The 72089-nt window shown below is 35.5% G+C and overlaps 9 non-coding genes across 9 annotated transcripts; all 9 read left to right on the top strand.

Moving 5' to 3' along the window:
• The first annotated feature begins 13609 nt into the window (after positions 1-13609).
• On the top strand, positions 13610-13681 carry Trnaa-ugc (transfer RNA alanine (anticodon UGC)). The gene has a single exon. It is a non-coding gene; the product is annotated as a tRNA-Ala (tRNA).
• Positions 13682-13963: 282 nt separating this feature from the next.
• On the top strand, positions 13964-14035 carry Trnaa-ugc (transfer RNA alanine (anticodon UGC)). Its single transcript has one exon. It is a non-coding gene; the product is annotated as a tRNA-Ala (tRNA).
• A 26745-nt stretch (positions 14036-40780) lies between these two features.
• Positions 40781-40852, top strand: Trnaa-ugc (transfer RNA alanine (anticodon UGC)). The gene has a single exon. It is a non-coding gene; the product is annotated as a tRNA-Ala (tRNA).
• Positions 40853-41132: 280 nt separating this feature from the next.
• Positions 41133-41205, top strand: Trnaa-ugc (transfer RNA alanine (anticodon UGC)). Its single transcript has one exon. It is a non-coding gene; the product is annotated as a tRNA-Ala (tRNA).
• A 15410-nt stretch (positions 41206-56615) lies between these two features.
• Trnaa-ugc (transfer RNA alanine (anticodon UGC)) lies at positions 56616-56687 on the top strand. The gene has a single exon. It is a non-coding gene; the product is annotated as a tRNA-Ala (tRNA).
• Positions 56688-58095: 1408 nt separating this feature from the next.
• On the top strand, positions 58096-58167 carry Trnaa-ugc (transfer RNA alanine (anticodon UGC)). Its single transcript has one exon. It is a non-coding gene; the product is annotated as a tRNA-Ala (tRNA).
• Positions 58168-58874: 707 nt separating this feature from the next.
• Positions 58875-58946, top strand: Trnaa-ugc (transfer RNA alanine (anticodon UGC)). Its single transcript has one exon. It is a non-coding gene; the product is annotated as a tRNA-Ala (tRNA).
• Positions 58947-67336: 8390 nt separating this feature from the next.
• On the top strand, positions 67337-67408 carry Trnaa-ugc (transfer RNA alanine (anticodon UGC)). The gene has a single exon. It is a non-coding gene; the product is annotated as a tRNA-Ala (tRNA).
• Positions 67409-68944: 1536 nt separating this feature from the next.
• Trnaa-ugc (transfer RNA alanine (anticodon UGC)) lies at positions 68945-69016 on the top strand. Its single transcript has one exon. It is a non-coding gene; the product is annotated as a tRNA-Ala (tRNA).
• The last annotated feature ends 3073 nt before the right edge of the window (positions 69017-72089 follow it).

Here is a 72089-nt window from a genome sequence, read left to right as displayed (position 1 = left end):
CGCCCCTATGGATGGCGGAAACCTTCCAAATACGCCTAAGAATACGCCTAAGAATACGCCTAACCTTAGACGTCTAAGATAAGATGCATTCTTAGGCGTCTAAGATGCAATCTTAGGCGTCTAAGAAATTCGCGGTAGACTTAAATCAACGAATCACAGGACCAGAAATCTCAAACAACCAATCATCTTAGGCGTATTCAATTATTGACCAATGAAATCTTAGACGCCTAAGATTTTACACGCCTAAGAATTCTTACACGTCTAAGATTGATATTTTAGTGATGGACGGTATCACCAATGTGATTTTCTCTGAGGACTTGCAGCAAAATTGATTAATTGGTTTGATTTTATTTTCGTTGGTTTGGTGTGCTGTTTTGGTGTGGCTAGAAGTAGTCAGGTATTAATGTTGATGAGCATGATGACGGCGACGACGACGACGACGATGATGATATGATGATGATGATGATGATGATGATGATGATGATGATGATGATGATGATGATGATGATGATGATGAGGATGATGATGATGATGATGATGAAAATTAATACACAAACAACAAAGAGGAACAAACATGCCTAGCATATATTTATATACCTCCATGATTCTATTTTTAACATAGAAAATTTGACTTCTTGTCTTCATGCACTTTGCAGACTGAAATTATGCATATCTGATCTCTTCAATTATAAAAGACCTTGGCCCGGGGGCCTTGGCGAAAATATGTCACACGCTGTTCGAATTATAAAGACATAGTTGGTTGACCTTATAATGTGTGTGCAGTAATTACTTGACCTCTGAACGTATTGGATATAAACGCATCATACCCTACACCGTCAGGTTAACTTTCTTGTTGAATGGAGGTATCGAGGTCTATAATCTGTGTATTTTGGCTCAGTCATAGCATACGTGTTAATAAAAAACATACATGAAAAGTGAGCAGGGTGACACCATAGACACGTGCTCTTTGTTTAAACATTACAAGTAACATGAGTGGCAAACATTAATGTTTCATATTGCTTGCAACCCCCTCCCCCCAATCAATGTTGGAGCCAATACTAGTCCGTTCCTATCTCAGTATCAAAACAACATTGGGTGGGTGCGGGGGGGGGGTGAAAATTTCATACTAAATTTAATCCCTCATCACTGCCATCATCATCACCACCATGACTCTAATAATCATCTGACATCATTTGTATTATCCATCATCATCATAATCATCATCATCATCATCATCATCATCATCATCATCATCATCATCATCATCAACAACAACAACAACAACACCATCATCATCATCATCATCATCATTATCATCATCATTTACACTATAGCCCCACCTGAATTGTCAAAAATTGGCTGAAAAGAACAAAACAATGGGCCATTGTACCGAAAGGTGGGAGAACATGTACCCTATCCCTCTCCCACCCCATCACCCCTTTCTCTTTGGGATTGACGCGGGTGGCTATGGAGAGAAAAGGAGTTTATTAAAAACACACCACCCAGCCATTGTTCGAAATATTCTCTAACGCACAGCGTCCGTTGTACGTTTTGATCGAATTTGCGATACCGTCCATCACTAGTCACGGTCAAATGGTCAATCTAAGACGTGTAAGAATTCTTAGGCGTGTAAAATCTTAGGCGTCTAAGATTTCATTGGTCAATAATTGAATATGCCTAAGATGATTGGTTGTTTGGGATTTCTAGTCCTGTGATTCGTTGATTTAAGTCTACCGCGAATTTCTTAGACGCCTAAGATTGCATCTTAGACGCCTAAGAATGCATCTTAGACTAGGGTTGGGCGAATCTTGACATTTTTCTGAAAAGTGATATAAAACAAGTGGTTTTATGGCCAAATCTGCTAAAATGTCTGACGTCACTAAACTTCAAAAATTCAAAATGACCGCCAAAATGACGTGTTTTGCCTACTCGTCACGCACTTTTTAGGTAAATACCACTTTCAATATGTCTATATATGGGTTTTGCGGGTCAAGAAACCCAAATCTGACCCTTTTAACATGATTAACCCTACCTAGGATGAGTTAGGTGTGTATTTTGGTAATTTTCTTGTTTTTTCAAAGTAATTTTTACTTTATTTTGCTCAAATTTGGCTAATTACCTTAGTTTTAAACCATTATCAAACACCTACAATATAAATAATCATACTATGTAGGCGAGCACAGTGGCTGAGCGGAACGGGCTCCAACTCATAATCGGAAGGTCGCGGGTTTGAGCCCCGTCGACGCCATCGTAACCTTGAGTAAAGCACTTTATCTCGATTACTCCTCTCCACCCAGGTGTATTTAAGGGTGCTGGCATTCGTAAATGCTGGGAAGGTAACAGACTCGCTGTGGAAGAGGTGTAGCGATCCCCCTATTATTTGGAGCAACATTACACGGAGGAGTCTGGCCAAATCGCCAATGAAAGAGAGATGGGCACTCCGATCACTGTTTATACAGGATCGTCTCGTTTCCCTTACCCTTTATGGAGGCCTACCTTTAACATGGAAAGCTAAGTGGACATCTACCCTTGTTTACTTGTTTGTCTATGCATAGATTGCTTTAAACAAGGATAATGTCAGTCATGCAGGAGCAGATGGTGCGGCAGCTTACGAGTTGATTGCGATGTAGAGGACATTAAAAGTTCTATCACCTTCTGGATGACTGACCATGCTGGCGATTGTTTCACTCCTAGAGAATCTAGGTGTCATTGAAGATATAGTTTTAAAGTCTCATGTCATCCTGCTCATGTCATCACAGGAGCTGACCATGCAGCGGACAAGGTGTTTAAAAATGAAATGATTGCTGAATGTAACTGCTGCAGAGAAAGTATTTACCTCACAAGGATCAAGCATCCGTACATCAAAAGCTACTTTCTCCCAGTCATGCTGCCCGCTCTGCATCACTCTATACACCATGGATGGAATCTCAATGCATTAAAGGCTTCTCGACCAACAGATTGTGCAGGATTGCTTAGATTGTCAAAGAATTCTTGTAAAGTCAGCAGTCTATAATAGATTTCTTTAATTCTGTGGTTAACATCAATTCAAACAAGCTGGTTCTAGCGGTTTCTACATACATTCAAAATGATTGGTTTTTGTGCTGTGCCAGGATTTATTCTCATCTCGGTGACTTTTTAATTTTCCCATTGATGGCAGAAGCAGTGAAACAGAAAAAAATAATCAGAACTGAGCAGGGATGCGTTCTTTTTTTAGCAGAAGCTGCCTGAACTCAAGCAAGCAAGAGATGCTGCATTTAGTGTTGATGATTGTCAGAAAAAGCTCTTCGCAGCTGTAGGCCTACTTGATGAAGTGATAGACACACTTGAGAGGCAGCTTTCTGAAATGTGCTTCTTTCAAATTGGCCGTGCACTATCGATAAATTGAAATTGAAATATGCTCCTCTGATCAATTTCGGTTGTGAATCAGAATTTGCTATAAAGTTGGACCTTCGTATTACAGCTACATGTAGTGGTGGATCAACGTTAGTGCAAACTCACTCACGCAAAAACATCTCAACAAATCGCCTGCTTGAAGATCCTTCATTTACAAAGGTTAGTAACATGGAGAAGAACAAACAGTGGAAATAGGCACGGCCATCTGAGATGGCTGTGAAAACAATAGAAGCCAACTACATACACACAGATAAGATGTCCAAAAGACTAACTCTTATCAAGAAGGAAGGATTGGAAAAAGAAGAAATCAATCAGAACGATGAAACTTTTAGACCTATACAAGAATCGCCAGGGAACCATGACAGCTGACTCGGTCAATCTGTTAGAAAATCTGACAGAGAAGGAACTAATAAATGAAATATGTTTCCTCAGAGCTACAGTGGCTCCTGATATCAGACAAATGCGTGGAGAAAATCAGAAAAGGTTGATGGCAAGTTTAAAATGATTATATTTCCTAGTAATGAACTAGCTCAAACAGTCAATACGAAATGCCTTTAAGCCGAAGTCAAACTTGAAAAACGACATAGACTCTTTGTTGAAAGCAATCTGTGCATAGACAAACAAGTAAACAAGGGTAGCTGTGTCCTCTTAGCTTTCCATGTTAAAGGTAGGCCCACATAGTATGATTATTTATATTGTAGGTGTCTGATTTATGGTTTTTAAAATTAAGGAAATGAACAAAATTTGAGGAAAATAAGGTAAAAATTACTTGAAAAAAGAAGAAAATTACCAAAATACACACCTAACTCATTCTAGGTATGCTTAATCGTGTTGAAAAGGTCGGATTTGGGTTTCTTGACCCCCAAAAACCATATATAGACATATTGAAAGTGGTATCTACCTAAAAAGTGTGTGTTGAGTAGGCAAAATGTGCCATTTTGGCGGCCATTTTGAATTTTTGTAATTTAACGACGTCAGACATCGTTGAATGTAAAAATAATTGTCATTTTTGGATTCTACATCAAATTTGGCCATAGAAACAACCCGTTTGAAAAATATTATGGTGATTTGCCCAACCCTACTTAGACGTCTAAGATTGCATCTTAGACGTCTAAGGTTAGGCGTATTCTTAGGCGTATTCTTAGGCGTATTTTGAAGGTTTCCGCCATCCATACTATAACCGTAAAAGTCATTTGTGGAGTAAATCTGTTTTGCCCATAAAATGCACATTTAATAAAATATTTCAAGCACTCTGCAATGTTTCTCTACAAACATAAAGTCAATTACATGAATTTACATGGACCTAGATTGACAGCATTGATTTTCATCAGATTAATATCATCGCCATTCTGGCCGATTTGACGATGAGCGTGACTATTTACAGATGTTGTCCAAGACCTTATCTCCCATCAGAGTCAATCCCACGTCAAATGGCGGACTCTTATCAGGCGACATGAATCAGATAAGTCAGGGGTCTTCACTATTTATTCATTGATTGAGTTCAATAGACTTTATCCTGAAGAAGGGTTTCATGTCAACAATGAGAAGATGGTTTAAAGGAGGGTAATTTTATATATCTATATTTACAGAAGATGTTTCTTTCACATTTCCTGACAACATAAATGTATTATATGAACTACATGCCCGGTCTACATGAGAAAATAGTAGTCATGTTAGTGTGGATACAACAGACGGATACGTATATTATGTTACTCCTAGATAGTTTAATTGAGTTTAAATTTTAAATATGAGACCTCCTATTAAGTTGCTTGTATCTTAAATGTCATATCTGTCTCATCGCTTTTGCCAAATGACTTGCATTTTGAGAGTCTTGTTAAACGTCTAATAGTTGGTATTAATTAAATAGATATGAATAAACAGATTTCTTTAGGGCTGTAAATCACCAACATCAGTACATAAAAGGAAGTCCTGACAATATAGTAAAATTGATGAATTTTACTTGGACATTGTAGAAAACGGAAATTTCATATGTGTTCGAAGGGAATAAAACGTTTTGATAACATTACAAAACTTTTTGGAAACTTGCTGAAAAACGTTCAATATATATAAGTGTTAAATATGTTGCAAATATTTTTGCCACAAATATTTTAAAATAACATTTAGATTACACTTCTAAAATCTTGTTGCAATGTTTTTTCACAAAAACGTTTTAATAACCTTTATATGGATCTATGATTAGTTTAAGTCGTTTCGGCGTAAAGTTGAGTTGACACAGAGTGTATGATCTTTAGATGGTGGAACTTGTGGATGACTGAAAAAAATCCCTTAGTTTTTTAAGGGAATAATAAGTCTTTATACCTTCATAATGTCAATTTAGGAATCTGTTTATCTTTTTAGATACTCAATTCGCATAAAAAGCATGATAGTCACAATATAGTATCTTGAAGATGACATCTTTAACTACTTGTTAACTGTCCGTGAGTACGTTGTTTCGCCTGTTTGCTCACTTCTTTTTGAACCAAGTGGGTTGTGTAAAAGTTATGCATTTTAGACTCATTCCCGCATATTTTATAGCATTAAAATTGTAACTTAATCCTTCGCGCGTATTTGTCCCAGTAAAGTTATTCTTAGATTACTTTACAATTGTCTTCGCTTGCCCATTTGCCCCGTACGCCACTGGTGCGCGCATTTCTGGAGATATTTGACGAATCTGTGTGTCCCTAAAACCTGCAATATCGCTTTGTTAATTTGAAAATTAAAGACTACTATGATTATGTAATTCAGGATTTTTAATATAAATCTGTTGATCAGAGTTTTTCCATTAGTTAAGTGCTTTCAAAAGTTGTAATTAAAAGGAATGCATGTAGAAAACTACTCCAAGCAAAAAGTCAACATTGCAAATGATGCATCACATCTGTCTGTCATTTGTGGGTATATTAAGCATTTTTGTCATGTTATGATATGAGCGTGTACATTGCACAAATCAAAATTCAAAACGATAATTAATAAAACCAAAATCAAGTCAGTTATATTTTAATGTGGAGACATGAGACAAGCTATTATGTAATTATATTATAAAAGAAATGTAGTCACGGGTATGCACTGCCGAAATTTACGGACTCTTTTGAACCAGCTCCTTCAAATATGTTTTTCTGATATATCTGAAGAAATAGACGAGTAATTCAGGAATAAAATAAATATACATGAGATTATTCTGAGATGTTTTATTCTGTCCTCAAGCATTTTTCACCAATCCAGTATAAATAGTTATGTCTAGGCTGTTTGTTATACCTCGATATCATGTTTGTAATTTTGATAAATATTTAGAGCAGGTAATTTATTGAATTCCCTTTCGTGTGATGCCAAGAGGATGGAAAGATGATACTTCTGGCACTTAATTGTCATGTAGCAATATTAATAGTATGATTTATGATACCATTTGAAGGACATTGCAAACATAATACTTCATGGAAGTGTGTTTCATGTAGCATTCCCTCATTTCAAATCTTTAGTTTTGGTTTCTCTTTTGTTCAGAAACCAAAAATCAAGGGATTAAAAAGTAGAGCAGATCTGGTCTGCAATCATAACACTATTATGCTGGGAGGACACAGTAAAGGGTATATAACCAGAAGTATACAATAGCCTATTGTGTTAACATAATTATTATCATGATTGATATCGGAAATCTATCCCGCGGACGACAGTTGATGCTCTCTGTCGAAGGTGGCATATTACACCTGACTAGCAGCCTTTAGTTGGGTAGCCGTCGGCTACAATGCACCCAAAATGTGAAATGATTCGACCTTGGCGGAAATTTTTTAAACTGCATTCCACCACCCGTTTTACACCTTCCGCGAAAACACAGGTAGACAAAAGAATGATTAAAGTTTACAACACAATAGGCCCTCCCTTCGGCAAAACACACATCTTCTACATGGTCTATTCGCTGTTGAAGTGACATAATAATCGGATTAACTACACGCGGTATCTATGCATTGAACCATATCATTCTGATACGATAAGTATCTTTGAAAGAAGCGGTATTGTATTCAATCTATATATGATTGCAGACATACAGGTGCTTGTACCAGAATGTCTTGGTTATCAGGCTTCAGGAAACCACCGAAAATACAGAAAAAAACAAAATAAAAATGATCAATAATCATCTCTTCTCTGAAAAAATGCAACCAATCATAAACAATCATATTTACATTGGGGGGGGTCTTTAATACTTTCCAACAAATTTTCTATAGAAACATTGGAAATTGATCAACCATGGCGGTCTCATACACCATATCAAACGCTACAAATGGATGTACTTTAAGTTGCGAACAAAAGGACTATGTTTGAATAGATGCGACGGGATTACCTGCGGAATTATCTCTATTGTATATATTATTCTATTAACCCTCCTCGTCCTTGCATCTTCTCTAGGTGTTAGGCGGCTTTTATTTGCACAATGGGGCGCTCAAAACACCAGGTTGGTGCTAGCGGCTACCCAAAAATGGCCGACTAAATCCTGACCATGACTTGGCTCGTTGGATTCGTCTATAGAGGAATCCAAATCCCCGCATTCCTACATCTGACTAGCAGCCTTTAGTTGGGTAGCCGTCGGCTACAATGTACCCAAAATGTGAAATGATTCGGCCTTGGCGGAAATTTTAAACTGCATTCCATCAACCGTTTTACACCTTCCGCGAAAACACAGGTGGGCAAAAGAATGATTACCGAGTTTACAACACAATACAGTTCCCTTTGTCAAAACACACATATTATCTGTTGAAGTGATATAATAATCGGATTAACTACACGCGGTATCTATGCATTGATGTACTTGCAAACAAAAGGACTATGTATGAATAGTGCGACGGGATTAACTGCGGAATTATCTATATTGTATATATTATTCTATTAACCCTCCGCGTCTTTGCATCTTCTGTAGGTGTTAGGCGGCTTTTATTTGCACAATTGAATGCTCAAAACACCAGGTTGGTGCTAGCGGCTACCCAAAGATGGCCGACCAAATCCTGACCATGACTTGGCTCGTTGGATTCGTCTATACATGCGCGTATATTGAAGGATGGGGTGGGTGGGGGCTTTGTTTGTTTGTATGAAACATAAACGATGCATGGAGATGATTTGATTATGAATTAGTTTATTATCCCCGGAAGCACAACCCATACCTCTTTAAGAGGGGCTCCCCCCTATATAACCACTTCTTCCCTAAGTGACTCCTTCTCCCCCTTCCTCCTCCCCTGCATTCGATATCTTCATCGCAAGCTCTCCTCCCCCTTCTCTTTCACTTCCAATGCTCTCTCCCATATGTTTCTCTTTCTCCCGGCCTATACCCCCCTAGGCTTGCCCTCCCCCCCCACACACACACACACACAATCTCTTCTCCCTCTATCTTCTACTTTTGCAGTAAATATTGCTTCAGTAAAAGTCATTAGGTTATATTAGAGGTCATATAATGGCCTTCCATCGATTCTGGTACATGGGATCATGGAAGAAAGAGATAAGAAGGAACCACAACGAACGCATTCACTTTGTCCACTCCCTTTACCGACATTTAATTGACATTCCCTCATTTCAAATATATAGTTTTGGTTTCTCTTTTGTTCAGAAACCAAAAATCAAGGGATTAAAAAGTAGAGCTGATCTGATCTGCAATCATAACACTATTATGCTGGGAGGACACAGTATAGGGTATATAACCAGAAGTATACAATAGCCTATTGTGCTAACATAATTATTATCATGATTGATATCGGAAATCTATCCCGCGGACGACAGTTGATGCTCTCTGTCGAAGGCAGGTGGCATATTACACTCACGAGTTCTAGGCCTAGAAATCATATACATGCGAGTATACTGAAGGATGGGGTGGGGTGAGGGAATTTGTTTGTTTGTATGAAACATAAACGATGCATGGAGATGATTTGATTATGAATTAGTTTATTATCCCCGGGAAGCACAACCCATACCTCTTTAAGAGGGGGCTCCCCTCCCTATATAACCACCTCTTTCCTAAATTACCCCTTTCCCCCTTCTCCTCCCCTACATTCGATATCTTCATCGCGAGCTCTACTCCCACTTCTCTTTCACTTCCAATGCTCTCTCTCATATGTTTCTCTCTCTACCGGCCCATATCCCCTTGCCCTCCACCCCACCCCCCACACACACACACCCCAATCTCTTCTCCCCTCTATCTTCTACTTTTTGCAGTAAAAATTGCTTCAGTAAAAGTCATCAGGTTATTAGAGGTCATATAATGGCCTTCCATCGATTCTGGTACATGGGATTAAGGACATGAATCGATTTTGTTTATAGCACCTATACAATTACAGTAGTGGCCCCTTTTGTAATGTCGAATGCAAATATTTCGATGGTCTATATATTTTCACAGTGAAATCAGCTTAGGCTATTTCGTAGTCTCAAGCCAATGCTTTCAAACTAAATCAATGCTTTCAAATGTAGACGGTTTTGTTCGACTTCTCTGCTCGTGAATATTGCACTGCGAAATTTAAACATTTCTTTTGTATACTTAGATCAGGTAACTCGAAAATCCTGTAATTTTATTCGTCACACCACTTATAAGAAACTGAAACCAAAACCGAAACTACCTGTCACAAATGTTTAGTTTTAAACAAAAGGTAGAAACAAAGAGTTCGATATCTTGTGATTCAAGTGGTTAGGCAGGACAATAGGAAACCACGTGACCAAAACCAAAACCAAAACTAAAACTATATATTTGAAATGAGGCATTGTTATTCATGAGGATTTACTTTGATCAATACCCCGCGTTAAATAGGTGATTGGTATTGTACTCCATGTATTTGCATGTCTTCTGGAGCGTGTCTGAAGGATGATTTGAACTAATGACCTTCCGTGCAAGCACTCTATAGGATTTTCTCTGGTGACGTGATCATCGGTCATTGATGGCCTACATCTTTTTCTTTTTTTTCGCCCAATTTTCCCGAACTTTGATGACTTTTTTCTCAGAGTTGGCAGTCTTTGGCACTGAAACGAGTTAGCTAGTTACGATTATACACATATAAACTATTAAATTAAACAGGTTTCATGTACCGGACTCAACCGGAACATTGTGCATTATTTAAGAACATTTTGCATCAATTTTTCATCGAAAAAGTCACCAAAATCTTACCTTATTTGCTAAAGATGAAAAAAACGGCCGATTTTGATGACCTTTTCGATGTGTTAAAGGACATTTTCTACACAACACGATCAAGAAAACAGTTTGAATGTAGATCCCAAAACAAAGCTACTATACATGTTCAGAGCATTAGTGAAATTCCATAATCTTACTTCTGGGTAGCGTTTGTTTGTTCTTGGATGGGTTTGTTATAGTTTTTTTCCAGTAATGATTTCGCCAAGCATCGATCGCGGTAAATGGATCATACATGAAAGTAAGTACCATTGGTAGCTTTTCTTTTCATGCGTCAATAGATAAGCGGATTAAAACTTGGTCGATCGAAGTCGTTGTGGTTCCTTCTCATCTCTTTCTTCCATGATGGGATTAAGGACATGAATCGATTTTGTTTATAGCACCTATACAATTACAATTAGTGGCCCCTTTTGTAATGTCGAATGCAAATATTTCGATGGTCTGTATTTTTTCACAGGTGAAATAGCCTAGACTTATTCGATTTTGTAAACCACGTCTTTCAATGTAGAGTACCATGCTCGATTTCTCTCCTCGTGAATATTGCACTGCGAAATTTAAACATTTCTTTTGTATACTTCGAGTAGGTAACTTCAAACCAAACAATTTTCTTCTTCACACAAAAACTGACTGACACAAATGTTTAATTTTTAACAAAGGGTAGAAACAATGAGTTCGATATCTTATGATTCAAGTGGTTAGGCAGGACAATAGGAAACCACGTGACCAAAACCAAAACCAAAACTAAAACTAAACATTTGAAATAAGGCAGTGTTAATAATGTGTAGTATGGTTTGGGAACAATTGGAAGGACGCGGATAACATGATGTCCTTAAGAAAAAAAGGAAAGCATCGTACATTGCTACCAGTCAGTTCGAGACTGTCCTTCCGGATTTCATTATTGGTTTCCTAACACATTTTCAAGTCATGTATTACGGTGAATAGCCTCTTGAAGTGCATGCTTATCTAAAGTGAAATCGTATGTCTGTACTACATCAATTGTTAAAATGAGGAACATATTGAAGAGTTATAAAAAACCCTTTTTTTTCTTTATGATAGATCATCCTTGCAGTCCTGTAATTCATATTTGACTCGTTGTGACCTTTTTATGGTGTACTATCTCCGAGAAATGCCCTCCTTTATTATCGGTTTCTCTCATTACATTTATAATTTTAGTTTCTCATTTATCATGTTTAAGTGCCATAATTCAAACAATGTAGGCGTCTTCACTGATTGAATTCACTTGACATCGCCATGGCAAAGGGAAAAGTTCAATGTCAACAATAAGCTCACCTGATCACGTGATTTATTTATTTAATTTAGATATATACACGAGATTATGTTTCTTTGACATTTCCTGCACAACAAAAATATGCTCTAATTACATGCGACAATGGTATCGTAGGGACATATAGATGAGACAATGGTATCGTAGGGACATATACATGAGACAATGGTATCGTAGGGACATATACATGAGACAATGGTATCGTAGGGACATATAGATACATGAGACAATGGTATCGTAGGGACATATACATGAGACAATGGTATCGTAGGGACATATACATGAGACAATGGTATCGTAGGGACATATACATGAGACAATGGTATCGTAGGGACATATAGATACATGAGACAATGGTATCGTAGGGACATATACATGAGACAATGGTATCGTAGGGACATATACATGAGACAATGGTATCGTAGGGACATATAGATACATGAGACAATGGTATCGTAGGGACATATACATGAGACAATGGTATCGTAGGGACATATAGATTTCGTTGCTCCTGGATAGTCCAATTTTGTTTATTATAAATTTAAATATGAGACCTCCTATTACGTTTCATGTTTCTCAAATGACACGTTTGTCCTATCTTTTGTTCAACGTAACTGCAAATCATAGATAAAAACTTACAGCTAAATAAAAGAAGAATAAGCATAGGACAAAATTGCCTGGTACGACACTGGCCTCGCATGTCTGGAGATTTGCTGTGTAGCTTAAACTCGCTATAATTATATAATTTCGTATTTACAAAGTCTAAAAACTGACGAACTACGAATGCATTTTAACTTTAATAAATTCCAGTACCCAATTTATACTTTTATTTCTGATGGTCTTTTAGAGGGGCGAAGTTCGCTATTCCGAAGGTTCGCTATTTTTAGAGTATGAGAAACTGCTTGGGGACCATCTGTATAAAATGACTTTCAAGTTCTGTTTCAGAGCTGAAAGTTAGAAGTTCTTCCAGTTAGCCTTTTTTCTAATACAGACAATCTATGCATAAATTTATTTTGGGTATTTATAACAAAAGCATTAAATTTGTTTACAGTCTTGATCTCCTCTTATCTTTTCTTTGATAAAAAAGCAACGATTTATTTTTGGAATGAACCTTTTTTGTCATTTTCCACAAATTTTTAATATTTTTCTTCGTGTCAACTTAAATTTAAGCCATCTGAAGTCATTATATGGTACTTTGTAATTTCTTCAATTTGGTCTATGTATGTCTTCTTTGTAGATATTTATACAAAGCTTCCCTCAATAACCGCAACACCAGATCCTGATTTAAATGTTACTTTGCCTACAACAAATGGAAAACGATATCAAAACAATATAATCATGAAAATATGAAAGGAATGAAGTTGGAGGCAGAAAATTTTGAATGACCTTCGTATCCATCTATATTTCTACCTTCATCATGCATGTTTCTCAACTATTCCCATTAAAAAACAATTACGACTAGCTTTAGCTGCAGATGTTTATTTAGAAATGATTCAGTAATAAAACAAAAATTGAAATAAAATTAACTTTCGTGCAATCCTAATTCCAAGGTCAAAGTTTAGACAAGGTTCAAAACATTTAAAATGATTAACAAACACCAGAAGTATGAGACTTTATCATGTTTATTGTAAACTATTTCCAATTCAGATAGTGTGAACTATCTCTGTAACGATCTATGATTATATCAGCCAAAGTACAAAGTTCGTTTAGTTTTGCGTCACCTCTGTCGTCTCACACGTTCTTGTGTCTTTTGTCAATATAAATTGGCACGTAACATTGTGAGTGGGGCTGTAGCTCAGTGGTAGAGCGCACGCTTTGCATGTGTGAGGCCCCGGGTTCAATCCCCGGCAGCTCCACGTGTTTTTTGTTATATATTCAAAAATAATTATACAGTGGGTGTCTAAAAAGTGCCTTGATTTTTGTTTTCAATTTTTAGTGAGAATTAAGGGATCTGGAATGAGCGTTTTGAGCGTTTCGACAGTATTTTTTGTGGGACATGAGAGCACATCAGATATATCGAATTGCATTCTGAATACAAAACAACCAATGTGCAAAGTTCGTTTGGTTCAAGTCACAATCCGTAGTCTGACACGTTCTTATCTCTATGTCAATATCATTTGGCACCAAAGATTGTGAGTGGGGCTGTAGCTCAGTGGTAGAGCGCACGCTTTGCATGTGTGAGGCCCCGGGTTCAATCCCCGGCAGCTCCACAAATATTTTGTTGTGTATTCCAACAAAAAATAAATAACACAAAGAGTGTCTGTGAAAGGTTATTCCTTACCATGTTTTTTTTATATTTTTTTTCATTTCTTAAACATCCTTGTACGAATTTTGTTTGATAGTGATACTTAAGCCAATAATGACAACAGATTATATGCTTATTTCCCTTTATTAAAATCATACTTGATGGTATCACTGACTCCACACTATGCAGTTAGGAAGAGATCAATGATACTTTATAATAATTTCTTTACTGAACAGAATTTGCAAAATACATAAATAGAGCTTTCAAAGTCTAAAGTTTATTAATATTGTAAAAAAATGAATTTAAACTAATTTACTCTAAACGAGTGACACATTGACCAATTCAATAAATTACATAAAGACATACGATTTGAGTAAAATGATCTACTCCAGTTAAAGAAAGATTTTAACACTGGATCGCAATACAAAATTATTTATCTCCGTCATTTTTAGTTGTTGCTACTGGTGAGCCTTTGTCAGTGTTGTTATCTGGTCTTTGAAATTACAGCATATATGGGTTTGATTCAATGGACTCCACGGAAAATGATTTCTGATTATGTAAAATAGTAGAGTTCACTGGCATTGGCAATCAATAAATTAGCATTCTTAACTTCGTTCACAAGAGATCTAATATTACTGTTCTTAAAGTTTAATATAAGCTACAATCTATATAATCATATTTATTCGTAACATAATCCTAATTATAGACAATTTTAAGATGATTATTTCATTAGATTATCCAATTGTAAGTACGTTAGTAAACACCCTACCAAGTGAATCACAAAGAGGATAACAAGTTATTGGGCTAAGTCCGACTGTCGGGGAATGCTGCCTTAAGTTATTTATTCTATCTTCCCATGCTGAAAATATAAATATTTACGGTTTGGGTGTTAGTATTTCCAGTATGATTAGGTCACTTCAAAAGGCTTACTAAACTAAAAAGTACATCGACACATGAAACACGTTTTAAATAACAATGCATTAGGTTCCGTTCATGAATTAAAATATAACACAAGGCAGCTGTTTTCAATTAAGACATTTTGGCAACTAACATTAATTTCTAATCAAAAGTTACGCTTCAAGGCATAGTTATTACCAAAGTTGATTAAAACGTACCAAGATGAACACTTATGTGGGTTGCGTTTAATCAATAGCTGTGAAATATAGTTGTATAGCTGTTGTGCTACAAATGTATTGATTTTGATGTGATGATATGATTTATTTTTATGCAATGAAACATTTCCTTATTTCACTTTGACCAGTTATAATTGGCAAATTTACTTATCTGTGCTCGAATGTGTTCCATCTTCTCTAATGCGTATTGTGACGAAACGGCTTGTCAATTAAATGGTGCAAAATGTTGTTTATGGTGACGTTGCACACCGTCATCATCCCTATATCTTCGTGTTAAAAATTGCCGTGATAGTACGATGAATCCTCACGTTTTTCAACAACTACGCATGGTGATTTTATTCGAGATAGGCCGTGCAACTCAGGCTAAGCATACAATTTGAGATTTTGAGCGCCTGCCACACTGTTTCTATTCTATGTTTTACGATTTTCGCATGATCAATATATGGCTGGCCGTAACCGCCACAACGTGGAGCTGGTACGCGTAGCTTACTTTTCGCTTCGCGGAGCTAAATTGACCAATCATGTTAGATCTTTTCATTACGCGGAGCCAGTGGATTCATCCTCGTTCCAGAGAGAGAAAACTCTTGCCAAAATTAATGTTTACTATGGGGATTTTAAATGAATCGATTGTAAATAAACCACGACCAGTTGTACAGGATCAATACAATTGTTTGATTAGTGTATAGTCAATGTTACCTTGCATGCATGTGTCATGTGTGTGGCGTGTTTGTTTGTTTGTTTGTCTACTGTGTCAGGCCAGGATCACTGACACCCACGGTACTGATACTCTCATACTATCACGGTGATCATATTGTTGAATGTTGTTGACTTAAAATAATCATGATGCAGTCATGTCTACAGTAGAACTCACCACGACCTTTGAAGGTCTTAAACCCTATTAAAAGCTATTAAACCAAGATAACACTCAATGAAAACGGCTCAACTATGTTACATCAGATCTTCTCTGGTTAAATACATACTGCACTTGTGTCTGTTTTACCTGTGCAATGAGCAATGAGCTGGTATTATAGTTTCAGTTGGGTGAACGATTATAAAGCGAACGCAAGGTAACAATACTGTGGGCTTTTGTTTACGAAATGAGACAATAGTCTGCTTATTGTTAACCAGCGTTCTTGAAAATGAGAAGCTTAATGACTTAACACGGTTTTGAAATAATTTCTTCATATTTTTTGGTACAAAAGTACCAATATTTCCAAACACCTAAATTAGCTAAAAATTTAGGACATGTTACAAAACTATATTTTCTAGAATTTCAGAGAATACTTTAAATATTGGCCGGTTATTTTTTACACAGTAGTGACGTCAACTAGGCAATGGCCTATACTTCTAACATACACTATTTGTAGAGGTCACGCGTCAATGGTGAGCGCACTGAGTATTGTGTATAGGAAAACGGACAGTAACTACAGTATGTATGGCCTACTACTAGTATATAAAGTAAATCCGAACTGGTTTGCAGTTTGCTGAAGGTCGAATTCCGCATACACTGCAGATCGCAGAACTGTGTGCATAGTTTACCACCACTCTGCCTAGCTATATAGTTATGTACAATACTGTATGAGTTTCTAATGAGTGCATGTCCATCTTAATAATAAATCAGTTCGTACTTTTCATAAACTACTTTTTGAATCATAACTTTCGTGACCGAGGATATCTTGCAACTACATGACGCTCGTCTGGCAAATTCTTAATGAATAAATTCGCTTCACGTAATGAGTAAGTCGTATTTAATTAGTCAGTTTTACCTCCGAGTAATGAAAAACTCTAACCTGATCATGATTGGTCAATTTGGCTCCACGGAGCAAAAAGTCAGCTACGCGTATATCCAGCTCCACGTTGTGGCGGTTGCGGCCTACCATATCAGTATCCCATATGATATTTCTATTGCAAGAAAATTTTATTTGTTGTCAGGTTTTATCTTAAATACACTAACTGGAAATTAAATACACTAATTAGTGAGGACCGGTATTTTGCTGTGGATATGTTTAACTGCAATTTGCGGGTAAAAAATTTGAAATCCTGAGTAAACATTTTGATCATATTCAATTCTTTGAGAAAAAATTTATATAAAAGAATGCATGTAAAATCCAGCTGCAATACAATGTACATTATTGACACACTATCACTCTCTTTATCTACGGCAATAATAGAATATCGATTTCAATCGAATTGAATACGATGCTCAGTTTTGAGTTTATAGTTGACTACTAAGCGACCTAAGCGATCGATTGCTAGCCAATCAGATAGAACTCCTTTTCTTGCGTTCGGTGAAATACCAGTCGCCCGTCGCTCACCAACGGAGTATTACATTTATATTTATCGAATAGGAAGTCGACACTGTGCGTTGCTGGTGGCGGTGTTTGCTATTATGCTCTCTATAATCACTCCTATAATCCCAACACAAAATAAGGGCTTACTTTGTGACCACATGGCAATTCTTACCTTCTCAATGACTTTCTAGACACTTGATTCCACCATTGGGTCATACACTCATGGTAACTTGCATCAGTCCACTTCGTTGTTGAATAATGGTTTATGGACTCTGATGTATTAAAATTTGCCTCTTTTATACTCGCTCGCGTCTTGGATTGAAAATAATATTATTTTGCACGGTTTATATTTCTCTTAGTTTTAGGATGGCGCAATGTGACATGCCCTTGATTCCTTTGTTTACTGTTGACATTGACTGAATTGATGGTTATATTTTTTTCGGGCGAAAACAGAAAGTTTATTTCCATCCAAATTTAGATTTCGACAATAGTTGTTGCTTTTGTTGTCCTTATTTCTTTGAAATAATTAGTTTGAAGTCATCGCTTCATTATTGTTAATTTAGCCTTCACTTGAGCGGCAAAAATATTTGCCATTTTATTTTTGATCAAGCGTGTGTTAACCCTTTCATTTCTTAAGAGCATAAAATCAGACGACATTTTTGAAAAGTTTCAAGAAAAAGGTTCGCGACCATCAGTATAACGTCATGTCATGTATGAAATGCCTAGAATCATGCCGAATGCTGATTTTAATAGTACACGTAGTTCTTGCTAAATAACGAAACGTTCAAATGTTCTTTGAACTTAATATTTTGAAAATACGTTATTACTTGTATCAGGCTAATATAAATGAAATTGAATGGTTTATTTTCGTGTCATACAAAATATATCCATATATAAATATTTTTCTATCTCGTGTAATATATTCTTGTATCACACTCAAAGCCATTCAATATATTATATAAATATCTATATATATATCACCAAGATCACCCACACGTAGACAGCATCGCATTATAATACTATCTGGTCTTCTGTCTTCTAGAATACAGCATTCTACGATAACAATGTTGTAAGGTGGTAGGTCGCTGAGATGAAGGACAAGGTGTGTCATTAAATTAGCGACCCCGGTGGGCACAGGTTAAGATTTTGACGTTGAATCAACGATGACACAACGTCGAAGTTTTAACATAACCTGATTTCAACCTGATTTCAACAAGTAGAGGTTTGTGGAAATCAGGTTGAAATTTCAACGTTGTATCGAAGTTGATACCTGATTTCAACCAACTTTCAATGCAAAACTCAAGGAGGTTGAAGTCAGGTTGAAGTCCATTTGCAAATACATCGTGATTTCAACCTGATTTCAACATCGAACATTTAACTTGATTTCAACGCGATTTCAACGTCATGTCCCATTGGGCGAACATTATTCTTTAGATGTTTCATGGCACCAGGAAAATTATTAGGTTGTACACACAACTTGGAAAGACAATGGTTAAAACTTGACGAAAATGGCAAGTAATCTTCTATTCAAAATCATCTCTTCACATCGGTCCCTAAAAAGCTGACGTGCTCATCGCCCTAGCACAGGCTCTGTTCTGCTGGGTCTCTGATACCTGCATGATGATCCAAGATATTCCAAGAATTCATTTCGCTTCGCTCGCTATTCGAAGGGTGTTGCGGTTTGCGAACGGGGCTAGTTCTAATTATCGCCCACTACAAAGTGTGGTTTGTGCGTCTCTGATTTGGTGCAAAATACAATGTGGTAGGTTTCATAAAACAGAGTATCTCTCTTTACCATATTGATATTACAGATGTGGGAGACAAACTGAGATTTCAAAACATATGTTGAGGGCAAAGTATGCGTAAATTGTTTTTAACACTGGCATTTTAGTCGGTCTTGAAACTTTTTTTTATTTGCAATTTGCACCTTTACAATCGAATGCGTAACCAAAAGCCACATTTTTATCATATTGTTACTGACTAATGTTATTTTAAAAAACAAGCTCGAGGGAATTATAACAAATAATTTATTGCTGTAAGTATCCCATGATACGTGTACCATGTACACATTTACGCAGTAAATTCGGCGATATACGATGTCTACCTCTCAGACACATCCAGCAGATTTTGGTTCTAAGAAACACCCATGGGTAAACGAATTTGACTTATTGTATACTCACAGACAATAGGCTTCATTTATAATTACCATCTGTTGCCATTCACGTAATTGCCCTCAATGCTTAATTAGTGCAATCGTGATCATTATTTAATTCAAATCCTGAAGGATAGATTCTGTTATATTGCTGTCATTCATATTCATATGAAAACGATATTTAAGCGCCATAATACACTTTGAATTTCATACCCTGCTCTTTATAATCACGCAATGTTTGCGGGTAAAATGTGGTATGGGACCCATGCAGATGATATGTAAATCGAACAAAATCAATACGATATTGCACTTCGTAATACTTTGTGAAATGTAGAGATTTTGTGAACTCACTATTCACAATATCTCGACAGGTGATTTATATAACGGATTATTATATATATATAATTTCTTGATATTACCACAAATATACTCTTGAAATTATTATAATTGTCAGTGATTTCAATTTTGGTGCAGAGAGTAATTTTATAAGACTTGTGACTTTTATATAAAACAAAAACTTTGATTCTTTCATTCTCCCTAAAATACTGAAAATGCACAGTCTCTGTGAGTTTTATGAAGTCAAGAATTATACAATCATTCTACTATGTTTGGTGAATTAGGTAATCGTGTTAAATTAAACCAATTCTATTTCCCCTTTTCTAAATCAGTACAACATTGTAATTATAAGTGCAGTGCAGAGTGACGGTTAAGACATTAGAATAATTTGTATATAATTATGGAAATGCAATTAGCTCAATCAATCATGACATATCGATAACATTCGTTATTAGAGCGTGGAACAATTTACATTTTTTATTCAATTTCCGGTAATGTATTCTAATAGTAGTATTATGTTCTTAAAGTGCCGAATACAATTCCAAAAGTGACCAAGGAAAAAGAATGTTTCCGGTTTGCCGATAAACTACCTACAATGTTATAATGTTAAACGAATATATTTTATTTATCTATTACATCAGGAAAGTGATAACATTTGGCACAAAACACAGGCAATACCCATAGTGCTCAAAGAACATTAAATGAGCACTAAATTAAAAGGAAGCGCTACATACAAAGCAAACCAAAAATAAACTAAAAAGCAAAAACAGACAAACATGAAGGAATGAAAGCAAACACAATAAGATAAAATAAGAATGCATTGTAGCAAATCCGTGTGCGTGTTTGTTTACTTTCTTCAAATAAATCTAAACGGGTCGTGTTATAATTGAAAGTCTTAAAATTGGGTCAGCTTGGGTATAATAGATTATAATTGGCAGATTGCGAGAAAAATCGAATGCTTCCAATTGCACCGTCCGATACACTTGAAATAACCAGACTTTGTAGTTTAGGCCTATTTAAAAGAGGACAACCATTTTGATACAGACTGTAGGTTTTCATGGTTTTACTACATGGACATGATGTAGCAACCTTTCTAACCAAGATAAAACGGTGCATCCCCATAAAAAGCAAGTCGACCATTCTTTTCCCATTACCGCCCTAAGGTTATTCTTACGTACGAGAGCTACAGGTTGATTCTTGTGGCTTACACTTGTGTGTAACTGAGTTCTGCTACAACGATATTGCCATTTTTGTCATGAATATTTAATATTTCATTATTTTCTGATGTTGTAGACTTCACTGCCGGATTATTATAAACAGATAAGTTGATCAAAATTGTATTTTTAGCACACCTTATTCTGAACAGAATTTGCAAAACACATGTTACATAGAGCTTGCAAAGTCTAACTTTGTTAAAGGAATACATTATGTTTCTGAATAACTTTCCCTCGGGATAAATGAGCTATTAATACCCGATTATTGCGGTTACACGTAGACCCACTTTCTGCAATGCCTGTCATATGCCTTTTTCATGCAGTCTTTTTGGCTATGCTATATTTTGTTATCATCTTCGCAAATGGAGTTATAAGACAGTTGCGTTCTTTTACGGTGGTGGAAATGTCAAAACGTTGGATTTTAAGTGTCGTCACGAAGCTAATTTTTGTAACTCAGCAAGGTGCGCTGAACTTTGAACTGAAAATTAATTAGAGTTACCTATCAGCATGATAATTTCCAAAATACTACATTTTTAAAAGATATCTTCCGTGTCGAGAAAGTCTTATTGTCATATTTTCAAGTCTTCATCCTATATTGCCCAAGCCTATCTTTATTTGAATTGTTACATCCAAACGAACATTTTGACACCTCTATTTCATCGAATAAGATCTGGCTTGTTTTCTGCAAATTATAACAAAACGATTATCTCAGGTGATATCTCTTAAAGATAAATAGGTTAAATGCCAAGTGCTTTCTTGTTTTATCTTATGAAGTAGTAAGTTTTTTACGTTTATGAAATAGTTTGTCAGGATATGTATATTGCTTGTAAAGGAAAATTTAAATTTCATAAAAACAATAACATTAGTCTTGACCTCAATCTGCTATGATAGCTACTTTGATTTCAAATAAAACTATTGTGAAGTGCACCTTTTAACGATATAATAAGACGCGGATCGAGATAGTTCGATCAGCTACTACAGCAATCTACTACTAAAGTTGAAGTTGATGACAACTGTTTGAACAAACAACACTTTCACAAACTAGACGTACACCCATCAAACACTCAACAATAAAATCAAGCAGTGTTAGTGGCGTAACGTAAAATAAGTGGAACACAAGAAACGAATGTTAGAATCAATGTAATTTTACCACATTTCGCAATACTATGAGTAATGTATCTAAAACAATCTTAATGCCAAAAAAGACAGAAATAAAACAGACACAATATAATAATATCATGTGGGTGGCAATACGACGCGTCGGTCACATCACATATTGTTATCATTTTTAAATGTAAATGATTCCTATTATGTGTAAATATTGATCAGCCTTGAAACTAGTCTCTGTGTTATACTTTCCTGCATAATAAAAAAAAAACCTGTTGGCCTAAAAACGTTGGCAATTCCATTAATTTTATAGGCCTATACATCCCAATTGTAATTAATTTCCTTTTTGATAGCTCAGCAATTTTCTGAAAAATTATTTGTCTAGATTAGAACTGGTGACGATACAATAAATTGCTCTCTTATGCTCTGTTAATTTATATTAACCTTTCATTCAGTCGCATTATCTTATAGCAAGTAAATCATAATAATCATAATAATATTTTGGCGACGTTTTAGGCATAGCCTTAATCTTAGCTGTAAATTAAATCCATCTCATTTGAAGTAGGTAAGCTAATGGCTATGCCCGAAACGTCACCAAAGTATTGTTTAATTACAGCAATTTGTACCTCTACTATTTACTATCTCACAACGCCGACACAGCTTTCATCTACTTTTACCTTATAGGAGATACATACACAGGGAAAATATGCCACATAGTGCCAGGTTGGCACTTGCCAACTGATGCCAATGTGGCATTTGCCAGGTTCGGCCAAGAAGAATGTGCAAGGGGTACGCACAACCAGGCATTTGCAGCCACGGGCCAAATTGGCATTTGCCATCAATATCCAGAGTGTCAGAAATCATTGGCATCTGCCAATTGTACCAGGTTGGCAAGTGTCAATCTGGCAGGGGTTGGCATTATCATTTTTTGGTGATTTATAGATTTGTATTATTTTTGAACAAAAATGAGATTTTAGATGGTTTCCAGCGGTGGTTCCCAGTGTTTTAGGCTCCATATTGTTTTGAACATACAAAACATTGCATGATCTTTGTTTTCATTGGTTTTTGTAATTTGAATAAATCAAAACAATGATTTTGTATAAAAATGAGCTATTTCTGATGATTGAATTTCTTTTTCATGTGTTTTTAATTTTATTATCCTAATTTATTTTGGAACAAAAATGCAATTTTTGGATGGTTTCCTGTGGTGGTTCCCGGGGTTAGGCTCCAGGTCGTTTTGATAATAATAATTATGAATTTGCAGGTTTGTACTTTGATGTGTTTTTGTTATTTTTCAAGATTTAAATTATAATGGAACAAAAACAAAAATGCATTTTTGGATGGTTTCCTATGGTGGTTCCCGATGTTTTCGGTTCCGTGTTGTTTTGATAGTAGGCCTACTGGTGCATTGGTAGTTTGGGCTCTCTCATTTGCAAGAGTTAGGCCTAAATTATTTTGGAACAACAATGTATTGTTAGATGATTTCCTGTCCTGGTTCACGGTGTTTTCGGCTCCATTTATGCATTTGTGACTCCTCGCCACAACTGAGCCCGGATGTCGCCAATCATCATTTTGAGATATTCAACCAAAATATTCTGCTTGAAATTAGCTTTAAAATGATGTATATCATGTCTATAGTACTTGACATTTAAGTAGTGAAAAATCAATAAAACAGTCAATAAATCCTTTCTTTCCTATTGTTTATTGTTAAGTTCGATGGAGCATATCTCAATAGTGGCACTGGCGACATCCGGGCTCAGTTGTGGCGAGGAGTCACATTTGTGTTCAGTCGTGAGCTCCCTCAAATGCTGTTGTATGTGAAAGAGCTCTAATGACAAATTATCATACCAAACCAGTAAATGTGCAAAAAAAAAAAAAAAGTAGATTTAAGATTATTCAGATGAAAAATTAGTGTGTGTTTCAGTCAAAAGTAAGAAGAAACGCCATTATTAAACTTAATTTTTTGTGTGCAATTTAAATAAGACAATCTTAAAAATCACAATGAAAGATAAAACGGTTTTGTACACAATACCACGGAAATGGTGTACATATTGGAGTAAATCAACCGGGAGGTTGACAAGTATTGGCGAAGATTAAATTAAATGAGTTTTGAAATTTTCAGTCTTTTTTAAAATTTTGTTTACTTTTTTATGGCTTGAAGAACTGAATCGCGTATTACGCAGCCCACCACTCGCATGGCGCAGAGCGCCACGCAAAGTTCATTGCGCGTACCGGCGCGTAATTTTATCGCAATCGCGGATAAGCCAAGTTGATTGATCGGTGACGCAAAATCACGCACGAGAAATGCATTATTTACGATCTGCATCATTTTCTAGCTCGGAAGGCGCGCGCGCAAATGGCTATCTTCTGAAGATAGCATTGCGGGCCTAATAAAGCAACAGAAAACATTTCACACATTTGAAAAACATCTGTTGTTAGGAAAGTTTGTTTTTGATGTGTTTTGTTTGTTTGTTTTTCCACTATCTACTCAAGATAGCGGGTTTTTTATAATAAAATAGGCCTAAGAAAGTAAGAAAGGTTGACAATATTTTGTTATCTACCATTTGAAACCGTATGAACTAATTTTTAAAAAAAATCAAAGAAGTCGGAAATTTCATTTGGTATATTTTTTGTACTACATGTTTGTTGTTTGTTTGCTTGTTTGTTTGTTATCTACTCAAGTAAAATACAAAGAAATTGAGAAAGGTTGAATATATTTTGTCAGGCCTATCTACTGATGATAGCATTATAAAACCTAATGAAATAATACAAAAAGAAGGAAATTATAAGACTTAGCATGAGACGAGTCAAAAAGATAATTTGATATGTTTTTGTATATTTCATGTTTGTTTGTCTGTTTTTTGTGTGTTTTTTTTGTTTTTATCTACTCAAGATACCATTTACAGTGCGATTTGCAAATCACCCGTTCCGACATGCATCTGTGAACACGCACGAGCCCACTTACGGCCTGCATCATTTACGATCTGCATCATTTTCTCGGAACGCGCAAACGGCTATCTTCTGAAGATAACATTGCGGGCCTAATAAAGCAACAGAAAATATTTCACACATTTAGAAAACATCTGTTAGGAAAGGTTGTTTTTGAGGGTTTTTGTTTGTTTGTTTGTTTGTTTGTTTATTCCGCTATCTACTAAAGATTTTTTTTTTTTTGTGGATAAATTACAAAGAAAGTAAGTAAGAAAGGTTGACTATTTTTTGCTATCTACTGATGATACCATTTGGAACCGTATGAACCTATTTCTTGTTTGTTTGTTATCTACTCAAGGTAGAATTTACGGTGTGATGATTTGCAAATCATTATAGGCCCTTTGCGACACCAAGCATCATCTGCTGTCCAAAAAACGCGCTCAAAGCCTATTTACGGCCAGAAAATATTTCACACATTTGAAAAACATCTGTTGTTAGGAAAGTTTGTTTTTGATGTGTTTTGTTTGTTTGTTTTTCCGCTATCTACACAAGATAGTGGGTTTTTATAATAAAATAGGCCTAAGGTCTAAGAAAGTAAGAAAGGTTGACAATATTTTGTTATCTACTGATGATACCATTTGAAACCGTATGAACTAATATCTTTAAAAAATCATAGAAGAAAATATTTCACAAAGCCTACTCCATAGAGTTGTACACATTTTTGATTTCGCATGTATAATGACTTATGTACAAGTCTATGGAGAATGCAAACCTAACTAATGTGTTGAAGCCATCGAGACCCCAAGCCAATATCTCTCAGAAATGTTGTCCAAGGGCATATTTTCAACATACCTGAAGTTGATGGTGGATCAAATTGTCTGACATTGGTTTTCAGGGGGGTCAAAATGTACAAAAAATGTACAATTGGGGTTTTGCATGGGTAGTATCTCAGCTAAAAGTATTCTAATAGACTCAATATTGGATACGAGTAATGTCCTACCAAAGGGCTCTGACTGGCAAAAAAATGGACAGTAAAATTATTTTTACTTTTGGAGTTCTGACCCCCCAAAGTTGGTCCTGGGTGGATGAAGTTGCATTTTGAGGGCCCTGTATATCTTTTAAAGTAAAGGAGTTACAAGTTTTCTGATGCCAGATTTGAATTTTACACAAATAAGTACCCCAGGATACATACTTTTCAAAGTTGTAAAGGGTTCCCTTTATACATTTATGGACCTCCAAACGTCGTCTTTCGCGTTACGACGCATTTTTTATGCTGACCCCCTTATATTTCAAATTGATGCCACGGGAAAACGAAATGGAGTATGAAGCTCAAATTTTCGGGATTTTAATTTCTCATCAATATCTACCACCACACAGAAAAAGAAAAAAATTGAAGAGGTGCTGCGGTGCACATCCCTGGAGTTGACATGGAATGGGTCTGTTGAAATATTAACCATCAAACGGTCGGTCTACTCGACTCATCTTACTCATGGTTGTAAAAGAAATAGGCCTATGTAGCCCCCCCCCCCCCTCAACACAAAGGTTGACAACCACGAGAGTAACCAAATCTTTCAAAGATCCCCTTGCAATGATTTTTCATCAAATTTACCCCCTTTTTCATGCAAATTCGAGGTCAACAAATTAAATAGACCCTACACCATATTTTGCCAATTTCACGATCCTTGCTTAGACTGGATCCTTCAGTCTTTCAACAACTACGCACGGTCATCAGGTTAAGGCAATGTGAAAGATTGTGGGTAAATAAAAGGCGCCGCCATTAGAGGCCAGAAGGATTCAGGCTAGTCCTTGCTGCTGGTAAAAAAATAACCCCTTTTCAATTTTCAATTTCAATTTGGTAACTCTCATGGTTGTCAACTTTTGTGTTGACTAGGGTCAGTGTTGGAGAACTCGGGACTCGGACTCGGACTCGAGTCCGGACTCGAGTCCTTTTTTCAAGGACTCGGACTCGGACTTGGACTCGGAAGCTAAGGACTTGGACTCGGACTCGGACTCGGACCCCAAGGACTCGGGGACTCGGCTTCGAGTCCTCCTCGAGTCCGGCAAAATAGGGTCTTTTTAGGTCTTTTATTTTCGTTCATTGTAAACTTCTTCTTATGCTTGATCAATGATCACACCACATGATTAATTTAAGTAATTTTACATGCAAATAAATTCAGTTTATAAATAAAAGTACAACCAAAAAGCAAGATTGCTTTCAGTTATATCTTTAATTGGTTAAATGGATTTTAATCATAATCATTTGTTTTGTACGGAAAGTCCAATCTACGGAAAGCCCAATCGGACATTGTAACAGCATGACTGCTTGGTTAGGCGCAAGTCTAGAATATACATGAATAATAATTTGTGGGCAAAATAGGGGCTTGATGAACTGAAATTTCAACATTTTTGTGGAGGTCTGTGAACTAAAATTGGGCCATATTATAGGCTTTAAAGCTAACAAATTCAAATGTTTCCAAATTTGAGCTAAAGAGCTACAATTTTCAGAGTGTTAGGCTCAATGAACTGGAGCATGATGCAAATGTGGGTCTCAAGGAACTGCCAGAGAGCATGAAAAAGGGACCCTTGACCGCCGCACATAGCCTACCCATACCACTTTTACATGTGAGTGATCCCCCCCCACTCCCGGAATAATACTGCATAGGCCTACAGCCAGATCCAACACCCTTTCGTTTGGCACCTGAAGTTTGGTAGTGACATCATATTTTGATTGTCACATTGCATCTTTTGCCTCTTTAAAACATAAGCCTAATAAGTTAGGGTGGGGGGAGTCTGTGATTATACTCTGTTATGAGCATTGGGGGAAGGTAAAATTAGGAGCAAGATTTTTTTGCTAATCGAAAGGGAGGGTGGACGCAATTTTTGGCAAGCCGAGAGGGTGAACAAGCAATTTTGACACATGGGGCACCTTTCAATAAAACGCTCTAAAATTGCTTAGAAAACACTTACATATTATGCAAATTTGCCTGCTCACTGCGCTCGCAACATATATCCAAGGTTTGTAAATTGGGATCCCCAAAATAGCATGTGCAAATTTTTTTGGCAGGCCGGGAGTGGGGGGAAAGCGATTTTTGGCAGGCCGAGAGGGGATATAGTAGGGTCCAGAATGGAAGTCCCGTTCTCGGTTTGAGTACAAGAAGTTTTGAAGGTGTTTTTTTTTTATAGATTTGAGGACGCTGAATAAAATGCAAGGTGGGACTAACAAATTATGTATTTACAAGAAAATAATATAGAACTAAACTTCTGGTTAAATATAGGCCTACGTTGATAAAGTATTGGTCAAAACCCCAGGGCTTGAATTTGATACATAAGGACTCGGACTCGGACTCGGACTCGAACATTGAGGACTCGGACTCGGACTCGGACATCAGAAATTGGCAAGGACTCGGACTCGGACTTGGACTCGGACACCAAGGACTCGGACTCGGATGATGAGGACTCGACTACAACACTGACTAGGGTGCCGGGGTAGGCCTAAGGCCTATATAGTCATTTTCAAATAACCGCAATCTACAGCTGCTAGTATAAGTTCTGAAGAAAGTTTTATATTTTGTGCTGACATTTACCCGAACATTTATTTTAACCTACGTCATGTATATTCCTGAAAACAGTCACCAGCATGTACTTTTCAAATAATTTAGCTATTCTATTTTGATAATTTCATAATAGTTGAAATTGTAACAAACTGACATAAGAACACCCCAATTATGTTTTACCTTTTCATTCCTATCGTGCTTTTAAACCTTTAGATCATTGAGCTGCTGAAATATGCTTATCATACGAGTACGAGTTTAACGTGGCTGTGTACTCTACTCCCCATTCCAGAAAAATACAGAACTAATTTTTTTGAATAAAAAAAACATTATCCTATATAGTAATAAAAGTCAAATTTTGATATCTAGCCACTTTTTGAAAATAAGGGCCAAAAACATGCGTTTTTAGGGTGTTTTCCGTATGTTGTGATAATCAAGCCCAAAGACTTGAACTAAGAATAATAACATTTTATGCCTTCTAATTTTTGGAAAAGACATGTTTCATTCTTATATAAAGCAACCATTTATTAAAGTAACACAAAAAAGTGAAAATTAGATCAAAATTTCGGCATATACTGAAGATTTTAAATGCTTAGATTTGTTCCAAGTTTGTGATTTTCGTGACTCGGTTGTCAGAAAACATGCCGAAAATGCATGTTTTTGGCTCTTTTTCAAGATATTAGTGAAATAGTGAACTTTTTCTTTTATCTCCAGTTAGGACTAACTAAAGGATTAGGATTTAGCTATGTTTCATTTGCCAAAACAGGATAATATTTTTTTAATCGCAAAAAAATTAGTTTTGTATTTTTCTGGAATGGGGCGTAGACACTGTTTCTTTCGCGAAATTGAGTTTTTTGAAATGTATTTACTTTGTTATGTTTTTCATAAATACAAGAAAAAATAATCCAGATTTGTTAACTCTAACTGTTCTATTTTATGGATTTTATTTCACTATTTCACTTGTTTCCGCAATTTAGAAGGAAAGGAAATCTTTGTTGTACCATCGGTGTACACGCGAGGAACAACACATCGCGTTTTGTAGTCACGCAATTTGTGAACGCACGGATACGCTACGCATACGCAACGATTATCTGCATGCGCGGCGCATCTTATGGAAGCACCACGGAAGCACTGATTTCAAAAAAAACCTTGCGGTCAAAGGGCTCCGTTTTAGCTACTGTGATTTTTTTTTCAAGTTCTCTCCCCCGATTTTAACATCAAGATATGAAAAGATTTCGCCCAAACTTCTCAAGGGGCTGTGGATTCACTCGATGTTCACGTAATGTAAGGAAGAAAGACGAGAATAAACAAACAAAAAACATCAAAACAAACTTTCCTGATAGACGTTTTCTAAATTTGTGAAATATTTTCTGGCCGTAAATAGACTTTGAGCGGGTTTTTTTTGAGCAGATGATGCTTGGTGCTGCAAATCACACCGTAAATTCTACCTTGAGTAGATAACAAACAAACAAGAAATTGTTGGTTCATACAATTCCAAATGGTATCATCAAGCACAACCCGATGACCGTGCGTAAGCAGTTGAAGGACTGGTGGATCAAGTCTAGTTTGCGCGGGCGCCTTCCGAGAAAATGATGCAGATCGTGAATGATGCAGGCCGTAAGTGGGCTCGCGCGTGTTCACAGATGCATGTCGCAACGGGTGATTTGCAAATCGCACTGTAAATGGTATCTTGAGTAGATAAGAAACAAAAAACAGACAAACAAACATGAAATATACAAAAACATATCAAATTATCTTTCTGACTCGTCTCATGCTAAGTCTTATAATTTCCTTCTTTTTGTATTATTTCATTAGGTTTTATAATGCTATCATCAGTAGATAGGCCTGACAAAATATATTCAACCTTTCTCAATTTTACTTGAGTAGATAGCGGAAAAACTAACAAGCAGACAAATAATAATAAACAAACAAAAAACATCAAACAAACTTTCCTAACAGACGTTTTCTAAATTTGTGAAATATTTTCTGCGTTGTTTTATTAAGCCCGTAAAGCCGTTCGCGAGTGCCGACAAAATGATGCAGGCCGTAAGTAGGATTTGAGCGCGTTTTTTTGACAGCATATGCATGATTCGTGATGTCGCAAAGGGCCTATAATGATTTGCAAATCACACCGTAAATTCTATATTTTTTTTAAAAATTAGTTCATACGGTTTCAAATGGTAGATAACAAAATATTGTCAACCTTTCTTACTTTCTTAGGCCTATTTTATTATTTAAAAAAACCCGCTATCTTGAGTAGATAGTGGAAAAACAAACAAACAAAACACATCAAAAACAAACTTTCCTAACAACAGATGTTTTTCAAATGCGTGAAATGTTTTCTGTTGCTTTATTAGGCCCGCAATGCTATCTTCAGAAGATAGCCGTTTGCGCGCGCGCCTTCCGAGCTAGAAAATGATGCAGATCGTAAATAATGCATTTCTCGTGCGTGATTTTGCGTCACCGATCAATCAACTTGGCTTATCCGCGATTGCGATAAAATTACGCGCCGGTACGCGCAATGAACTTTGCGTGGCGCTCTGCGCCATGCGAGTGGTGGGCTGCGTAATACGCGATTCAGTTCTTCAAGCCATAAAAAAGTAAACAAAATTTAAAAAAGACTGAAAATTTCAAAACTTATTTAATCTTCGCCAATACTTGTCAACCTCCCGGTTGATTTACGCCAATATGTACACCATTTCCGTGGTATTGTGTACAAAACCGTTTTATCTTTCATTGTGATTTTTAAGATTGTGTTATTTAAATTGCAAACAAAAATTAAGTTTAATAATGGCGTTTCTTCTTACTTTTGACTGAAACACACACTAATTTTTCATCTGAATAATCTTAAATCTACTTTTTTTTTTTTTTTTTGCACATTTACTGGTTTGGTATGATAATTTGTCATTAGAGCTCTTTCACATACAACAGCATTTGAGGGAGCTCACGACTGAACACAAATGCATAAATGGAGCCGAAAACACCGTGAACCAGGACAGGAAATCATCTAACAATACATTGTTGTTCCAAAATAATTTAGGCCTAATTCTTGCAAATGAGAGAGCCCAAACTACCAATGCACCAGTAGGCCTACTATCAAAACAACACGGAGCCGAAACACCGGGAACCACCACAGGAAACCATCCAAAATGCATCCAATGTTCCAAAATAATTTAAATCTTGCAAAGTAACAAAAACATATGAAAGCACAAATCAACCAATGCACAATTACTATCAAAACAACACGATACCGAAAACATCGGGAACCACCATATGAAACCATCCAAAAATGCATTTTTGTTTTTGTTCCATTATAATTTAAATCTTGAAAAATAACAAAAACACATCAAAGTACAAACCTGCAAATTCATAATTATTATCAAAACGACCTGGAGCCTAACCCCGGGAACCACCACAGGAAACCATCCAAAAATTGCATTTTTGTTCCAAAATAAATTAGAATAATAAAATTAAAAACACATGAAAAAGAAATTCAATCATCAGAAATAGCTCATTTTTATACAAAATCATTGTTTTGATTTATTCAAATTACAAAAACCAATGAAAACAAAGATCATGCAATGTTTTGTATGTTCAAAACAATATGGAGCCTAAAACACTGGGAACCACCGCTGGAAACCATCTAAAAATCTCATTTTTGTTCAAAAATAATACAAATCTATAAATCACCAAAAATGATAATGCCAACCCCTGCCAGATTGACACTTGCCAACCTGGTACAATTGGCAGATGCCAATGATTTCTGACACTCTGGATATTGATGGCAAATGCCAATTTGGCCCGTGACTGCAAATGCCTGGTTGTGCGTACCCCTTGCACATTCTTCTTGGCCGAACCTGGCAAATGCCACATTGGCATGCAGTTGGCAAGTGCCAACCTGGCACTATGTGGCATATTTTCCCTGTGATAAGTGACATACGTTGATAAATATCATTCTGTCGCTCAGAAAGGGTATTTAATATGCACACACACCCTACATCCAAAATAGAAAGTTCTTTTTAGCTGCTGTGGACCCGTGTGGATCCCAAAATTTGACAGTTTGACGAAGAGAGAACAAACCATACTGAATCCTTATGATAATATTGTTACCAACAACATTTGCCAACAAATCTCGCCCCTGCATAAAACAAAAACATTCACATGTTTCGTTTTCGCTTGATTATGGACTAAAATAACCGTAAAAGTCATTTGTGGAGTAAATCTGTTTTGCCCATAAAATGCACATTTAATAAAATATTTCAAGCCTCCTGCAATGTTTCTCTACAAACATAAAGACAATTACATGAATTTACATGGAGACATCTCATAGCCTTGATTGACAGCATTGATTTACATCAGATTAATATCATCTCATTTTCTTGCCGATTTGACGATGAGCATGACTATTTACAGATGTTGTCCAAGACCTTATCTCCCATCAGAGTCAATCTCACGTCAAATGGCGGACTCTTATCAGGCGACATGAATCAGACAAGTCAGGGGTCTTCACTATTTATTCATTGATTGGGTTCAATAGACTTGATCCTGAAGAAGGGTTCCATGTCAACAATGAGAAGATGGTTTAAAGGGGGGTAATTTTATCTATATTTAAAGAAGATGTTTCTTTCACATTTCCTGACAACATAAATTTATTATATGAACTACATGAGAAATAGTAGTCATGTTAGTGTGGATACAACAGACGGACACATGGATTATGTTACTCCTAGATAGTTTAAATGAAATATGAAAATATGAGACCTCCTATTATGTTACTTGTGTCTTAAATGTCATATCTGTCTCATCCCTTTTGCCAAGTGGCTGTATACTTAATCCATTTTGGGAGTAATATTTTTTGTTGTTTAGGAGAAAAAAATCTATACTATATCTTCGATACAAAAGGTAAAAATTTTCATATGATAAACGACTTTTCATCCCAGCTACATACACGTTAAGTACATATCATTATATTTATTATTTGATATCAGAAGGACATTCCTCGTACTCAAAATACAATTCGATATGTCTAATGTGCTCTCAGGTCCCAAAACAAAATACGTGAAAATGTCGCTATCCGAGCCCTCAAACGTCTAATAGTTGGTATTAATTCAATTGATATGAATAAACGAATTTCTATAGGGATGCAAATCACCGACATAAGTACATAAAAGGAACCTTCATAAATCCTGACCATAATAAAGTTGTTGAATTTTACTTAGAAATTGTAGAAAACAGAATTTTCATGCAATAGTGTGTTCAATGGCTAAGTTGTTTGATGTTGAATTGGGTTCATTATTAACTAAATGCAAACTATAGGTGGCGCTATTTATCCTAAGTCATATTTCTTAATTTGCAAGGGGTAGGTGATCAACACTGCCTTTAAAACAGATGGAATAGGTGCAACAAGCAGCAAAGAAATTTTATAAGCATATTTCATCAAAAAAATAAAAGAAAAAACTAATAAATGATCACATCAAACAGCCGTGATATGGGTATAAAACGTTTTGATAGCATTAAAAATTTGTTTGACAACTTGCTGGAAAACATTCTAACATGTTGTAATCCCCTTTATTTTTTAATTATAAACGTCACTGTGCCAGTATATTTTGTCTCCTCATTCCAATGATACCAAAATATGTACAAACATTACCCACATAATGACGCTATGACGATATAATGTAAGCGCCTTCTTTGCAAAATTGGGAAATTGGGAAGTGTAGGAAAAATGAATTTTTGGTTAAAAATTCTAAGAACATGCAATTTTCACCCAAATTGTCTACTAATTAAACCTTGAGCTGACTATTTGAAACTAGCAAACAAGTGAGCAGTCAATATCTCTCTAATTTTACAAGAGGGAAATGAAAATCATCAATTTTACTGTAGAAAACTATGTTGGGCCTTTATGGATTCCCCCCCATCCCACTCTATGGTCATCTTTGATGGTTGGTTCTACCCTCGGGTAAGGCGCTGGGGTAACAATTTTATCACTAAAATTAGCTCAAAGGAGTGCTACAACCTTCGTAGTTCTAGGGTTAAATGTTATCAAATGGTTGGGTTTTTTTGGTTTTCTTTAAATTTTATGTATACGATAATCCAGTCACCCATACAATCATCTTGCAGTATAAAACAATGATTCATTGACATGTACGGGGTTTTTTTCTAGAAGGTTTTTTTGAGCCGGTATTTCAAAAAGTTCTCATACTACTTTGCATTTGTCTCGATCCCCTTGGCAATTTCCACCGTACGCCACTGGCGCGCGAATTTTTTGGAGACTTTTGACAGAACAGTGTGTCCCTAACACCCGCAATAGTATTTTGGCTTTGATCATTTCAAAATTTAAGACTACTATATAATTATGTTATTCAGGATTTGTAAAGTCTACAATCTGTAATCTGAATCTGTTGATCAGAGTTTTTCCATTAGTTAAGTGCTTTCAAAAGTTGTATATAATTAAAAGGAATGCATGTAGAAATAAAACTACTCCAAGCACAAAGTCAACATTGCAAATGATGCATCACATCTGTCTGTTATTCGTGGGTGTATAAAGCACTTTTGTCATGTTATGATCTGAGCTTGTACATTACACAAATCAAAATTCAAAACGATAATTAATAAAACCAAAATCAAGTCAGTTATATTTTAATGTGGAGACATGAGACAAGCTATTATGTAATTATATTATAAAGGAAATGTAGTCAAGGGTATGCACTGCCGAAATTTACGGACTCTTTTGCACCAGCTCCTTCAAATATGTTTTGTCTGTTATATATATCTGAAGAATTAGAGGAGTGATTCAGGAACAAAATAAATATACATCAGATAATTCTGAGATGTTTTATTCTGTCCTCAAGCATTTTTCACCAATCCAGTATAAATAGTTATGTCTAGGCTGTTTGTTATACCTCAATATCATGTTTGTAATTTTGATGAATATTTAGAGCAGGTAATTTATTGAATTCCCTTTCGTGTGATGCCAAGAGGATGGAAAGATGATACTTCTTGCATTTGTCATGTAGCAATGTTAATAGTATGATTTATGATACCATTTCAAGGACATTGCAAACATAATACTTCATGGAAGTGTGTTTCATATAGCATTGTTAATAATGTGTAGTATGGTTTGGGAACAATTGGAAGGCCCGGATAACATGATGTCCTTTATAAGAAAAAAGGAAAGCATCGTACATTGCTACCAGTCAGTTCGAGACTGTCCTTCCGGATTTCATTATTGGTTTCCTAACACATTTTCAAGTCATGTATTACGATGAATAGCCTCTTGAAGTGCATGCTTATCTAAAGTGAAATCGTATGTCTGTACTACATCAATTATTGTTAAATAAGGAACATGTTGAGGATTTGTAAAAAAACCTTTTGTCTAAATGATAGATCGTCGTTGCAGTCCAGTAATTCATATTTGACTCGTTGGGACCTTTTTACGGTGTACTAACTCCGAGAAATGTCCTCCTTTATTATTGGTTTCTCTCATTTATAATTTTAGTTTCCTATTTATTTATTTTTATTTTCAAGAATATCTCCCTCAAGAATCAAGAATATCTCCTTTATTTTTCTACTGGCATACCGTATGATTCATCATCACCAAGAGCTACCAAGTGTCTGATAAATCATTAGAATTTGCTGCTTCCAAGATGCTCTTGTTAGAATTCTGTCTGCTTTGTTCAAATATCCAACATCAGATAGGTGGAAATTTGGAAAATAAACGCATTCACAACATGAATTATGTAGTTCAGCAGATTAGTTCCCCAATGGCTTTTACCGAGCTGACCAGCTCAAGGAGACATATGGCATTAACGTACAACATTGATTTACAATAGATTAATATCAGGGACAATATCAGAGTTAATATCATACCCCCATCCTGGCTGGTTTTAGACCTAACTACTGTCCAAGACCTTAGATCTATGGCTTTAGAGTTAATACTATATCCCAACGTCACACGGTGGACCCTTCAAGTGCCATAATTCAGACAATTTAGGCGTCTTCACTGATTGAATTCACCTGACATCGCCATGGCAAAGGGACAAGTTCAATGTCAACAATAAGCTCACCTGATCACGTGATTTATTTATTTCATTTAGATATATACACGAGATTATGTCTCTTTGACATTTCCTGCACAACAAAAACATGCTCTAATTACATGAGACAATGGTATCGTAGGGACTTATACATGAGACAATGGTATCGTAGGGACATATACATGAGACAATGGTATCGTAGGGACATATACATGAGACAATGGTATCGTAGGGACTTATACATGAGACAATGGTATCGTAGGGACATATACATGAGACAATGGTATCGTAGGGACATATACATGAGACAATGGTATCGTAGGGACATATACATGAGACAATGGTATCGTAGGGACATATACATGAGACAATGGTATCGTAGGGACATATACATGAGACAATGGTATCGTAGGGACATATACATGAGACAATGGTATCGTAGGGACATATATACATGAGACAATGGTATCGTAGGGACATATACATGAGACAATGGTATCGTAGGGACATATAGATACATGAGACAATGGTATCGTAGGGACATATACATGAGACAATGGTATCGTAGGGACATATAGATACATGAGACAATGGTATCGTAGGGACATATACATGAGACAATGGTATCGTAGGGACATAATTATAGATGAGACAATGGTATCGTAGGGACATATACATGAGACAATGGTATCGTAGGGACATATACATGAGACAATGGTATCGTAGGGACATATACATGAGACAATGGTATCGTAGGGACATATACATGAGACAATGGTATCGTAGGGACATATACATGAGACAATGGTATCGTAGGGACATATACATGAGACAATGGTATCGTAGGGACATATACATGAGACAATGGTATCGTAGGGACATATACATGAGACAATGGTATCGTAGGGACATATACATGAGACAATGGTATCGTAGGGACATATATACATGAGACAATGGTATCGTAGGGACATATACATGAGACAATGGTATCGTAGGGACATATAGATACATGAGACAATGGTATCGTAGGGACATATACATGAGACAATGGTATCGTAGGGACATATAGATACATGAGACAATGGTATCGTAGGGACATATACATGAGACAATGGTATCGTAGGGACATAATTATAGATGAGACAATGGTATCGTAGGGACATATACATGAGACAATGGTATCGTAGGGACATATACATGAGACAATGGTATCGTAGGGACATATACATGAGACAATGGTATCGTAGGGACATATACATGAGACAATGGTATCGTAGGGACATATAGATTTCGTTGCTCCTGGATAGTCCAATTTTGTTTATTATAAATTTAAATATGAGACCTCCTATAGAGGCCGTCAGCCTTTTCCGCAGGATCCGCCATCTTGTGGGTACTGCCGTTCTGCAGGTCATGCCTTAGACATTACGCCCCCGATTACGCGGAAGTCGCAGCGCGTGACGCACTTCTTCAGTCAAGCGTCAACGCGGTGATCTTAGCAACAAGGCACTTCGTACCCACAAGATGGCGGCGTTGACGTCACAATGACTACCTCCAGAGAAGATGTAAAAGAAGGAGATAGATCCAGCTATCCTCAAACAAAATATGTGTGTTGCCGCTCATTCAAAAGCAATCACGCTATTTAGGTTTAACAATAAAATACAACAAAAGGGTTCGAACCCATGACGGGTGTGATACACAAGTTGCTGCTTACTGGTTTTAGGGAAAGGTCAGTGTCTGTATACCATCAATACCATGCATACCATGCATGCAGATCCTAACATCCAGTTTATTTCAAATAAAATATGACCGAAGTTCCATGGCAAATATTAATTTTGCACGCTTGGTTACGCTTTCAACCTCTACGATTTATGATACAGACTATTTTCAATTATCAAAATATCTTTATTAGGTTTGCAGGAAATGACAGGAAAATACATTAAAACAATAAAATATAGATGATCAAAAATCATCCCGTTTCTAATAAAATCCTAAAACACTCTCCTAAATAATTAATATATATTCCAAAATGGGCGGATTTTTTTGGAATCTTTACAAAACTACATTTCTTTCTTATAGTATCCACGTGCGGTATTCCTGCAGAGCAACATCAGGTTCTTAACACACACGTGTCATACTTTCAAGGAATTATCTATAGAAACATTGGATATGGTTTCAATTCTGGAGTGAAAATTAATCAACCGTAGTCGGCAAGGCACATCACATCAAAGGCTACTTTCAAGTAGATGTGTAACTACTTGAGAATAAAGGACTATGAATAGGTGCGACAGGATAACCTACGGGCTTATCTCAAGGATATAGACGAATCCAAATACACGCATTCCTACACCTGACTAGCAGCCTTTAGTTGGGTAGCCGTCGGCTACAATGCACTCAAAATGTGAAATGATTCGGCCTTGGCGGAAATTTTAAACTGCATTCCATCACCCGTTTTACACCTTCCGCGAAAACACAGGCAGACAAAAGAATAACACAATACAGTTCCCTTCGACAAAACACACAGCATGGTCTATTCGCTGTTGAAGTGACATAATAATCGGATTAACTACACGCGGTATCTATGCATTGATGTATTACTTGCGAACAAAAGGACTATATGTATGAATAGATGCGACGGGATTACCTGCGGAATTATCTCCATTATATATATTATTAGCTATTATTCTATTAACCCTCCTCGTCCTTGCATCTTCTCTAGGTGTTAGGCGGCTTTTATTTGCACAATTGGACGCTCAAAGCACCAGGTTGGTGCTAGCGTCTACCCAAAGATGTCCGACCAAATCCCGACCATGACTTGGCTACTTGGATTCGTCTATAATTCCGTTCTTCCTCCTTCTTTTTCAACTTTCCTGCTACCTCTATTACGTTTCATGTTTCTCAAATGACACGTTTGTCCTATCTTTTGTTCAACGTAACTGCAAATCATAGACAACAACTTACAGCTAAATAAAAGAAGAATAAGCATAGGACAAAATTACCTGGTACGACACTGTCCTCGCATGTCTGGAAATTTGCTGTGTAGCTTAAACTCGCTATAATTATATAATTTCGTATTTACAAAGTCTAAAAACTGACGAACTACGAATGCATTTTAACTTTAATAAATTCCAGTATCCAATTTATACTTTTATTTCTGATGGTCTTTTAGAGGGGCGAAGTTCGCTATTCCGAAGGTTCGCTATTTTGAGTATGAGAAACTGCTTGGGGACCATCTGTATAAAATGACTTTCAAGTTCTGTTTCAGAGCTGAAAGTTAGAAGTTCTTCCATTTAGCCTTTTTTCTAATAATTTATTTTGGGTATTTATAACAAAAGCATTACATTTGTTTACAGTCTTGATCTCCTCTTATCTTTTCTTTGATAAAAAAGCAACGATTTATTTTTGGAATGAACCTTTTTTGTCATTTTCCACAAATTTTTAATATTTTTCTTCATGTCAGCTTAATTTGGTTACTTCAATTTGGTCTATGTATGTCTTCTTTGTAGATATTTATACCAAGCTTTCCTCAATAACCGCGACACCAGATGAATGACCTTCGTATCCATCTATATTTCTACCTTCATCATGCATGTTTCTCAACTATTCCCATTCAAAAACAATTACGACTAGCTTTAGCTGCAGATGTTTATTTAGAAATGATTCAGTAATAAAAAAAAAATTAAACTAATTGAAATAAAATTAACTTTCGTGCAATCCTAATTCCAAGGTCAAAGTTTAGACAAGGTTCAAAACATTTAAAATGATTAACAAACACCAGAAGTATGAGACTTTATCATGTTTATTGTAAATTATTTTCAATTCAGATAGTGTGAACTATCTCTGTAACGATCTATGATTATATCAGCCAAAGTACAAAGTTCGTTTAGTTTTGCGTCACCCTCTGTCGTCTCACACGTTCTTGTGTCTTTTGTCAATATAAATTGGCACGTAACATTGTGAGTGGGGCTGTAGCTCAGTGGTAGAGCGCACGCTTTGCATGTGTGAGGCCCCGGGTTCAATCCCCGGCAGCTCCACGTGTTTTTGTTATATATTCAAAAATAATTATACAGTGGGTGTCTAAAAAGTGCCTTGATTTTTGTTTTCAATTTTAGTGAGAATTAAGGGATCTGGAATGAGCGTTTTGAGCGTTTCGACAGTATTTTTTGTGGGACATGAGAGCACATCAGATATATCGAATTGCATTCTGAATACAAAACAACCAATGTGCAAAGTTCGTTTGGTTCAAGTCACAATCCGTAGTCTCACACGTTCTTATCTCTATGTCAATATAGATTGGCACCTAAGCTTGTGAGTGGGGCTGTAGCTCAGTGGTAGAGCGCACGCTTTGCATGTGTGAGGCCCCAGGTTCAATCCCCAGGCAGCTCCACAAATATTTTGTTGTGTATTTCAACAAAAATAAATAACACAAAGAGTGTCTGTGAAAGGTTATTCCTTACCATGTTTTTTTTATATATTTTTTTTTCATTTCTTAAACATCCTTTTACGAATGTTGTTTGATAGTGATACTTAAGCCAATGATGGCAATAGATTACATGCTTATTTCCCTTTCTTAAAATCATACTTTCCGCATTGGTTTGGAGTAAACCTAGTATTTATTTATAGGTATTATAACCAATTTGTGGGCTCACAGACTCCACACTATGCATTTAGGAAGAGATCAATAATACTTTATAATAATTTCAGACAATGGTCGAGGTCCAATATTAATAATCTTTACTGACCAGAATTTGCAAAATACGTGTTAAATAGAGCTTGCAAAGTCTAAAGATTATTAATATTGTACAAAAAATGAATTCAAACTAATTTTCTCTAACAGAGTGACACATTGACCAATTCAATAAATTACATAAAGACATACGATTTGAGTAAAATGATCTACTCCAGTTAAAGAAAGATTTTAACACTGGATCGCAATACAAAATTATTTATCTCCGTCATTTTTAGTTGTTGCTACTAGTAAGCCTTTGTCAGTGTTGTTATCTGGTCTTTGAAATTACAGCATATATGGGTTTGATTCAATGGACTCCACGGAAAATGATTTCTGATTATGTAAAATAGTAGAGTTCACTGACATTGGCAATCAATAAATTAGCATTCTTAACTTCGTTCACAAGAGATCTAATATTACTGTTCTTAAAGTTTAATATAAGCTACAATCTATATAATCATATTTATTCGTAACATAATCCTAATTATAGACAATTTTAAGATGATTATTTCATTAGATTATCCAATTGTAAGTACGTTAGTAAACACCCTACCAAGTGAATCACAAAGAGGATAACAAGTTATTGGGCTAAGTCCGACTGTCGGGGAATGCTGCCTTAAGTTATTTATTCTATCTTCCCATGCTGAAAATATAAATATTTACGGTTTGGGTGTTAGTATTGCCAGTATGATTAGGTCACTTCAAAAGGCTTACTAAACTAAAAAGTACATCGACACATGAAACACGTTTTAAATAACAATGCATTAGGTTCCGTTCATGAATTAAAATATAACACAAGGCAGCTGTTTTCAATTAAGACATTTTGGCAACTAACATTAATTTCTAATCAAAAGTTACGCTTCAAGGCATAGTTATTACCAAAGTTGATTAAAACGTACCAAGATGAACACTTATGTGGGTTGCGTTTAATCAATAGCTGTGAAATATAGTTGTACAGCCTGTCTCAAAAAAAATTGTGCAAGTGAAAAGCGCCCTCTATGGCAATTAGAGAATACCGTTGTGACATAATGCTTACATCAACGTCACGGGCGCAGTCGTAGCTCTCAAATGCCGTTTGTTCTGTTCAATTTGCTTGCTCCAATTTCGAGATATGTTTATTTAACAACGTAAGGATAAAATCACAATTGTGCCACTTTTACTATGGAAGAGAGCTGTACATGTAATTCAATGATTGCTGATGTTGATGCGTCTAATGCACTCCTCCTTTCGGGGCGCATGCATTAGACGCATCAACATCAGCACGCGTGCATTATTTTGTCTAATATCTCTCCCAACAAGTAATACGTGTTCATTAACATATAACATGTATAAGTGCGCAATATTTGATTGTCTTTTAACATGTCTTAAGTGACTGAGAGAACAGCATTTACCATGATAAAATCATTGACATGCACATGTATTCAATTTTTACAGCAGAATGTGAAATATTTATTTATCTTTTAATCTCTTTTAAGTGGAAAAAGGGAATCATCATTCCTGGCTTTCCTGCATCATGATAAGACAGTAAAAGCAGTAAAAAAACTTTGTATTGTGTAATTGATGCATTCTTTTGATTTCACGAAGGAACTCTTGATAAACATGATGCTATCACTGTTACATGTAAAGCCCTTTTCCCTAGTAAAAGTGGCACAATTGTGATTTTACCCTTTCGTCTTTAACTAAACATATCTCGAGATTAAAACAAGCAAATTGAACAGTACAAACAACATTTGAGAGCTAAGACTACGCACTTGACGTTGATGTAAGCATTATGTCACAATGGTATTTTGTTATTGCCAGAGAGGGCGCTTTTCACTTGCACAATTTTTTTTAGACAGGCTGTATAGCTGTTGTGCTACAAATGTATTGATTTTGATGTGATGATATGATTTATTTTTATGCAATGAAACATTTCCTTATTTCACTTTGACCAGTTATAATTGGCAAATTTACTTATCTGTGCTCGAATGTGTTCCAACTTCTCTAATGCGTATTGTGACGAAACGGCTTGTCAATTAAATGGTGCAAAATGTTGTTTATGGTGACGTTGCTGGTGGCGGTGTTTGCTATTATGCTCTCTATAATCACTCCTATAATCCCAACACAAAATAAGGGCTTACTTTGTGACCACATGGCAATTCTTACCTTCTCAATGACTTTCTAGACACTTGATTCCACCATTGGGTCATACACTCATGGTAACTTGCATCAGTCCACTTCGTTGTTGAATAATGGTTTATGGACTCTGATGTATTAAAATTTGCCTCTTTTATACTCGCTCGCGTCTTGGATTGAAAATAATATTATTTTGCACGGTTTATATTTCTCTTAGTTTTAGGATGGCGCAATGTGACATGCCCTTGATTCCTTTGTTTACTTTTGACATTGACTGAATTGATGGTTATATTTTTTTCGGGCGAAAACAGAAAGTTTATTTCCATCCAAATTTAGATTTCGACAATAGTTGTTGCTTTTGTTGTCCTTATTTCTTTGAAATAATTAGTTTGAAGTCATCGCTTCATTATTGTTAATTTAGCCTTCACTTGAGCGGCAAAAATATTTGCCATTTTATTTTTTATTCTTTCATTTCTTAAGAGCATAAAATCAGACGACATTTTTGAAAAGTTTCAAGAAAAAAGTTCGCGACCATCAGTATAACGTCATGTCATGTATGAAATGCCTAGAATCATGCCGAATGCTGATTTTAATAGTACACGTAGTTCTTGCTAAATAACGAAACGTTCAAATGTTCTTTGAACTTAATATTTTGAAAATACGTTATTACTTGTATCAGGCTAATATAAATGAAATTGAATGGTTTATTTTCGTGTCATACAAAATATATCCATATATAAATATTTTTCTATCTCGTGTAATATATTCTTGTATCACACTCAAAGCCATTCAATATATTATATAAATATCTATATATATCACCAAGATCACCCACACGTAGACAGCATCGCATAATAATAATATCTGGTCATCTGTCTTCTAGAATACAGCATTCTACGATAACAATGTTGTAAGGTGGTAGGTCGCTGAGATGAAGGACAAGGTGTGTCATTAACTTAGCGACCCCGGTGGGCACAGGTTAAGATTTTGACGTTGAATCAACGATGACACAACGTCGAAGTTTTAACATAACCTGATTTCAACCTGATTTCAACAAGTAGAGGTTTGTGGAAATCAGGTTGAAATTTCAACGTTGTATCGAAGTTGATACCTGATTTCAACCAACTTTCAATGCAAAACTCAAGGAGGTTGAAGTCAGGTTGAAGTCCATTTGCAAATACATCGTGATTTCAACCTGATTTCAACATCGAACATTTAACTTGATTTCAACGCGATTTCAACGTCATGTCCCATTGGGCGAACATTATTCTTTAGATGTTTCATGGCACCAGGAAAATTATTAGGTTGTACACACAACTTGGAAAGACAATGGTTAAAACTTGACGAAAATGGCAAGTAATCTTCTATTCAAAATCATCTCTTCACATCGGTCCCTAAAAAGCTGACGTGCTCATCGCCCTAGCACAGGCTCTGTTCTGATGGGACTCTGATACCTGTATGATGATCCAAGATATTCCAAGAATTCATTTCGCTTCGCTCGCTATTCGAAGGGTGTTGCGGTTTGCGAACGGGGCTAGTTCTAATTATCGCCCACTACAAAGTGTGGTTTGTGCGTCTCTGATTTGGTGCAAAATACAATGTGGTAGGTTTCATAAAACAGAGTATCTCTCTTTACCATATTGATATTACAAACTGAGATTTCAAAACATATGTTGAGGGCAAATTATGCGTAAATTGTTTTTAACACTGGCATTTTAGTCGGTCTTGAAACTTTTTTTATTTGCAATTTGCACCTTTACAATCGAATGCGTAACCAAAAGCCACATTTTTATCATATTGTTACTGACTAATGTTATTTTAAAAAACAAGCTCGAGGGAATTATAACAAATAATTTATTGCTGTAAGTATCCCATGATACGTGTACCATGTGCACATTTACGCAGTAAATTCGGCGATATACGATGTCTACCTCTCAGACACATCCAGCAGATTTTGGTTCTAAGAAACACCCATGGGTAAACGAATTTGACTTATTGTATACTCACAGACAATAGGCTTCATTTATAATTACCATCTGTTGCCATTCACGTAATTGCCCTCAATGCTTAATTAGTGCAATCGTGATCATTATTTAATTCAAATCCTGAAGGATAGATTCTGTTATATTGCTTTCATTCATATTCATATGAAAACGATATTTAAGCGCCATAATACACTTTGAATTTCATACCCTGCTCTTTATAATCACGCAATGTTTGCGGGTAAAATGTGGTATGGGACCCATGCAGATGATATGTAAATCGAACAAAATCAATACGATATTGTACTTCGTAATACTTTGTGAAATGTAGAGATTTTGTGAACTCACTATTCACAATATCTCGACAGGTGATTTATATAACGGATTATTATATATATATAATTTCTTAATATTACCACAAATATACTCTTGAAATTATTATAATTGTCAGTGATTTCAATTTTGGTGCAGAGAGTAATTTTATAAGACTTGTGACTTTTATATAAAACAAAAACTTTGATTCTTTCATTCTCCCTAAAATACTGAAAATGCACAGTCTCTGTGAGTTTTATGAAGTCAAGAATTATACAATCATTCTACTATGTTTGGTGAATTAGGTAATCGTGTTAAATTAAACCAATTCTATTTCCCCTTTCTAAATCAGTACAACATTGTAATTATAAGTGCAGCGCAGAGTGACGGTTAAGAAATTAGAATAATTTGTATATAATTATGGAAATGCAATTAGCTCAATCAATCATGACATATCGATAACATTCGTTATTAGAGAGTGGAACAATTTACATTTTTTTTTTCAATTTCCGGTAATGTATTCTAATCTAAGTAGTATTATGTTCTTAAAGTGCCGAATACAATTCCAAAAGTGACCAAGGAAAAAGAATGTTTCCGGTTTGCCGATAAACTACCTACAATGTTATAATGTTAAACGAATATATTTTATTTACATCAGGAAAGTGATAACATTTGGCACAAAACACAGGCAATACCCATAGTGCTCAAAGAACATTAAATGAGCACTAAATTAAAAGGAAGCGCTACACAAAAGCAAACCAAAAATAAACTAAAAAGCAAAAACAGACAAACATGAAGGAAAGAAAGCAAACACAATAAGATAAAATAAGAATGCATTGTAGCAAATCCGTGTGCGTGTTTGTTTACTTTCTTCAAATAAATCTAAACGGGTCGTGTTATAATTGAAGGTCTTAAAATTGGGTCAGCTTGGGTATAATAGATTATAATTGGCAGATTGCGAGAAAAATCGAATGCTTCCAATTGCGCCGTCCGATACACTTGAAATAACCAGACCTTGTAGTTTAGGCCTATTTAAAAGAGGACAACCATTTTACTGTAGGTTTTCATGGTTTTACTACATGGACATGATGTAGCAACCTTTCTAACCAAGATAAAACGGTGCATCCCCATAAAAAGCAAGTCGACCATTCTTTTCCCATTACCGCCCTAAGGTTATTCTTACGTACGAGAGCTACAGGTTGATTCTTGTGGCTTACACTTGTGTGTAACTGAGTTCTGCTACAACGATATTGCCATTTTTGTCATGAATATTTAATATTTCATTATTTTCTGATGTTGTAGACTTCACTGCCGGATTATTATAAACAGATAAGTTGATCAAAATTGTATTTTTAGCACACCTTATTCTGAACAGAATTTGCAAAACACATGTTACATAGAGCTCGCAAAGTCTAACTTTGTTAAATACATTATGTTTCTGAATAACTTTCCCTCGGGATAAATGAGCTATTAAAATACCCGATTATTGCGGTTACACGTAGACCCACTTTCTGCAATGCCTGTCATATGCCTCTTTCATGCGGCAGTCTTTTTGGCTATGCTATATTTTGTTATCATCTTCGCAAATGGAGTTATAAGACAGTTGCGTTCTTTTACGGTGGTGGAAATGTCAAAACGTTGGATTTTAAGTGTCGTCACGAAGCTAATTTTTGTAACTCAGCAAGATGCGCTGAACTTTGAACTGAAAATTAATTAGAGTTACCTATCAGCATGATAATTTCCAAAATACTACATTTTTAAAAGATATCTTCCGTGTCGAGAAAGTCTTATTGTCATATTTTCAAGTCTTCATCCTATATTGCCCAAGCCTATCTTTATTTGAATTGTTACATCCAAACGAACATTTTGACACCTCTATTTCATCGAATAAGATCTGGCTTGTTTTCTGCAAATTATAACAAAACGATTATCTCAGGTGATATCTCTTAAAGATAAATAGGTTAAATGCCAAGTGCTTTCTTGTTTTATCTTATGAAGTAGTAAGTTTTTTTACGTTTATGAAATAGTTCATAAAAACAATAACATTAGTCTTGACCTCAATCTGCTATGATAGCTACTTTGATTTCAAATAAAACTATTGTAAAGTGCTCCTTTTAACGATATAATAAGACGCGGATCGAGATAGTTCGATCAGCTACTACAGCAATCTACTACTAAAGTTGAAGTTGATGACAACTGTTTGAACAAACAACACTTTCACAAACTAGACGTACACCCATCAAACACTCAACAATAAAATCAAGCAGTGTTAGTGGCGTAACGTAAAATAAGTGGAACACAAGAAACGAATGTTAGAATCAATGTAATTTTACCACATTTCGCAATACTATGAGTAATGTATCTAAAACAATCTTAATGCCAAAAAAGACAGAAATAAAACAGACACAATATAATAATATCATGTGGGTGGCAATACGTCGGTCACATCACATATTTTTATCATTTTTAAATGTAAATGATTCCTATTATGTGTAAATATTGATCAGCCTTGAAACTAGTCTCTGTGTATACTTTCCTGCATAATAAAAAAAAACCTGTTGGCCTAAAAACGTTGGCAATTCCATTAATTTTATAGGCCTATACATCCCAATTGTAATTAATTTCCTTTTGATAGCTCAGCAATTTTCTGAAAAATTATTTGTCTAGATTAGAACTGGTGACGATACAATAAATTGCTCTCTTATGCTCTGTTAATTTATATTAACCTTTCATTCAGTCGCATTATCTTATAGCAAGTAAATCATAATAATCATAATAATATTTTGGCGACGTTTTGGGCATAGCCTTAATCTTAGCTGTAAATTAAATCCATCTCATTTGAAGTAGGTAAGCTAATGGCTATGCCCGAAACGTCACCAAAGTATTGTTTAATTACAGCAATTTGTACCTCTACTATTTACTATCTCACAACGCCGACACAGCTTTCATCTACTTTTACATCATAGGAGATACATAAGTGACACACGTTGATAAATATCATTCTGTCGCTCAGAAAGGGTATTTAATATGCACACACACCCTACATCCAAAATAGAAAGTTCTTTTTAGCTGCTGTGGACCCGTGTGGATCCCAAAATTTGACAGTTTGACGAAGAGAGAACAAACCATACTGAATCCTTATGATAATATTGTTACCAACAACATTTGCCAACTTTGACAAATCTCGCCCCTGCATAAAACAAAAACATTCACATGTTTCGTTTTCGCTTGATTATGGACTAAAATAACCGTAAAAGTCATTTGTGGAGTAAATCTGTTTTGCCCATAAAATGCACATTTAATAAAATATTTCAAGTCTCCTGCAATGTTTCTTTACAAACATAAAGACAATTACATGAATTTACATGGTGATATCTCATAGCCTTGATTGACAGCATTGATTTATATCAGATTAATATCATCTCATTTTCTTGCCGATTTGACGATGAGCATGACTATTTACAGATGTTGTCCAAGACCTTATCTCCCATCAGAGTCAATCCCACGTCAAATGGCGGACTCTTATCAGGCGACATGAATCAGACAAGTCAGGGGTCTTCACTATTTATTCATTGATTGGGTTCAATAGACTTTATCCTGAAGAAGGGTTCCATGTCAACAATGAGAAGATGGTTTAAAGGGGGGTAATTTTATCTATATTTAAAGAAGATGTTTCTTTCACATTTCCTGACAACATAAATTTATTATATGAACTACATGAGAAATAGTAGTCATGTTAGTGTGGATACAACAGACGGACACATGGATTATGTTACTCCTAGATAGTTTAAATGAAATATGAAAATATGAGACCTCCTATTATGTTACTTGTGTCTTAAATGTCATATCTGTCTCATCCCTTTTGCCAAGTGGCTGTATACTTAATCCATTTTGGGAGTAATATTTTTTGTTGTTTAGGAGAAAAAATCTATACTATATCTTCGATACAAAAGGTAAAAATTTCATATGATAAACGACTTTTCATCCCAGCTACATACACGTTAAGTACATATCATTATATTTATTATTTGATATCAGAAGGACATTCCTCGTACTCAAAATACAATTCGATATGTCTGATGTGCTCTCAGGTCCCAAAACAAAATACGTGAAAATGTCGCTATCCGAGCCCTCAAACGTCTAATAGTTGGTATTAATTCAATTGATATGAATAAACGAATTTCTATAGGGATGCAAATCACCGACATAAGTACATAAAAGGAACCTTCATAAATCCTGACCATAATAAAGTTGTTGAATTTTACTTAGAAATTGTAGAAAACAGAATTTTCATGCAATAGTGTGTTCAATGGCTAAGTTGTTTGATGTTGAATTGGGTTCATTATTAACTAAATGCAAACTATAGATGGCGCTATTTATCCTAAGTCATATTTCTTAATTTGCAAGGGGTAGGTGATCAACACTGCCTTTAAAACAGATGGAATAGGTGCAACAAGCAGCAAAGAAGTTTTATAAGCATATTTCATCAAAAAAATAAAAGAAAAAACTAATAAATGATCACATCAAACAGCCGTGATATGGGTATAAAACGTTTTGATAGCATTAAAAATTTGTTTGACAACTTGCTGGAAAACATTCTAACATGTTGTAATCCCCTTTATTTTTTAATTATAAACGTCACTGTGCCATTATATTGTGTCTCCTCAGTCCAATGATACCAAAATATGTACAAACATTACCCACATAATGACGCTATGACGATATAATGTAAGCGCCTTCTTTGCAAAATTGGGAAATTGGGAAGTGTAGGAAAAATGAATTTTTGGTTAAAAATTCTAAGAACATGCAATTTTCACCCAAATTGTCTACTAATTAAACCTTGAGCTGACTATTTGAAACTAGCAAACAAGTGAGCAGTCAATATCTCTTTAAATAATTTTACAAGAGGGAAATGAAAATCATCAATTTTACTGTAGAAAACTATGTTGGGCCTTTATGGGATTCCCCCCCATCCCACTCTATGGTCATCTTTGATGGTTGGTTCTACCCTCGGGTAAGGCGCTGGGGTAACAATTTTATCACTAAAATTAGCTCAAAGGAGTGCTACAACCTTCGTAGTTCTAGGGTTAAATGTTATCAAATGGTTTGGTTTTTTTTGGTTTTCTTTAAATTTTATGTATACGATAATCCAGTCACCCATACAATCATCTTGCAGTATAAAACAATGATTCATTGACATGTACGGGGTTTTTTTCTAGAAGGTTTTTTTGAGCCGGTATTTCAAAAAGTTCTCATACTACTTTGCATTTGTCTCGATCCCCTTGGCAATTTCCACCGTACGCCACTGGCGCGCGAATTTTTTGGAGACTTTTGACAGAACAGTGTGTCCCTAAAACCCGCAATAGTATTTTGGCTTTGATCATTTCAAAATTTAAGACTACTATATAATTATGTTATTCAGGATTTGTAAAGTCTACAATCTGTAATCTGAATCTGTTGATCAGAGTTTTTCCATTAGTTAAGTGCTTTCAAAAGTTGTATATAATTAAAAGGAATGCATGTAGAAATAAAACTACTCCAAGCACAAAGTCAACATTGCAAATGATGCATCACATCTGTCTGTTATTCGTGGGTGTATAGAGCACTTTTGTCATGTTATGATCTGAGCGTGTACATTACACAAATCAAAATTCAAAACGATAATTAATAAAACCAAAATCAAGTCAGTAATATTTTAATGTGGGGACATGAGACAAGCTATTATGTAATTATGTTATAAAGGAAATGTAGTCAAGGGTATGCACTGCCGAAATTTACGGACTCTTTTGCACCAGCTCCTTCAAATATGTTTTGTCTGTTATATATATCTGAAGAATTAGAGGAGCGATTCAGGAACAAAATAAATATACATCAGATAATTCTGAGATGTTTTATTCTGTCCTCAAGCATTTTTCACCAATCCAGTATAAATAGTTATGTCTAGGCTGTTTGTTATACCTCGATATCATGTTTGTAATTTTGATGAATATTTAGAGCAGGTAATTTATTGAATTCCCTTTCGTATGATGCCAAGAGGATGGAAAGATGATACTTCTTGCATTTGTCATGTAGCAATGTTAATGGTGTGATTTATGATACCATTTCAAGGACATTGCAAACATAATACTTCAAGGAAATGTGTTTCATCAGGGTTTCATGTAGAGCATTGTTAATAATATGTAGTATGGTTTGGGAACAATTGTAAGGACACGGATAACATGATGTCCTTAAACAAAAAAGGAAAGCATCGTACATTGCTACCAGTCAGTATGAGACTGTCCTTCCGGATTTCATTATTGGTTTCCTAACACATTTTCAAGTCATGTATTACGATGAATAGCCTCTTGAAGTGCATGCTTATCTAAAGTGAAATCGTATGTCTGTACTACATCGATTGTTAAATAAGGAACATATTAAAGAGTTATAAAAACTTTTTTTTCTTTATGATAGATCATCCTTGCAGTCCTGTAATTCATATTTGACTCGTTGTGACCTTTTTATGGTGTATTATCTCCGAGAAATGTCCTCCTTTATCATCGCTTTCTCTCATTTATATTAGTTTCCCATTTATTATTTTTTTCTTCTTCAAGAATATCTCCCTCAAGAATATCTCCTTCTTTCTTCTACTGACATACCGTATGATACATCATCACCAAGTGTCTGATAAATCATTAGAATCTGCTGCTTCCAAGATGCTCTTGTAAGAATTCTGTCTGCTTTGTTCAAATATCCAACATCAGATAGGTAGAAATTTGGAAAATAAAAGCATTCACAACATGAATTATGTAGTTCAGCAGATTAGTTCCCCAATGGCTTTTACCGAGCTAACCAGCTCAAGGAGACATATGGCATTAACGGACACCATTGATTTACAATCGATTAATATCAGGGACTCTATCAGAGTTAATATAACACACCATCCTGGCTGGTTTTACGATGATCGTAGACCTAACTACTGTCCAAGACCTTAGAGCCAGGGCCTTAGAGTTGATACTATATCCCAACGTAACACGGTGGACCGTTCAAGTGCCATAATTCAGACAATTTAGGCGTCTGCACTGATTGAATTCAATTGACATCGCCATGGCAAAGGGAAAAGTTCAATGTCAACAATAAGCTCACCTGATCACGTGATTTATTTATTTCATTTAGATATATACACGAGATTATGTTTCTTTGACATTTCCTGCACAACAAAAACGTGCTCTAATTACATGAGACAATGGTATCGTAGGGACATATACATGAGACAATGGTATCGTAGGGACATATACATGAGACAATGGTATCGTAGGGACATATACATGAGACAATGGTATCGTAGGGACATATACATGAGACAATGGTATCGTAGGGACATATACATGAGACAATGGTATCGTAGGGACATATACATGAGACAATGGTATCGTAGGGACATATACATGAGACAATGGTATCGTAGGGACATATACATGAGACAATGGTATCGTAGGGACATATACATGAGACAATGGTATCGTAGGGACATATAGATACATGAGACAATGGTATCGTAGGGACATATACATGAGACAATGGTATCGTAGGGACATATACATGAGACAATGGTATCGTAGGGACATATACATGAGACAATGGTATCGTAGGGACATATACATGAGACAATGGTATCGTAGGGACATATACATGAGACAATGGTATCGTAGGGACATATACATGAGACAATGGTATCGTAGGGACATATACATGAGACAATGGTATCGTAGGGACATATACATGAGACAATGGTATCGTAGGGACTTATAGATTTCGTTGCTCCTGGATAGTCCAATTTAGTTTATTACAAATAATAAATATGAGACCTCCTATTACATTTCATGTTTCTCAAATGACACGTTTGTCCTATCTTTGTTCAACGTAACTGCAAATCATAGACAACAACTAAACACACATTACAGGCCGCATGACAAGTTTCACGAAAGAGCATTTTTCTGTGACCGGGATACACTCCGAAATACCAAAGATCTTAAGGGCTCGATCACCCACCTTTGCACAGTATAATTTGTTGGGACCTGAGAGCACACCAGACACACCAAATTGAATTCTGAATACAAGCAATGTACTTCTTCTGCTATGAAATAATTTTGTTTTGTTTTTTAATTCGTGATATAATGCAAATTGTATTACAAATTATTTAAAAAATGACATTTTTGACATTTAAGCGTCCTCATGGTAAACTTTATAAATCTAATAATGATTTGCCATAAAATTTGAATTATATCGCACATTTCAAATAACGAAATTATTTGGTATTATAAGGATATTCAGACTGCAATTATGATGTGTCTTATGTGCTCAGGTAACGCAAAAATACTTTGCAAATGTGACTGACCGATGGTTACGTATAATAATTAATTCCTGGGAATTACTTACTCCTTAAATGGATGTTATTTATTGATTATGCCGTATTAAAGGTTCAAGGAAAGCGAGATTAATGTTAAGTGACTTACTTGTTCGTCCTCCAGGCGAGCTAGTATTCGAAAATCCCTACATGTTGACTGAATGCATTTATGGTCATTACCTTATTCAAACAGATATCCAACCTCAAATTAAAAGTGTCATGTCATTATACAATGATTCAATAAACCATGGAACAGGGTTTATTGAAAAACCCTCTTTTTTTTAAATCGGAAGTTTTGCCGAGAATGTCTTTGCTTTTGCCATTGAGATAATGTTAGCTATGTGACGCACTCTTTACATGACAACTGCATAGCGCATCGTTTTTGCGTCCATGGCCCTGACTGAAAAGCTCACCACTCCAACTTTTTTTCCTAAAATGTAGCAATTTAAAATGAAGCTGTCTTAATTTGGTCGTGGAAAAAGTCGTGTTCTCTTTTTTCCTGATAAAAATGATACACAGCCCTAGTTCCCCTAGTTCCCCTGGCAATGATTTGCAAGATAGCTTCAAGTACATGGGCAAGGTTGTTTGATGTGATCATATATTAATTTTTCTAATAAAACATCATATAATTTTCAATTGTAGACCTGGACAATACCAGTAGCTATCAGACACATATACTTTTGAGCTATTTTTAACATAGATTTTCATCACATTTGTCAACTTTTCCTGCCGTTTTGTGGTCATTTTTATTTTATATATTGTATATTTGTGTGCAAATTGAGGGCGTTATTTACATATAGTTTAAGTTTAATTTAGTCTAATAATATGAATTATTCCTTTCATTTTCATGATAGATTTTTTTAAAGAAAATGTCCTTGCTATTTGTTGAAAAGGTCTGTAAAAGGACTCAATCAAACAAAAAGTTTTACCTCTGCTCCTTTAACTTTGGTTCTGTGTATAGTAGCTTCTTGAAAATTGGCTTGAGTCTTGAGTGATGAACTTCTGTTAAGCTAGGCTTTTCCTAGGAGAGCTGTGCTGTACGTCAATGGCATGATTATACATTGAAATGACATCTACAAATAAAAGCAAATGTATAACTGATACCAGATTTTTGTTGGTAACCTCAAAACCAAAACATTTGATTTGATACACATGAAACGGTAAAACATCGTAAAACATTTACATGAAAATATGTGTGTCTGCAGTGTCTCCCTCCTACGAGATTAGCTCGATATGTAAGTGTTATGATTATTCTAACAGATTATAACTAAAATAACATCAAATATATAACCAAGCAGCAAGATATTTTATAAGCCTTTTATACTTTTATTTCTGATGGTCGTTTAGAGTATGAGAAACTGCTTGGGGACCATCTGTATGAAATTACTTTCAAGTTCTGTCTCAGAGCTGAAAGTTAGAAATAATGACGGATCCCAACTACTTTTTGTCACTTGCTATTTTCAAAATAGTTTCGTCGGTGTTCAGGTACCAAGTACCATCTAATTTATTTTGGGTATTTATAACAAAAGCATTAAATTTATTTACAGTTCTGATCTCCTTTTATCTTTTCCTTGTTAAAAAGGAACGATTTTTGTTGGTATAAACCTGATTTTTTTGTCATTTTCCATACTTGATGTCTTGAAGTTAGCTTCAATTTAAGCCATCTGAAGTGACCAAGTGGTATTTTTATGGTTTGTCTACGTATGTCTTCTTTGTAGATATATATAAAATTTTCCTCAATAACCGTGACACCAAATCCTGATCCAATTTTTACTTCGCCTACAACAAATGGAAAAGGATATCAAAACAGTATAATTATGAAAAATATGAAAGGAATTAGGTTGGAGGCAGACAATTTTGATTGACCCTCGTATCCATCTCGTTCTTCCTTCATCATGCATGTTTCTCACCTATTCCCATTCAAAAACAATTGCGACTACCTTTAGCTGCAGATCTTCATTTACAAAGATTGATTCAGTAATAAAAAAAATAGTTAGCCAATTAACTTTCATGCAATCCTAATTCCAAGGTCAAAGTTTAGACGGTTCAAACATTTAAAATGATTAACAATTTGGTTACGACACCAGAAGTATCATTTAATTCATGAGACTTTGTTGTAAACTATTTTCAATTCAGATAGTGTGAACTATCTCTGTAAAGATCTATGATTATATCAGCCAAAGTGCAAAGTTCTGTTAGTTTAGTTAGTTACCGTCCGTCGTCTCACACGTTCTTGTGTCTTGTATCAATATAAATTGGCACGTAAAATTGTAAGTGGGGCTGTAGCTCAGTGGTAGAGCGCACGCTTTGCATGTGTGAGGCCCCGGGTTCAATCCCCGGCAGCTCCACGTCTATTTTGTTGTATATTCAAACAAAAAATACATTATTCAGTGGGTGTCTACAAAGTCCCTTGATTTTTTTTTCCTTTTCATTTTTAGTGATAAGAGGAAAATCCTTATTTCCATTTCTTAGAAGCATACGTTACGCATTCGTTTGGAGTAATATATTGGTATTATAACCAATCGACGGGCTCACTGACTCCATAGTATGCAGTTAGGAAGAGATCAATATATAATATTTTATACCTTCACCTATTTCAGACAATGGTCCAGGTCCAATATTAATACTTTTTAACCTTTTCCCAACGCTGCAATGTAATTTAGAGATCATTTTACTCCATAGAATATAAATAGAATATTGATATTAATTTAATTTCAATCTTGCAGAGAATATCTTTGTTTTTGCTATTGAGATAATGTTCGCTATGTGGCGCACTCTTCACATGAAACAACATACCACATTTTTGCGTCCGCGACTCTGGCTGAAAATATCACCACTCTCACTTTTTCTCCTAAAATATAGCAATTTAAAATGAAGCTGTGGTCATGGAAAAGTCGTGCTATCCTTTTTCCTCATAAAAATGGTAGTTCACACCCCTTGTTCCCCTATTTCCCTCGTGGAATTATTTAATGCAAGAGAAACAGTGATAACATTTGCGTACGTGTTTCATCAATAGCTTACTAAACAATTTTGTAATCCGAGTATCGAATATATCATAAAACTCGACATCTTCATTGAAATTATCTTATCATTATCATCATCAGCATCATCTTAGGCTTGCATTTTGCAACGATTTGCAAGATAGCTTCAAGTCCACGGGCAGTTTGACGGCTTACTGAGCAAGATCATAGACAAAAAAGAGAAATGACCCAGATTTGATACTGCTTGTTATCACTTTATTCAACTCATATTATCAAAGGGTGAAAATAAAGTAGATTTCAAGTGCGTAAAGGTATTTTTAAAATGCCTTTTTGTTAAACTTTCTCTCAAGCTCCAATGATGAAAATCCTGTTCAAATAAATAAATCAAAAGTTCTGGAAAAGGACTCGGTCTTCTCTTCCTTCTATTTTACTCTATTTACATCTAAATTAGTTTTTCCATCATGCATGTTTCTCAACTATTCACATTCAAAAAAATGTGTGGCTACCGTTAGTTGTCGATTTTCATTTAAAAATGGTTCAGTTGGGAAAACTGCTAGCCAATTGACTTCCGTGCAATCCTGAATTCTATGGTCAAAGTTTAGATAGGGGTCAAAGCCTTTGAAATGGTCAACAAATTAACCATTAAATTTAGACTTTATTATAAAATATTTTCAATTCAGAGAGCGTACTAAGTTCGTTTGGTTCAAGTCACAATCCGAAGTCTCACACGTTCTTATCTCTATGTCAATATTATTTGGCACCAAAGATTGTGAGTGGGGCTGTAGCTCAGTGGTAGAGCGCACGCTTTGCATGTGTGAGGCCCCGGGTTCAATCCCCGGCAGCTCCAAAAATATTTTGTTGTGTATTCCAACAAAAAATAAATAACACAAAGATTGTCTGTGAAAGGTTATTCCTTACCATGTTTTTTTTTTTTTCATTTCTTAAACATCCTTGTACGAATTTTGTTTGATAGTGATACTTAAGCCAATAATGACAATAGATTACATGCTTATTTCCCTTTCTTAAAATCATACTTTCCGCATTGGTTTGGAGTAAACCTAGTATTTATTTATAGGTATTATAACCAATTGGTTGGCTCACATACTCCACACTATGCAGTTAGGAAGAGATCAATAATACTTTATAATAATTTCAGACAATGGTCGAGGTCCAATATTAATAATCTTTACTGAACAGAATTTGCAAAATACGTGTTAAATACAGCTTGCAAAGTCTAAAGATTATTAATATTGTACAAAAAATGAATTCAAACTAATTTTCTCTAACAGAGTGACACATTGACCAATTCAATAAATTACATAAAGACATACGATTTTATGGTCAAAGTTTAGACAGCCTTTAAAATGGGCAACAAATTAACCGTTAAATTTAGACTTTATTATAAACTATTTTCAATTCAGAGAGTGAACTTTCCTGTGAAGATCTATGATTGTATAAACCAGCATACTAAGTTCATTTGGTTCAAGTCACAATCCGAAGTCTCACACGTTCTTATCTCTATGTCAATATTATTTGGCACCTAAGTTTGTGAGTGGGGCTGTAGCTCAGTGGTAGAGCGCACGCTTTGCATGTGTGAGGCCCCGGGTTCAATCCCCGGCAGCTCCATAAATATTTTGTTGTGTATTCAACAACAAAAAATAATACAAGGAGTATCTGTTAAAGGTTCTTTTTTTTTACAATTTTTTTTTCATTTTTTAAACATCCTTGTACGAATTTTGTTTGATAGTGATAATTGAGCCCGTAATGACGACATATTATATATCAAAAAGAATATACTTATTTCCCTTTCTTAAAATCATACTTTCCGCATTGGTTTGGAGTAAACCTAGTATTGATGGTCTCACTGACTCCACACTATGCAGTTAGGAAGAGATCAATATACTTTATAATAATATCAGATAATGGTCGAGGTCCAATATTCATACCCTTTTACCTTTTCCAATGTAATATTATCAGTAATTTAATGTAAATCCAATCAAACACAATACAATACAATACAATACAATACAATACAATACAATAAAATAAAATACATACATCAAACCAAACCAAACTCCATGTATTTGGCACTTACACGTAAACAATATAATAGCAAAACTCATCGTTGGTCATATGTGATGCGATCAAGCAAAATCAGTCGGAACTCGGAAATATTGATTTTGAGATATAGCCAAACAAAGGAAATATTTCCTTTTGTTCCTTCTGTTTTTGAAACTCTTTAATTGCTCATATCTTTGGAACTGGTTGCTCAATTTCAATGGGGTTTTCTGCAAAATGCAGCTTTGCAAATGCTTTTTACTATCCTATAAGAAACTGACAATTTAATATTTCCGAGTTCCGACTGATTTTGCTTGATCGCATCACATATCTGTTGTCAAAACAAAACACGTTACGACGTGCTGTGTGGGCATCTTGAAACAGGAGATATTAAATGCGATACTCAAAGAACGAAACTCAAACTCATGTTTACTTTTTATATTTTTAATGTCTACAACAAGTTTTAAGAAAGCATGTGGCACTAGGTTCATTGTCGAAGATATTGAAAAGCGTCATTAACTGCGCTTTGGCATTGATGCCAAAGTAGATGGAAATGTTAGTGAAATGATTGAAAGGCTACATATTACGGCCCATTACTTACTTGCCGTCTGTTTCGTTTTGTTTGTTATGATCCAATTAGCAGGTATTATTTGATATTATATCACTCATACATAAATACTAGACAGTTCATTGGTTGATAGTCATTTATCATTTTTACCATCAGCCTCTCCGTGTGATAGTTTTTACCATCATAGTGCTGCGCCGTAGTGCGCCTGCGCCAAACCGTGCGCTGACTCTTAGAATCGCCGATTTAGTTATTAGTTGGACACCAAAATGTTAAGTATTTCACGGCAAAACATGGTGTTATGTTGATTAAAAAATGTATTCCCTATCTTAAATAGTATTTTTGAGCAACATAACTTATGTATGAGTGATATAAAACAAATAGTAACTGTCTTAAATTCGTGTAATGGTCGAAAACTCGCCGTTCCGGCTCGTGGAATGGAACAATCCATCTTTCACCGAGTGATTATATTTCGACCATCACACGTCATTCAGGTCCACGCCCTCACAAATACACCCCCACACACCACACCCAACACTACCTAACCCACCTCCACACACCCTACACCCACTGTCTCCTCTTATTCAGCCATCGATGATTTTAGAATTAGGTTAAACAAAGAAGATGGGGCATGTCATTTGAGACACAGGCAACATAATAGGAGTTCTCATATTTAAGTTTATAATAAACTAAATTAAATTATCCGGGAGCAAGGAAATCTATATGTCCGTCGCTTGTACCGACACTACTATTGTCTCATATAATTAGAGCGTGTTTTTGTTGTGCAGGAAATTCAAAAGAAACATAATCTTGTGTACATCTTTAAAGAAGATATACGAATAGCTACGAATCACGTGTCATCGTCGCAGTGTTGACATTGCACTTCTTCTTTTGTCATGGTAAAGTCTATTGAAGTCAATCGAGCAATGAATACACCGTTGACCAGTATTTAACAATGTTGCTTGCAAAAAGTTCGCCATTTTACGTCAATACGAGATTGACATGTGCGATAAGTTTTTGGACAACATCTGCAAATAGTCACGCTCATGTGGATGATACTAATCTATTGTAAATCAATGCTGTCAATCTAGGCCATGATATGTCTCCATACGAATTCATGTAATTGTCTTATGTTTGAAGAATGTTTTAATAAATGTTTATGTTATGTGCAATACTGACCAGCGTCACAGATGTCTTAAGATTAGCAACTAATTTAAACTGTTGCGATTTGGTAGTTCACAGCATCTTGCGAATGGTAGTGAGCTTTGACAAAAAATACATTGATCATTTCATAGCGAGCGTGTAGAAGAATTCAAATGCCACAGATATACTTTTGTAGGTCCAGTGGTTCTTCAGTTATGTTGTCAAGAGGGCTGAAACAACAACACTTTTGTAAAACGTACATAACTCATTAATAACAATAAATCAAACAAGTTTTTAAAGTATATGATTTGTAGAATGAACTGTTGCAAAACATCAAAGTGTTATTTTTCAATAATATATTGATTTAGATAATGAAAATCGAGTTTTTGGCTGTTTCGACCAACAATACCTCGTGTACCCTTGCCTTAATGTGAGCCATTTACACTATTTTTGCCCGTACTCACGTTGAGTTTGGTGTAAAACGAGCCATTTTGGTCTCTTCTTCTACTTGCAATTCAGTAAAATATACACCATGTGTTAGTTGTTACACATGACAGCATACATGCAGTCAGACCTATGAATTATAGCAAGCAAACAATATTTTTTTTGGCCTTATCTTAACATAATTAAGACTGTACACGTTCTAAAAAACGCCGATGCGGTTCAAGTCAGGTAGAGGCCACACCCGGCCACGGTTTTCAATCTCATTATTATTAGTATTATTTGTAGTATTACTAGTATTATTATTATAATCTTAGTCATTAGGAAACGAATTTGGAGAAAACCTTCTGTTAATAAAATACTATGCTGAGCCTCCAGCCTGGGTGGCTCACGCTCCAGTAATTTCAGATGATTAAGCTCAGTAATACATCAAAGAAAGTCTTCCAATTCATGAAAACAAATAGATAATCAGCTTATCGGATTAAAAGCTTAGAGGGAAGGTCTTGCTGCTCAGCGAGTGTTTGTAATTATCAGAAGGTTTCTCCAAATTCATTCTCTAATGGTGAATTACGTTGGAAATACTATGGCTCCTTAATAACCAATTACTCTTTTATGAATTGATTTCTTGATTACGCAGTGTACAGTGTAAAAGGTGGATGGGTTGAATGTTAAACGAATTACTTGATCATCCTCTAGGATTTGATTCAAATTTGATTTGCATTGGTATTCAGAAATCCGTCACATAACATGCATAATGACTGCGTGGTCATCTTGTTTTTAATATATTAAATACAATGTTCGTGATCTTCATTACATTGATCATTTCATCGTCTTTTTGCATTTAAAAAAACAAATTATTATACTCTTGTATAACATATATGTTAAAATAATGCTTATTCCATATTCTTTAAAGTCATGCTTACCTATTTTATAGGTCATAAAAATGTGTCCTTCATAAATTGTAACAATAAAAATAGGGTCCACAACTTATAAGTTCCCCAAAAACTTCTTAAAATAAGTCGAAAAATATATTACGAAATGTAAAAATGTAAAATGGTATGTATAGCCCTATTGGTTTCACGTGGACCAATTTATAGCAATAGCATCACACGTCATTGCGTTTAGTCACAATGGTTAATTGTGTGAGAAAAGAGGTCGTTTAAAAGACCTGGACTACTGTATTGTTTGAGAGTTGACTCCTATGGACTCAGATGCAACTTTTAACACTGTTTAAAACGGTCTCTATTTTTACATAATGAACCATTTAACTGAATGCAATGTGACGCTAATTTGGTCCATATGTGTAGCACAAATAAGGCTATTGATACCTTTTTCCTCGTTTGCATTTCGTCAATTATTTTTCGATTTATTTCAAAACGTATTTAGGAAGGGGGGCTTGTGAGTTGTGGACCCTATAGAATATTGATATTGCATATTGATTACATGAACCAGTCTGATACATGTGTTAATATTTTAAATCTGATATGTTATTTGATACATTAAATAAAATAGATGCAATACAATTTGATACATGAAATATATATCATTCTGATATACCAAACTTGATATCTCTGGCACAGAAAATCGATTGTGATGTACAACGCATCGTCGGTCGTCATGGTCGTTTCTGCTGGCTTAACATGAACAACATATATTTAAAACTAAACACATCACGACAAGCTAAGCGCGCGTCGTGAAATAACATTAACAGACGATGGTATACAGAATGAAGACCAAACTCACTGGCTCCATTATAGAGCCAAACAATGGTAAAATAGGCACCAAAATCACAAAATAGAAGCTTATGAAAAACTACCTAATATTGTGGCATTGGTAATAAGAAATGCTATTGTTTAACATTGCTGTAGTTTGGTTAATTTTGTTGTGGACAATTTTTTACATGGCTTATTTAGATGACAGTGAAATAATGTCGCTACCGAATTAATAACTACGAATTGATCAACCTACTTCAAAATAAAAAATAAAATAATGAAATGCAAAGTGAAAGTTTTGTCTCAAACATACTGATGGTACCATGTTTTCGCTCTTTTCTTTAAAACTTTATGTTCCCGTGTCCTTGACATTGTCGTTCCAAAATCACACTATTAACAACGCTAAATGATGCAGGATGTATAATTTTTCCTCCTCTTGGCATCTGTACACTTAACATGCTTATAGACATCATGTTCTAAGTGTCCTTGAAATGGTATCATAAATCACACTATTAACATTGCTACATGACTTATGCAGGAAGTATCATCTTTCCATCCTTTTGGCATCACACGAAAGGGAACTCAACAAATTACCTGCTCTAAATATGTATCAAATCCATGAAAATGATATCGAGTTTAACAAACCAGTCCAGACAGAAACGTAAGCTATTTATATTGAATAGTTGTAATGCTTGCCATGCTTGTGGGGAGTGCAAAAATAGTGACACAATAAAACATCTCAGATTAAGGTAATACATTATTTTAAAGTGTTGCGATTTGGTAGTTCACAACATCTTGCGAATGGTAGTGAGCTTTAGCAAAAATTGCATTGCTCATTTCCTTGCGAGCGTGTAGAAGAATTCAAATATCACAGAAATACTTTTGTAGGTCCTGTGGTTCTTGAGTTATGTTGTAAAGAGAGCTGAAACAACAACACGTTTGTAAAATGTACATAACTCATTAACAACAATATTAGCAAGTTTTCAAAGTATATGATTTGAAGAATGAACTTTTGCAAAATAGCAAAGTGTTATTTTTCAATAATATATTGATACAGACAATAAAAATCGATTTTATTGGCTGCTTCGACCAACAATACCGCATCTACCCTTAAGTAATCCGTATATGCTGTATAAAAATTATTATTCGCCATTCGCGGCACAGTGTCATCGCTCCGATATATTCATGGCAGAAATCCCCATGTTGGTAGGTCGAATCCACTAGTTCTTCAACAGTCACGCATGGCCATTTTGTTCCGACCTGTTTAATTGTTTTGAGACTATGGGCCGAGGGACTCTGACAAAGGCTATTGAAGATAGCCTGGTAAGCTTCTTCATCACTACGCATGCTCGCGGGAGCCCCTCATCTGCTTGAAGGATTCGCTTGAAGAAATCCGAATTTTTGTCAGTTTTTGATTTCAATATGCAGGCTGGGTTTTCAATACGCAGACTGAGGCTTGCCATATACTTTCAACATATATATTCAAGTGCAATCCTTACAATAGGTTTTTATAGAAACCAAAAATAACGGGAGATATTCATGATTTTGTACCCAGGTCCAGATGTAGACATTCAAAGATCTAAGTATGAATATCAATACCATATGACACCATCATACAATAAATGAAAGAGCTAACTTATATTGTCCATATACTAGCTTCATTTCAATGAGCAATGGCCACTTCTCTTTAAATTGAAAATCTTGTTCAAAAAGTTACTATTTTCGCCTGTTTTGTCATACGGTTGTATATTCAATGAACTATAACGTGCTAACCAGTCATGACAAATTTGTTGCGTTCGGAAAAGACAGGCATTTCATTTTGATAGTAGTTGCATTCTATCCGTGAATCACTATTCTAATATTTCTGATCTTGGAAGGTTCCGATTCAAACGATTCTGTGATTTTTGGCAGTGTATATAGCCTTACTAATATGAGAATATAATCTCCAATTAGAAGTCTCTCATTCATAGCCGTCACTTTTAACTGTTGTCATCTTTTACACTTGAAAACAAGCAGTCAATAATATTATAGTTAATAATTTCAAACTAGTGATAAAAACACACATACACCCCCACACACTAGGGTGCATCAAACGCCCCTCAATTTGGTTAATTTCAATAGATCATCCTGTCCCTAGTCATAAAATGTGCCAATGATCATAAAAATAAGCAAAATTTGAAGTGAAGTGAATCAGAAGTTGTCTAGTGGGGCCTCCGAGAGCCTAAAATTGGGTCTATGTATTAGAGTTCGTTGACCCCTGTACAATTTCAATTAGAAGCTAGCCGATGTTTTTAAATACCCGCTAAATCCAAACCGTTTGATCTCAGCAGCTGTAATTACATGAGCTGATAGTATGAATGATCCTCTTCGAGATAATATTGAAATAAACCCGTAATTATAAATAACAGTGCGTTAATTCAGGACAGTGTCACACAACCCCTTTTGCCGCATTTTCGATAAAAGCAAGCAAACACGCGATACACAGTGTCAACACCCTATATTATAAATTATAAAATCTTGTTCAAAAAGTTACTATTTTCGCCTGTTTTGTCATACGGTTGTATATTCAATGAACTATAACGTGCTAACCAGTCATGACAAATTTGTTGCGTTCGGAAAAGACAGGCATTTCATTTTGATAGTAGTTGCATTCTATCCGTGAATCACTATTCTAATATTTCTGATCTTGGAAGGTTCCGATTCAAACGATTCTGTGATTTTTGGCAGTGTATATAGCCTTACTAATATGAGAATATAGTCTCCAATTAGAAGTCTCTCATTCATAGCCGTCACTTTTAACTGTTGTCATCTTTTACACTTGAAAACAAGCAGTCAATAATATTATAGTTAATAATTTCAAACTAGTGATAAAAACACACATACACCCCCACACACTAGGGTGCATCAAACGCCCCTCAATTTGGTTAATTTCAATAGATCATCCTGTCCCTAGTCATAAAATGTGCCAATGATCATAAAAAAGGGCAAAATTTGAAGTGAAGTGAATCAGAAGTTGTCTAGTGGGGCCTCCGAGAGCCTAAAATTGGGTCTATGTATTAGAGTTCGTTGACCCCTGTACAATTTCAATTAGAAGCTAGCCGATGTTTTTAAATACCCGCTAAATCCAAACCGTTTGATCTCAGCAGCTGTAATTACATGAGCTGATAGTATGAATGATCCTCTTTGAGATAATATTGAAATAAACCCGTAATTATAAATAACAGTGCGTTAATTCAGGACAGTGTCACACAACCCCTTTTGCCGCATTTTCGATAAAAGCAAGCAAACACGCGATACACAGTGTCAACACCCTATATTATAAATATTTTTTTCATACAGCTCCATACTCCGTTAGTGATCAATATTATATTGTTGACACAGATAAAGAAAGTTTACATATGCATTGTGACATAGACGTGTGATTGTATATACTCTATACAAGCACCTGGATCATAGGTGAATGGGCTAAATGTGTTCCTTTATATAATTGTAATTCTCAAAATTAAATATATCACAATTTCAACTTTAAAAATCGTTACGCATAAAATGCAGTAAAAATATATCCAGATCAAACAGCAATGGCCGCTAATTAGTGTATTTAATTTCAAGTTAGTGTATTAAAAACAAAACCTGGGTTTTACCTGAAAACAAATCGAATTTCCTTGTAATAGCAATACCACATGGAGTACTAGAGCATGTACGCAAATCGTAATAATGTGTAGAATAGAAACTTGGTGGTATCTCATATGATAGTCGTATGATGCTTAGCCTGAGTCGCTCGGCCTATCTCGAACAAAATCGCTATGCGTAGCTATTGAAAAACGAGAGGATTCGCCGTACTATCACACAAAGATATAGGGATGATGACGCTGTGCGATATTCCAATTTCAGCATGCATTTTTCTTATGAACACACTTTTTAAAATTTATTTCAACGTATTATAAATTGTAGATTGATGTTTAGTTAGGAACATATATAATAATTCTCTGAGACAAAAATTGGTATTTTCGTCTCAGCTTTTTCTACATGCAATTGCCGCCCGTTGTCTCGAACGTGCTTGTCTATATGAATATAAATTTGCATTTGTTGTTGGAACAGGGGCTGTAGCTCAGTGGTAGAGCGCACGCTTTGCATGTGTGAGGCCCCGGGTTCAATCCCCGGCAGCTCCAAAGTGTTTTCGTTACTGTTCAATTTTTATGTCTCCCATGAAGATATCTTCGCTATATCTTTATTTATTTAGTACCTTTTATCACTGGCACAGAATTACAAAAAAAAAATAGAATATTGCACATAAGTTACATCAAAATTAAACACTATATCATGAAAGGAACAAAATTTGTTTTAAAAAGTTCAGTGAATGGCTGGAGCGAACAGGTGCCAAGCATCTCTAAGACCGCCCCACTAAATCCAGAAAAAAACATTGCGTTTTGTTACCTGGAGAGATTTGATCATGTCTCACCTCCTTTTTCAACCAAATCGATGGTAATAACTCTTGTAGTGAAGGATCAACATTTAACCAAAAATTGCCTCAGGCAAAACTCACTCCATGGGAACCAAATACCACACAAGGTCATTTTTATGTAACTCGTTGACCCATTTGTGTTTTATACTGCCTCTAGCTATAATGACATCCTTGTAATCTGGTCAACTCATTGACAGATACGAACCTCAGGAGGGAATTCAATTTTTGATCAATTCTCTCCAGGTAGTGAAACGTAATGGAAGGGAAGGGAAAAATAAATTGGAGGGGGGAAATGCAGGTTAAGTTACATTTGCTTGAAGGTTACGTTTACTCTTCGCTGCCTACAATGTACATCGATTATTTCAGTTTTCCTTTTTTCATCTTTTATTTATTTAAACACGTTTTATATTAATTTTGCATTCATTTGTTAATAATTTAATTTTAATTTTAAATTTGTTGTTTGGTATATTAAACTCAAAATATGCAATACAATATATTAAAATAAAATACAAGGCAAGGCAATACAATAAAATACAATACAATACAATACAATACAATACAATACAATACAATACAATACAGTACATGATGAAGGCCCAAACTTGATATATCTGGTAATGAAACTCAATCATGATGGTAAAATGCGCTGTTTATCATGTCTGTTGTCCTACGGACACAATAATTAATGGCAGAGAATATGAATCTTTTTTGACTTCATCATTTTTAAAATTTACGTCCAGATTATACATAACTATATATTTAAAGAGGAAAAAGGCTTAAAAGGAATCCTATGGTAACGTGTATTTTTTTAAATTCCGATTTTGAAAAAACCACCCAAAATACACTTTTTAGACTTTTAAGGTCTTAGAGAAAATGACCCATATTGTAAAGTTGACAGTGAGGTTATTGAAATTGAATTAAATTCTTCTTCGTTCCCTCTCTATGTAAATTGTTCTTATTTCAGCATGCATTTTTCTTATGAACGCACTTTTTATTTATCTCCACTTATTATAAATTGTAGATTCATGTAAAGTTAGGAACATATAAAATAATTCACAATTTTGTGGCACCTATCTCATCATAAAATGCATGACACTTTATTCAATATTATATGTCGATCAGCCCAAAGTGCTCTCAGTTTTTCTAGTACATAATATTCCCTATTCCTACATGCAGTTGCCGCCCGTCGTCTCAAACGTGCTTGTTTATATATAAATTTAGATTGGCATGTGTACTTGTAAGAGGGGCTGTAGCTCAGTGGTAGAGCGCACGCTTTGCATGTGTGAGGCCCCGGGTTCAATCCCCGGTAGCTCCAAAAAATTTTCTTACCTTATTTTTCTCATGAAGAGATCTTCGCTGCACTGATTAGGCCTATATCTTATCCTTTCTCATCTTTTATTTATTTTAAATACCCTTTGTATAAATGTTGTTTGATAGTGATAAATAAGCCCATATATGATATTCTGAGTTGCATTTTAATGGAAAGAAAATGGTAAAGAGAAGTATAATATCTGGGTCATTTTCTCTTAAACCTGTTTAATCCCCTGCGTGGCAAGCCGTCAAACGCCCAGTCTGTAGTTTTGTAGTTATCTGGTCTTTTACATCTTCAAAATCCTTGTCAAATGTCATGACGATAAAATCATTTCTATCAGGATGTCGGGTTAAGTTTTTAAATGATTTTTCGTGAAATATCCAAGTGATTTCCCAAGTGATTTCCCAAAAGACCTTGGACATCAAGATTGACAACACAACCCTCCAGCAATCAAAGGAGTTTAAGTACCTGGGCAGCATCTTTACTGAAGACGGGAAGATAGACCGAGAAATTGAAACCAGATGCCAGAAAGCAAACAACATCACCTTCATGCTTGGGCCTATACTTTCCCACCCAGCTGTGCCAATGGATGCAAAAAGAACAATCATCAACGCAATCTATACTCCGACTCTCTGCTACCAGGCACAAACATGGGCTATGAACAAAAAGACTGAACGGAAGATCACCACCTGTGAAATGAAATACCTTCGAAAAGCTGTGACACGACGGGACAAAATTAGAAATGAAGTCATCAGAGACATGGTTGGCACCAAGCCTATGCTAGACCAGATTGAAAGCCATCGCATCAAATGGTTTGGTCATCTTATGCGCATGCCCACAAATCAACCAGCCCTGCGGACCTACAACAGCAAACTGTCCGGTACCAAGCCTGTAGGAAGACCAAGAAGAAGATGGATTGAGGGGTCAAGAAAATCCTGACAAGGCACAATACCAACCTGACAGATGCTACCCATGCAGCCCAAGACAGACGTCCCATCATTTCCCCGCGACTCTGAGAGGAACAAGCGGAGGACAAAAGTAAAGTAAAGTAAGATTTCCCATCGCGATGCCAAAGCTCATAGATTGAAACTTCAACTACTAAGCATACTAAAACATGACGTATAAATTCCTAGATTTAAATATCTAATGCAGGTTTGTTATTGAAAATACTATTGCCATTAAAGAATTAACGAGCATTCAATATTGAGCGTCTAAACGCCCCACTTAGCTCGTCGTAACGTTTTTAGTTTGTATATTTTATGTTAAACAACCGGGAAAAGGGAGATGCATCCGCTAACGCTAAATTTAAGATTTCTTATACTTATTATACACACTAAGATGTATTTGATCACTTGAAACTGTCTTCAAACATAAAGACATGTTTTGCTTATTTTGACAATTTTTACTCAAACGTCAATTTTGTCAGTGTTCACTTTAACAACCTTGCGCGATAACTATGCAGGGTTCAATCCCCGGCAGCTCCAGTTTTTTTTATTTTGGTGACTGTTCAAACAGTGAAATTATTATGTCTCCCATGAAGAGCTCTTTGCTGCCTTCATTGATTATTTCAATTTTCTTTTACCATCTTTTATTTATTTCAAACACGCTTTGTATTCATTTTGCATTAATTTGTTAAGGGATGGGGTATGAACGTTTGGACAGTATTTATTGTGGGACATTAGAGCACCTCAGGCATATCGTATTGCATTCTGAATACGAAGAATGTCCTTCTGATATAGTCCATACATGACCAACGCAAATCAACGCCGTTGGTCCTTATAGTAGGGATGCCCACTGTCAATACAGTTTCCACTAGAACGATTTTTCATTAACTGTGTGCGTGCACTCACACACGTATTGTCTATGGAGAAACTGATCGATACAAGAAATCCCAGGCCTGTTAAATGTCGTACATACTTGTTTTGATCCAAATGTAGGCCTATATCAGGGTGTTTCAAGAAATTCCTGATTCCACCAGAAAACATTAACCAAACTTTTTCCTGATTGGTCAGTAAATAGAGAGGACCTTCCTTCATGAAGAGATCAACTTTTTTAATGAAAAATTTAATGAGATGAGAACTACAACAGGTTGAAGTGACACCATTCCGTGCATCAGGTGTTCAAACGCAATTATCTCCGAATTTGGAGTGAATCAGACAAGCAAACTTACATACTCATAAAATTTAACTATTTTTGAAGACAAAATGTGCAGGATGTTAAGAAATTTAAGAATGTTTAAGCCTACCGCGGCCCATCTCAAAACATGCACTTCTCACTACCATGTCCATTTCATATGCTATCTATCATCACTGATCATGGCTTCCATGCACACACAGTGTATATTGCTCAATGTAGTAAAGATAACCTTTGAGTTGGAGCAAATTTCTCAAAATTGGTAGTGATTAATGTTACCAAACTTATGCCATGATGAAATATAATAATGTTTGAAGATAAAATGTGCTGACCTTAAAAGATTGAACAATGTTTAAGACTACCGCTATTCATTTGAAATAATGCACTTTTTTTTTTCTTTTCTATGGAGATATTTTCCATAGCGGCCATTTATGATCATGCTTGAGGTTTCATCAAACAAACCATGGGTTTTGAGGTCTTATATTTTTTGTTGTATGTCAACAAAATCGATTAAATTTTCATGATGATCTTATTTTCATGTTGTTATAAGCAAATATAATGTATCTAATCAGATTAGACTTGCCTTCCACCTGCCAACTACTAGCTTCCAGCTTTGGATCTAACAACACTATTGCGTAACAATATCGATAATCATGTCCATTCATTCATTCATTCAATTTATCTATGTCCTCTTCAATCCCGATCAATGTTCATCATCCACGTGAATGAGCATTGATCTGATTTTACTTCTTCACAGGGTTACTAAACCCGCGAGGTGGTATGCAATTGGGCAACTATTGAAGATTTTCCCCGGGACTTTTGATAATAGAGGTTATCCACTTCACTCATGTGTGAGTTCTAACAAAAGGCACTGGTTCCCGTAGTATTCCTCATTCAAACTAATTCAATGCCCGACCTCGGAGTTACCTGCATGACTTTGGCG

The sequence above is a fragment of the Amphiura filiformis genome, chromosome 7 (genome assembly GCF_039555335.1).
Source record: "Amphiura filiformis chromosome 7, Afil_fr2py, whole genome shotgun sequence".
Lineage (NCBI taxonomy): Eukaryota > Metazoa > Echinodermata > Ophiuroidea > Amphilepidida > Amphiuridae > Amphiura > Amphiura filiformis.
The sequence above is the reverse complement of the archived record's forward strand: the minus strand, read 5'-3'. Positions and strand labels throughout refer to the sequence as shown.